The sequence below is a fragment of the Acipenser ruthenus genome, chromosome 4 (assembly GCF_902713425.1).
Source record: "Acipenser ruthenus chromosome 4, fAciRut3.2 maternal haplotype, whole genome shotgun sequence".
In the NCBI taxonomy this organism is placed as follows: domain Eukaryota; kingdom Metazoa; phylum Chordata; class Actinopteri; order Acipenseriformes; family Acipenseridae; genus Acipenser; species Acipenser ruthenus.
In genome coordinates this window covers 62276780-62348868 of record NC_081192.1, presented here as the reverse complement: position 1 = coordinate 62348868, position 72089 = coordinate 62276780, and the positions used below count along the sequence as shown (strand labels likewise).

Below are 72089 nucleotides of genomic sequence, written 5' to 3'. Positions count from 1 at the left end.
CCAGTCCCGACCCAGAATAATGGGATGTGGTAACCTTTCCGCTACCCCAACTACCAGGGAACGTTTCATCGGACCGACCGATAAATATGCTTTTACTGTGGGGTATGTTGCCGTGTCTCCATGGATACAGGAGATCGCCACCTGACCTTGTGGCTGCCACACCATACCGCCTAAGAGAGATGCTCTAATTAAGGTCTGACCACACCCTGTGTCCACTAATGCATGGGTTTTCACATTTCCAAAAATCACCTTAACAATACAAGGCCCCTCCCGACCATTTTTCCCTCGCTTACCCGCTTCAGATGCCAGATTACAGACGGCCACGTCACACTCCATCGCAGATGGGCATGACCTAGCCTGATGTCCCGGCTGGCGGCACCTAAAACAGGTAGGGGGAAAGGAGGGCACAGTATTAAATGGTCTGTCCCGCTGCTGGTATGGCAACGGGGCAGGGGCAGCACCTCTACCCCAGCTGGGGGCCAACCTTGGTCTCCATGAAGAGGAGGCAAGGTCGCCCATTGGGGTTGGTGCTCTCGGAGGTCGTTGAACCGGTCCTGGTGGTGGGGTTGGTGGAGCAGAGAGAGGAGGTGGGGCTCGGCCGCTCCGTTGAGATAGCGGGGTGAGTAGCCCGGTCTGGGCGGATACCAGGGAGTCCTCGAAGTCCTCAGCGAGCTTGACTGCCTGTTCCAGGGTGTCGGGGTTGTGGCGCCGTATCCATCCTTGGGTCTCGGCGCCGACCACATGACAAAACTGCTCAATGACGATGGCCTCCCCCATCTGGGCAGTTGTTTTTAGCGCCGGGGTGAGCCAGTGTATCATGTGGTCACAGAGCTTCTGCGCGACCACCCTGGGGCGTACGTTCGGGGACCTCCTGTACTCCCTGAACCTCACTCGGTGCGTTTCCTCCGTAATGTTAAGACGGCGGAGAATAGCCAGCTTTACCAGGTCATATTGAGCGGCGTCGTCATCCCCCATCGCCTGGTAGGCTGCCTGCGCTTCCCCCATCAGGCAGGGTCCCAGCTGGCTTGCCCAGAACTGTCGGGGCCATGACGCGGTGGTAGCCAGCCGCTCAAATGCCACCAGGTATGCCTCTGGATCATCATCCGCCGTCATTTTCTGCGTCCGTGCTTTGGGCGCTCTGAAGCTGCATTCTGCTGATGCTGTGGGAGGTATTGCCAGCCCGACCCTCTCGATCAGCGCAGTGTACCTCTCCTCTCTCCGTCTTTCCTCCACCTCCCGTCTGCTGTCCAGCTGCTCCAGCAGCGCCGACAGTGTTGCGTAGTCCATCCTTACTTCTGACAACCACGTGTGGCAAAGTGGTAATGACGTGCAGGTGAGTGCAGTGCAGAAGAATCACACAGACAAACGTTGGTACAGGTGCAAGGGTGTTTATTTAAATTAATAAATGTCCAGAGCCTCAAGGCAAAACCTGTAACTAATAATAATGCTGGAAGTGATACAGCGGCGTGTATCACTTCTCGTTATAATCCTACGGGTTTGACCCGCAACCCCAAAGTCCCGTTCCGACACCCACACTAAACACAAACACAAAGACAGTGCGTGATTTAAGTGCTAAAAGGTGCAAAACAAAAGACAGTTCCAGTAGTGAAAAGGTGAGTGGTGAAGTCCGGGTTTGTCGCTGGCCTGCGGCTGCAGCTCCGGATCGTGCTCAGTAATCTTTAGTGAGACAACAACACACAAGACACACAGTGTTAGAACACAGACACAAAACACTCGCGGTCGATCTCACAAACGGGCTCCTTCTTGGTCATATAATTTAACCATATGCAAAGGAACAGATCACTCAAGCCATGCCCCCTATTTATACCCTTGCCCATGACCCCGAGGTTAACGAGCGCATCCGCTCCTCCAGTCCTCGGATGCCACGCCGCTTACCGTCTGGGTCACTGAGCTCGGGTGCCATAGCTCCGCCCCCTTCCGAACTGACCGACTTCCATCTACCCTACGGAATAAATTGTCGTGCCATTTCATTAAGGGTACTCTGTTCCTCGTACACCGTGCTCTCACAGGTCGAAAGGGAGATCTAACACTAAGACTCATTCGATCTCTGTCACAAGTAGTGATCAGAGATATCAGGAGGAGTGACAGATGGTGGGAGAAAGCAGTCTCTGGTGAAGACAAGGTCCAGTTGATGGCCCGCTGTGTGAGTGGAGGGGGTAACGGGGAGAGACAGAAGTCGAATGTGTTAAGAAGGGGAAGAAATCCAGCAGAGTGGTTAAGGTTGGAGAGGTGGATGTTGAAGTCACCTAATAGAACAACAGGGGTGGAGGGAGAGGAGAGGAGGAAGTCATGCTCATCAAGAAAGTGAGTAAGGGGTCCAGGAGGGCAGTAGATAACAATGAAGAGGAGACAACAAGGGGATGTGATTTCAACGACGTAAAACTCAAAGCTGCTAAGGGAGAGAGAGAGAGGAGAGATCAGGGGGGACAGAAAAGAGCATGGAGTGGAGCAGAAGTCCTGTTCCCCCACCCCTGTCCAGAGGGGTGAGGAGAGTAGGAGAGGACAGAGAGAGTGGTAGAGTTATCAGTGGAAATCCAGATTTCAGTGAGAGCTAGAAAGGTCAAGAGAGAGGCGAGAGGCAAAGGCAGAGATAAAGTAAACTTTGTTGGAAGCCGAGCGACAATTCCAGAGGGCACCAGAGAGAGCATGGGGGGGTGAGCAGAGGAAAGGGGGAGAGGCAAGGAGATCAGGTTAGAGGAGTTAGGTTTGCAGCAGCAGGGAGAAGCCAGAAGACGTGAACAAGAGGAGAGGATTACAGCGTTATTAAAATTAGTCATAATAGAGAGCAGTAGAGGAAAGGAAGTATAAATGGCTGTGGGAGAGGGTGGTGCCGAGAGGGAAGTGAAGACAGGTACAGGAGGAGCGAGAGCATTAATTAATAAAAAGAAAGCAATGTATGCAAAACTGGTTTGGAGTTGGAGCCTTCACGTTCGTTGCTTGGATAGAACATTTTGCAGCCGGTCCTCGTTGACCTGTCCTTGTTTGGACTGCCACAGTTTAGACTACCGGCCCTTTGGTGATAAGGCCCTTCAGTGAGCTAGCACTGAGTGCTGGCGCACTAGGTTAGCATCAGTGCTTATATAATGCCAAGAGCGTTCTGTTCCGTCTGCTATCCTGCTCGCTGCGTTACCTAATTACAGTAAAAGGCAGAGAGATTCTACTGGTCTTCATAGTGGATACAATTGTCTCCAACTACACTTGATTAATCTTCTTGTTATTATTATTTATTTCTTAGCAGACGCCCTTATCCAGGGCGACTTACAATTGTTACAAGATATCACATTATACATTATTTCACATTATCCAGATATCACATTATTTTTACATACAATTCCCCATTTATACAGTTGGGTTTTTACTGGAGCAATCTAGGTAAAGTACCTTGCTCAAGGGTACAACAGCAGTGTCCCCTACTGGGGATTGAACCCACAACCCTCTAGTCAAGAGTCCAGAGCCAGAGCCAGAGTCCAGAGCCCTAACCACTACTCCACACATATGATTATATATGTGCTTTAGGCTTTCCTTGTTTTAAGTTCCTGTTGTTATTTTTAAAACAGAGTTTGACTTCCAGTCATTGGTCACACCGACAAACTTCTGTTTCTATGCTGTGTGTGGAATATTTATGACATTTGTTTCCCAAACTGTACTGTTATGTTTATTACAGGCTAACAGGATTTGGAATCATAATGAAAGTGAACTGCAGAGAGATTCCACCCATATAATACATATTTATCATGAGTGATTGTGACAGAGATCGAATGATTCTTGGTGTTAGATCTCCCTCTCGACCTGTGAGGGCACTGTGTAAAAGGAACAGAGTACCCTTAACTAAATGGCACGACAATTTATTCCTTAGGGTAGGTGGAAGTTGGTCATTTAGGAAAGGGGCGGAGCTACGGTATCCAAACTCAATGACCCAGATGGTAATGAGAGGAGCGGATGCGCTTGTTAACCTAGGGGTCATGAGCGAGGATATAAATAGGGGACATAGTGTAAGTGATCTGTTCCTTTGTAAATGGTTAGAACAACCTAAAAGGAGACCGCTGTGATAATAAAACGTGAATGTTGTGTTTGTTTGTTTTGTCTAAGTAAAAACTGTTTGTTTTGTTTCTAAAGACTACTAACACTATCCGGAGCTGCAACCGCAGGCCAGCAACAAACCAGCACTTCCAGCACTTCCCTGTTTCACAAACAAACTTTTCACCATTAGCACTAGTTACATGCATTAAAATAACACTGTGTCTTTGTGTTCTGTGTTACGTGTGGGTGAGGAAAGAACAGGACTTTTTGTTATGGGTTCCGGGTCAAACCCGAGGATTACAAACAGAGTGATACACGCCGCTGTATCACTTCCAACATTTATTATTTACAGGTGTTTGCCCTAAGGCTCTGGACACTGTAAAACAATAAACACCCTTGCACCTGGCAATCATTGTCTGTGTATTTTATATCTGTTCTGCACTGCACACATCTGTAACCATTCACCACCACTCCTCTTCCTTTCACTGTTTCAGTTTTCCCCTAGGCTGCTGATCATGGAGAGCCTGGCCAGTGCAAACACCAGCTTCGCCCTGGACCTCTTTAAGAAGCTCAGTAATGACAGAAAAGCAGAGAACATCTTCTACTCCCCGCTGAGCATCTCCTCCGCTCTGGCCATGGTGTATCGGGGGCTCGGGGGAACACAGCCTCTGAGATGGCACAGGTGGGTGCTGACAGATTATCTAGAGTTCAGGTTATGGGCCAGATTTTCAGAGCATTTACTCCAAATTGTTTTTAGCACAGTGAAAAAAGACACATTTCAATTCTAAAACAATTATGAAACAACTTAAAACTATTTACAAGACCCACAAATAAAAATAAGAGTTTTTTTTATTTGTGATTTAGCAACATTGCTTTAAAAAAAAACAAAAAAAAAAACATGCTAAAACATGCTAAAGAATCTAACCATACGTTAATAAAACAAAAGTTTATATATTTATACTATCCAGCATTCATTGCATTTATAGACATGATAACCCTGGAGGATCTTGACACACTTGCAACAAAGCTTGCTTATTGGAGTTTTGGATTCTGTCATTAAAAAAGCTATTTTGAAAGTAAAAATATGAAATATTCAACAAGACTTCTTTCCTTCTAATTAAATACAATTTACTAATTGTGAGACAGCAGGGAGGGGGTTAATTCCTCCCTATAGGAAAACATGTGCGGAAGGCACATTTTTGGTTTGTTAATTGTTTAATTGTCTTTTGTTAATTGTTTTATTGTTTAATCATTACCTGCACCTGGCTATTATTGAAAATTAGAGCCAGGTGCAGGGTTTATAAGGAGAGCAGTCATTCTACTCCGGGTGGCTGCTGAAGAGGGTAGAAGCCTGACTGTGCTGGTGTGTGGGTACAGCCGTAAAATTAAGGGGAAAAAAGGTAGAGTGAAGCCTTTGTTTTGTGTGCTGTTCTGCTTATTTTTTGTTACAGGTAAACAGCTTAGCTGTCCTGTCTTTTAGTTTAGGTTCCTGTTTTGTTTAGTTATTGCTCAAAGAGAGCTAGGTGTTTGTTTTGTTTATTTTGCTTTTGTGTTTTCATTAAAAATAGCGCAACTGCGCTTCTAAAAATCAATTTCTGTGTGTTGGGTCAGTGTTTTTAAAGGGGCAACGAACCGCGGTGAGGGCGATTCTTCTATATATATATATTGTAGTAAAGTATGTAATGTCTGCTTTTTTTATTTAAATCTGTACAGAAACAAAACTAGGGTTCAAAATTTGACTACTGGTTATATTAACTTGAATGGCCTCTGTGGCGGAGTGTCCCGCCCCTATTTATTATTATTTGTATTTTTGTTTGCGGCGCGGGTAAAAGCGCCGCGTCTTTTATTGTTATATTTAAAAACCCCGTGAGGATGCATGGCTGATCAGCTACTGATTATTTAACTAGCTGACAGTCATGCATCCTTACCAAACGCGTGCAGACTCCGGCCGAGGGATAATAAGATAATTACCAACTAGTTAATCCCTCGGCCAGAGTATATAAACCTGCAGCTCTCTGCACTTGGGGGAGTGTTGAGGAGAGTACGGGAGAGCGGAGAGAGAAGAGAGAAAGAGCGCAAGGAGAATAAGAAAATTAACAATTGCTAAAACGTGCTGGATTAGCCAGCACGACACTTACTTGTTTGTTTGTTTATTCGTTTGGCCCTTGTGCCTTTTTGTTTTGTGTTTTGTTTAAATCTTTTGTTTATTAATAAATACGCCATTAGTGCCATTACACTCAGCTTCAACCGCCCATCCACTGTTTGGTTTCAGTTACTTCCTGGTCCGTGACGTCATCACACATCACCACTGCGAGCCAGACTGTCACATATGGTGTCCGAGGTGGGACAAACAACGCCGCCAACAGCCGGACCAGGAAAGGATAAGGACGTTTTTTTTTGTTTTTTTCAAAAAGTATTTTTGTGTGTTTTTTTTTTTTGGAAAAAAAATAAATAAAAAAAAATAAATAAAAATGGGGAAAAGTAGCCGGAGGAGAAAGCAGCAGCAGCAACAACAGCAGCAGGAGGCGCAGCAACAGCAGCCTTACCTAGCCACACTGGACGTCTGCCTCACCTGCCTGAAGGGTGAGGAGTGGTGCTTCGCGGTTGGTGAGGTCGGGCACGTGGCACCAGACCACCCCCCTCCATGGCAGGAGATGGAGGAGCCTGAGCGTCCGGCGTCAGGGGGAGAGGGCCCGCTGGCTAAGAGGAGTTCACTCTCCTCTGAGGGAATCTGGGGCTGGCTGGTGGAGCCTGGGAGGAATGCTGAAGAGGCCCTCCCTGATGTGATCAACCTCCTGTGGGCCAGAGATGGAGAGCGATGGGAAGCCTGGGAAAAGCAACACTGCCCAGTGTCCCTCCCGGAGGTTGCAGACATGGTAATCCGCTACCTGGCTGCAGATATGGCAGGGTTACCACTATCTCCAGCTCCATCGGGAAAAGCCCAGCCGCTGCCTTCTCCAGCGCCAGAGGGAGAGGAGCCATCGCTGCCGTCTCCAGCGCCAGAGGGAGAGGAGCCATCGCTGCCGTCTCCAGCGCCAGAGGGAGAGGAGCCATCGCTGCCGTCTCCAGCGCCAGAGGGAGAGGAGCCATCGCTGCCGTCTCCAGCGCCAGAGGGAGAGGAGCCATCGCTGCCTTCTCCAGCGCCAGAGGGAGAGGAGCCATCGCTGCCGTCTCCAGTGCCAAAGGGAGAGGAGCCATCGCTGCCGTCTCCTGCGCCAAAGGGAGAAGAGCCATCGCTGCCGTCTCCAGCGCCAAAGGGAGAGGAGCCATCGCTGCCGTCTCCAGCTCCAAAGGGAGAGGAGCCATCGCTGCCGTCTCCAGCGCCAGAGGGAGAGGAGCCATCGCTGCCGTCTCCAGCGCCAGAGGGAGAAGAGTCATCGCTGCCTTCTCCAGCGCCAGAGGGAGAGGAGCCATCGCTGCCATCTCCAGCGCCAGAGGGAGAAGAGCCATCGCTGCCTTCTCCAGCGCCAGAGGGAGAGGAGCCATCGCTGCCGTCTCCAGCGCCAGTGGGAGAGGAGCCATCGCTGCCTTCTCCAACGCCCGAGGGAGAGGAGCCAGTGCTGCCGTCTCCAGCGCCCGAGGGAGAGGAGCCAGTGCTGCCGTCTCCAGCGCCCGAGGGAGAGGAGCCAGTGCTGCCGTCTCCAACGCCAGAGGGAGAGGAGCCATGGCTGCCGTCTCCAGCGTTAGGGCGTGAGGAGCCCTCGCCACTGTCTCCACCACCAGGAGCAGAGCAGCAGGAGCTGCCTCTGTCTCCACCACCGTCAGGAGCAGAGCAGCAGGAGCTGCCTCTGTCTCCACCACCACCAGGAGCAGAGCAGCAGGAGCTGCCTCTGTCTCCACCACCACCAGGAGCAGAGCAGCAGGAGCTGCTTCTGTCTCCACCACCACCAGGAGCAGAGCAGCAGGAGCTGCTTCTGTCTCCACCATCACCAGGAGCAGAGCAGCAAGAGCTGCCTCTGCCTCCGCCACCTCCACCAGCAGAGGGTGAATGCCTGCTGGTTCCGCCTCCACCATCGTGGGAGGACTGCTTGCCCCTCCCACCTCCACCAGCAGAGGGTGAATGCCTGCTGGTTCTGCCTCCACCGTCGTGGGAGGACTGCTTGCCCCTCCCACCTCCACCAGCAGAGGGTGAATGCCTGCTGGTTCTGCCTCAACCGCCGTGGGAGGACTGCTTGCCACTCCCAGCTCCACCAGCAGAGGGTAAATACCTGCTGGTTCCGCCTCAGCCGCTGTGGGAGGACTGCTTTCCCCTCCCACCTCCACCAGCAGAGGGTGAATACCTGCTGGTTCCACATCCACCGTCATGGGAAGGACTGCTCCTGCCCTGCCTCGCACCACCCAGGGATGCCTGCCTTGCATCGCCTGGGGCTGCCTGTTGCTCCGCATCGCCTGGGGCTGCCTGTTGCTCCGCATCGCCTGGGGCTGCCTGTTGCTCCGCATCACCTGGGGCTGCCTGTTGCTCCACATCGCCTGGAGAGCCACCAGCTACAGGGAACGAGGGAGAAGTGGAGCTCCCGCTGCCGCCTCCATGGCCAGGGGCTCCCCTCCCAAGTTCACCTCCCGAGGGTCCGCTGCTGCTGCCGTCGCCTCCCGAGGGTCCGCTGCCGTCGCCTCCCGAGGGTCCGCTGCCGTCGCCTCCCGAGGGTCCGCTGCCGTCGCCTCCCGAGGGTCCACTGCCGTCGCCTGGGGTCGCCAGGGATCCTGCTTCACCTGGGGTCGCCAGGGATCCTGCTTCGCCTGGGGTCACTACACTATGGCCGGAGCCCTACGGAGGGGAACGGACGGCCATGAAGAAAGGGGGAGAGGTCCGGAGACCAGCTCCCCCAGCCGCACTTTCGCGGCCGGAGATCATGTGGTCGGAGCCCCACGGAGGGGAGCTGCCGACCATGAAGAAAGGGGGGGAGGTCAGGAGACCAGCTCCCCCAGCCGCACTTTCGCGGCCGGAGATCATGTGGTCGGAGCCCCACGGAGGGGAACTGCCGGCCTTGAAGAAGGGGGGGGAGGTCAGGAGACCAGCTTCCCCAGCCGCACTTTTGCGGCAGGAGATTGTGTGGTCAGAGCCCCACAGAGGGGAACTGCTGGCCGTGAAGAGGAGGGGGAAGGTCAGGAGACCAGCTCCCCCAGCCGCACTTTCGCGGCAGGATAGAGTGTGGAGGGAGCCCCGGAAGAGGGAGCTGCCGGCCACGAAGAATTGGGGGGTGCCAGAAATTCCACCATGGCCACCCCCCAGAAGCAACTTGCTTCCCCCTCTTCCAGGACATTGAGACTAAGGGGGGAGGTGGCCGAAAAGGCCATGTGTGCTGCGCACAAGGGGGGGCATGTGTGGCGGAGTGTCCCGCCCCTATTTATTATTATTTGTATTTTTGTTTGCGGCGCGGGTAAAAGCGCCGCGTCTTTTATTGTTATATTTAAAAACCCCGTGAGGATGCATGGCTGATCAGCTACTGATTATTTAACTAGCTGACAGTCATGCATCCTTACCAAACGCGTGCAGACTCTGGCCGAGGGATAATAAGATAATTACCAACTAGTTAATCCCTCGGCCAGAGTATATAAACCTGCAGCTCTCTGCACTTGGGGGAGTGTTGAGGAGAGTACGGGAGAGCGGAGAGAGAAGAGAGAAAGAGCGCAAGGAGAATAAGAAAATTAACAATTGCTAAAACGTGCTGGATTAGCCAGCACGACACTTACTTGTTTGTTTGTTTATTCGTTTGGCCCTTGTGCCTTTTTGTTTTGTGTTTTGTTTAAATCTTTTGTTTATTAATAAATACGCCATTAGTGCCATTACACTCAGCTTCAACCGCCCATCCACTGTTTGGTTTCAGTTACTTCCTGGTCCGTGACGTCATCACACATCACCACTGCGAGCCAGACTGTCACAGCCTCAAAGGGAACATCATTTGTAATTATAATGTAGAAAATGACAAAATAAGCCTTTTAGCATTTACGTCAGGGTTATATTAGACTTGTTTTTCTCTCAAGCATGTCAAATGCCGATTAAGGAATGCTGTTCAGCAAGGGTGACGATACTTGAATGGTATATAACATTGGCCTTCCTTAAGCAGAGCTAGATAGAAAAGATACTGTTTAACCTTGTGTACGGCTGGGAAAATGAACTGATGACATACAGATGATAAAATACTAATGGTATTGGTGATTCTTATAGGAATTTATTGATGGCACAAAGAAGTTCTACCATGCAGAACTGGAAACTGTTGACTTTAAAACTGCAACAGAAGAATCCAGACAGAACATCAACTTGTGGACCAGACACAGGGTAAACTCTCCTAACATGGAAGACAATATTTGTAAATACATGTTTTTACTGTATTAATCACATTGGCAGTAGTCCTACAGGGAAAACCCAGAACTTGCTTTCTAAACTATCTGTTGACGGAGACAACATGGGTCCTGCTGAATGCTGTCTATTTCAAAGGAAACTGGAAAAAGAAGTTTGAAGAACTTACGATAAAGAACATTTTTAGATTAAGCAAGGTCAAAGAAATTGATCAGGTTTTGTCATTTAATTTACCATATAATGTGAGGGACATCTTGCAACCACTGGTGCTATGTTAAATTGTGCCACACTTCCAAATGTTATTTCAATTTTAAAGAGCAACTTGAAATACCAGGTTGTATGTATTTGTAACTAATGTATTGTTGGTGTTGTTTACATCCACTAAATGTATGAGTTTCTTTTTGTCACATCCTGGTGACTTTTTAAAATTTACTGTAGCCTGAAAATTCTCAGAATCATGTCTACCCTCGAAGTATATCTGGTACATTAAGGTGAATTAACGTCCAGCCACATTCTCTAATTAGAGGTCCACAAAACATACTGGAGACAAATCAGAATACCATATTCTTCCAGACTGCGTTAGACAGGAACTGCCATTCACATCATATATTATTATATTATATTTATATATTATCAATTTCTTAGCAGACGCCCTTCTCCAGGGCGACTTACAATTATTACACCATATTATATTTTACATACAATTCCCCATTTATAGTTAGGTTTTTACTGGAGCAATCTAGGTAAAGTACCTTGCTCAAGGGTACAGCAGCAGTGTCCCCCCCCCCCCCCCCCCCCCCCCCCCCCCCCCCCACCTGGGATTGAACCCACGACCCTCCGGTCAAGAGTCCAGAGCCCTAACCACTACTCCACACTGCTGCCCTAAAAGCATCACTTCTCCTTCTCTTTGTTAACATTTAAAAAGACAACACAGTTACTTTATTTATCATTAGTTTCCTGTTTACTGTTTCCTGTTTACCCTCCAACTGCAGGATATGACTACGTGTTACACCTCACAAGGTATCGAATCAGCGTCAATAGTTGTGTTTCACTAAGCCTCACGGTAAGCTGTCAGGGTCTGCAGTCTTTGATTTTAGGTCCTGCGTGAGCTGGTAAAGACAAAGTCATATCCTGCAGTTGGAGGGTAAACAGGAAACTAATGATAAATAAAGTAACTGTGTTGTCTTTTTAAATGTTAACAAAGAGAAGGAGAAGTGATGCTTTTTATTGAACAAACTAAACAATAATTAAATCACAAGCTTTCAAGGTTTCTTCTTCAGGTGAAAGTCAGAAAGAGAGATTGATGTTTACAAAAATGTTAAAAGAAAGAGATGAAGCCTGTGCAGATGATGTTCCAGAAGGACAAGTTTAAATTAATCTATATCAGGAGGTAAAAATACTCATCACTGAGCTGCCCTATGCTGGCAAAGACCTGAGTATGATCCTCCTCCTCCCTGAGGACATTGAAGATGACATGATCCTCCTCCTCCCTGAGGACATTGAAGATGACATGATCACTCTCCCTGAGGACACTGAAGATGACATGATCACCCTCCCTGAGGACATTGAAGATGACAAGATCACCCTCCCTGAGGACATTGAAGATGACATGATCACCCTCCCTGAGGACATTGAAGATGACATGATCACCCTCCCTGAGGACATTGAAGATGACATGATCCTCCTCCTCCCTGAGGACATTGAAGATGACATGATCACCCTCCCTGAGGACATTGAAGATGACACGATCACCCTCCTCCATGAGGACATTGAAGGTGACATGATCACCCTCTCTGAGGACATTGAAGATGACAAGATCACCCTCCCTGAGGACATTGAAGATGACATGATCACTCTCCCTGAGGACATTGAAGATGACATGATCACCCTCCCTGAGGACATTGAAGATGACATGATCCTCCTCCTCCCTGAGGACATTGAAAATGACACGATCACCCTCCTCCATGAGGACATTGAATATGACATGATCCTCCTCCACCCTGAGGACATTGAAGATGACACCACTGGACTGGAGCAGATAAGCCCACTGAGAAATAAACCACATGATTCAGTACATCAATTTTATAGAGTAAATAGCTTCAAATGATATTGTAACTGTTGCTTTACATTTCTGTTGTTTTCTGTCATGGGTGCAATCATCCAAAGTGGTTCCCAGTTCTGTAGCTCTTTGTGGCAGTCTGGCTCGCAGTGGTGAAGTGGATGACGTCACGGACCAGGAAGTAACTGACACCAAAACAGTGGATGGGCGGGTGAAGCTGAGTGCAGTAGCACTCAGCGTATTTATTAACAAACAAAATATTTAAACAAAACACAAAACAAAAGGGCACGAGGGCCAAACGAATGAACAAACAAACAAGTAAGTGATGTGCTGGGTAATCCAGCACGTTTTAGCAATTGTTTTTCGAATGTTGCTTTCTCTCTCCGCTCTCCCGTACTCTCCTCTACACTCCACCTCAAGTGCAGAGAGCTGCAGGTTTATATACTCTGGCCGAGGGATTAACTAGTAGGTAATCATCTTATTATCCCTCGGCCAGAGTCTGCACGCGTTTGGTAAGGATGCATGACTGTCAGCTAGTTAAATAATCAGTAGCTGATCAGCCATGCATCCTCACAGGGTTTTTAAATATAATAATAAAAGACGCAGCGCTTTTACCCGCGCCTCAAACAAAAATACAAATAATAATAAATAGGGGCGGGACACTCCGCCACACATGCCCCCCCCTTGTGCGCAGCACACATGGCCTTTTCGGCCACCTCCCCCCTTATTCCCTAAAGTCCCGATTAGCAGTCCCGGCGCAGGAACAGGGGCAGCAACGGGCCAAAGGTGGCGGCCACGGTGGGATGTCCTCCTCCCACCCAAACAGCCGTAGCGTACCAATGGCCCGCGCACAGGCCGGCTTCTCTGGCCAAAAAATTTTTGGGGGTGGTCTCCAGACCTGCCCCCCTTCTTCATGGCCAGCAGCTCCCCTCCGTGGGGCTCCGGCCACCCTTTCTCCTGTAGCGAAATTGCTGCGGGGGAAGCTGGTCTCCTGACCTCCCCCCCCTTCTTCAAGGCCGGTAGTTCCCCTCCGTGGGGCTCCGACCACATGATCTCCTGCCGCGAAAGTGCGGCTGGGGGAGCTGGTCTCCTGACCTCCCCCCCTTTCTTCATGGCCGGCAGCTCCCCTCCGTGGGGCTCCGACCACATGATCTCCGGCCGCGAAAGTGCGGCTGGGGGAGCTGGTCTCCGGACCTCTCCCCCTTTCTTCATGGCCGTCCGTTCCCCTCCGTAGGGCTCCGGCCATAGTGTAGTGACCCCAGGCGAAGCAGGATCCCTGGCGACCCCAGGCGAAGCAGGATCCCTGGCGACCCCAGGCGAAGCAGGATCCCTGGCGACCCCAGGCGACGGCAGCGAACCCTCGGGAGGCGACGGCAGCGAACCCTCGGGAGGCGACGGCAGCGGCAGCGGACCCTCGGGAGGCGACGGCAGCGGACCCTCGGGAGGCGACGGCAGCGGCAGCGGACCCTCGGGAGGCGACGGCAGCGGACCCTCGGGAGGCGACGGCAGCGGCAGCGGACCCTTGGGAGGCGACGGCAGCGGACCCTCGGGAGGCGACGGCAGCGGCAGCGGACCCTCGGGAGGTGAACTCGGGAGGGGAGCCCCTGGCCATGGAGGCGGCAGCGGGAGCTCCACTTCTCCCTCGTTCCCTGTAGCTGGTGGCTCTCCAGGTGATGCGGAGCAACAGGCAGCCCCAGGCGATGCGAGGCAGGCATCCCTGGGTGGTGCGAGGCAGGGCAGGAGCAGTCCTTCCCATGACGGTGGATGTGGAACCAGCAGGTATTCACTCTCTGCTGGTGGAGGTGGGAGGGGAAAGCAGTCCTCCCACAGCGGCTGAGACGGAACCAGCAGGTATTCACTCTCTGCTGGTGGAGGTGGGAGGGGCAAGCAGTCCTCCCACGGCGGTTGAGGCAGAACCAGCAGGCATTCACCCTCTGCTGGTGGAGGTGGGAGGGGCAAGCAGTCCTCCCACGGCGGTTGAGGCAGAACCAGCAGGCATTCACCCTCTGCTGGTGGAGGTGGGAGGGGCAAGCAGTCCTCCCACGACGGTGGAGGCGGAACCAGCAGGTATTCACCCTCTGCTGGTGGAGGTGGGAGGGGCAAGCAGTCCTCCCACGGTGGTTGAGGCAGAACCAGCAGGCATTCACCCTCTGCTGGTGGAGGTGGGAGGGGCAAGCAGTCCTCCCACGATGGTGGATGTGGAACCAGCAGGCATTCACCCTCTGCTGGTGGAGGTGGCGGAGGCAGAGGCAGCTCTTGCTGCTCTGCTCCTGGTGATGGTGGAGACAGAAGCAGCTCCTGCTGCTCTGCTCCTGGTGGTGGTGGAGACAGAGGCAGCTCCTGCTGCTCTGCTCCTGGTGGTGGTGGAGGCAGAGGCGATGGGGCGGATGCTGGCCACTCAGAGGGAGGCTGTGGCGGTGCTGGCTCCCTCTGCTGTGGCGGCTGGGCTGGTGTGTGCCATGCTCCCTTCAGCAGTATAAATAGAGGCTGCTGGGGAACACCAGCATCCTGCCCTTCTTCCCCCCAGAAAAATTCAGGGGGTTGAGCCTGTAACTCCTCCCCTTCTGGCTCTTGGGACTGCAGCTTGGGTCCTAGGGCTGTGGAAGCCCCGACTTCCCTCTCTTCGGGCCGTGGACGCACCGACTCCTCCCTTTTGGGCTGTGGACGCACCGACTCCCCCCTCTTGGGCTTAGGACGTTCGGGCTCCTCCCACTCAGGCGCAGGACGTTCGGGCTCCTCCCACTCAGGCGCTGGATGCACGGGCTCCCCCCTTCTGGGCGCTGGATGCACGGGCTCCCCCCTTCTGGGCGCTGGATGCTCGTGCTCCGCCTCTTCATATTGCGTGGGGCATATGGCCAACGTGTGCCCATATGCCCCACAGCCAGGGCACAACTCCGCCACGAGGTTCACAATGTAAACCTCACAGTCATCCTCACCGATCTTCTCCTGCTGCTGCGGTTGCTGTTGCTGCAGCCTACCTCTCCCCCTTCTCTTCCTGCTCCTCTCCCTGCCTTCCTCTCCTGGGCCAATTCCTCCTCTTTGAGGCAGGTGAGGCAGGTTTCCTGATCCACCTGCGGCGATGGTATGGCCTTCAGGTGGATCCACTCCTCTGCAGTCTCCACCTCACCTCGATCAAAGGCCTGCACAAAGAGGGGGTCTTCATATGGGCACACCTCAGGGAGGTGCCCATACTCCAGGCAGGCGAGGCACCATGTAGCCCCTCCTTCCTTTAACTCCCTCTGATGCGCATGCCACCTCTCCATGTAGGCGTCCACTTTATCCATTTTTTTTTTTTTTTTTCAAACACAAAAAACACTATTTGAAAAAAACGAACACAAAAAAAAACTTCCTTTGCTGTTCCTGGTCCGGCTGTTGGAGGCGTTGTTTATCCCACGCAGGACACCATATGTGGCAGTCTGGCTCGCAGTGGTGAAGTGGATGACGTCACGGACCAGGAAGTAACTGACACCAAAACAGTGGATGGGCGGGTGAAGCTGAGTGCAGTAGCACTCAGCGTATTTATTAACAAACAAAATATTTAAACAAAACACAAAACAAAAGGGCACGAGGGCCAAACGAATGAACAAACAAACAAGTAAGTGATGTGCTGGGTAATCCAGCACGTTTTAGCAATTGTTTTTCGAATGTTGCTTTCTCTCTCCACTCTCCCATACTCTCCTCTACACTCCACCTCAAGTGCAGAGAGCTGCAGGTTTATATACTCTGGCCGAGGGATTAACTAGTAGGTAATCATCTTATTATCCCTCGGCCAGAGTCTGCACGCGTTTGGTAAGGATGCATGACTGTCAGCTAGTTAAATAATCAGTAGCTGATCAGCCATGCATCCTCACGGGGTTTTATAAATATAATATTAAAAGTCGATGCGCTTTTACCCGCGCCGCAAACAAAAATACAAATAATAATAAATAGGGGCGGGACACTCCGCCACACTCTTATACTGATTTATTATTATTTTCTTTATATCTGCCTTTACCCGCGCTGGCTTTGAAATCTGTACAGTAGATCCTTACTGCCGGTTTTAAAATAGCCTCCTCATTCCATTCAAATCATTCAGAATTATTGCAAAAGTAAAGGAAATGGAAATAATCCATTTTAAAATAATCAATGAAAATGACATTTGAAACTACTTTTAAATATCAAAAGTGTGATTTAGAATCTAAAAAGAACAATATATTATGTTCAATTTTAAAACTCAGGCTTTAAAATAAAACAAAAACTGGTACGGAATTGCTCCAGTGCAATCTCCCATTGTGTTAAAATGATTGAAATGTGTAGCATCACATATTTAATTGAAAGATTATCTGGGGGTTCTAGCAAAAGGAGTAGAGATGTTTGCACTTGATGTACCCCTCATAAAAGTTTCCCACTGTATTGTTGCAGTTTTGCCATGCTTTTCCCGTGGTTATACTATGCATTCACCATAGTTTATCATGGTTTGTCCTGTTTTTTAATATGCTTTTCCATACCTCTCTGTGCTTTACGATGCTTACCTATGCTTTTACTATGGGAAACTTTTATAAGGCACAATAATCAAACATATAGAAAATTGAGTCTATTAAACAGTTTGGAATGGAATATGCACAAATATTAAAGTAAGAAAAAATGAATCTAGATGCATGAACTACAACAGTCAAGGAGACAGAAACACTGTACAGTTTTCCATGTTGAGTTATTTGGATTTGGATTTAATTTTGATACTACAGTAATACTAATAGTCTGGCTTTGGGGCTTGTTTTGACAGCTTGAAAGCTGACATACGAGAAACTCAGACTAGACCAACCCTGAAACGATGGGCAAAACTTTAGTGGAGGTGTCCCTGCCAAAATTCAAGCTGGAGGAGACCTATGACCTCAAGTCGGTTCTGATCAGCTTGGGCATTGTAGATGCGTTTGACGTCGGCAAGTCTGATTTCTCTGGCATGTCGTCCAATAATGAGCTGGTGCTGTCAAAGGTGTCCTTTGTGGAGGTGAATGAGGAGGGCACAGAGGCAGCAGGCACCACTTATGCCTCTGCAATATGGGGCCTACAGCGGCAGAGAAGTTTTACAGAACAGTTTATGGCAGACCATCCATTTCTTTTCTTCATTTGGCAAAACAGGCAATGTTCTCTTCCAGGGCAAATTCTGCTCCCCTTAAGTGCGCATATTTACCTTTTTATTTAGTTTTTTGCCTTTCACTTAATTATTTGCATTCAGCTTCCGGTATTACTCCAGTTTTGAGAGTTGAAATTGCTAGTACTGAGATTTGTATGATATATCAATTGATGTTATCTTGTATATATTTGGCTTAAATAGTGGGCACAGAACTGAAGGAATGAAATGCAATTCAGTGGAAAGTGGACAGATGTTAAAGGGCTTACTGTAGCTTCAAATTACATTTTCAGAGCTGTCCTCTTGCCTTCTGCCTGCTAAAGCAGCTTTTTATATACAAAAGAAGATTTGCATCAGAATGATTTTTGTGAAAATAACAATGTCATTCAGTATTAAATGATTAACTGGGTCTATATACAGTAAAGCTTCTGCAAATATGACCAGCCTGAATTGTAAATACAAACTGAATAAGTTCACTCTTTATTCAAGACAGTTTTATCACTTGAGATATACTGAGATCTATTCAATTGATATAAACATTGTGTTGTATTCATTAAAATTAGACTTGTTTTTTTCACCTTCTGTTTTTATAAAACAATATTAATTAAACTTCCACAGATGCTTGTTAAAGAGAACTACAATTCTAAACAGGTCATTGAATATCAAACTGCATTGTATGCATGTGGCAGAGTGGTTGCAGTGCGCAGGTGTGGTGACGACACGGGCCAGGAAGCAGTACAGACACACAGGCAAATGTAGGGCTTAAACTGCCGTAGCAGTGCATTTATTAAAGAATAATCAAAGAAAACAAAACAAAACAGATTCTTAAACACAAAATGAAAAGGATTGAGGGCCAAACAAAACCAAGATGTAAATAAACTGTACAAGTGAATACCTTCAGCAATATTGACACTGGTAGCAATCATCTCTTAGCTTTCTTTCTCTCTCCTCCAACCCCTCTCCACAGGTGAGTCTGAGCTCTCTTATATTATGTGGCTGGAGCCCTAATTAACCACTAATTAAACCATTACCTCATTAAGGCTCCAGCCACTTTCCCACGTATTTCGTCAGGGAGAAATTAATCTAATATGCCCACTTTTGTGCGCAGCACACATGGCCTCAACGGCCACCTCCCCCCTTAGTCCCCAAAGTCTGTTTTTAGTCCTGGCCCAGGAACAGGGGCAGTAGTGGGCCAAGGGTGGCAGCCATGGTGGGAGGTCCTCCTCCCACCCCAATAGCTTTAGCGGCCAGGCTGACCACACACAGGCCGGCTCCTCTGGCCAAGGTAATCCCGGCAGCCGAACGGTCAATATGAACAACTAAAGATTTTTAACTGGGTAGGAAAGGTTAGCCCTGGATATGGTGGAACTTTTTTTTTAAACTCCAGTGGTGGTAATCCCAAACTGTTCACTTCTAGTATAAGCAAAAGAAAAAAAAAGAAAAAAGTGAGTGAGTAAATTATTGTGAATGATGGACCACTAGAGGTCAGTACAAGCTTTTCCTGTTGAACTGTCTTATATACAAAGCCCTTCAGTGTTTATAAAACAGCGCAGATGGAGAAGTTAATTTGCTTCAATCTTCTACAAATGGTAATATATGTCTTGGTGTGATGGTGTAAAGTTGGTGTAAAGTTAACAGACAGCCTTGTATTACATTAAAATGTAACATCATGTATTTTCTCATTAAAAATATCAGAAATCTATCACAGAGTAGTATTTGCCAATTTAGTAATTTATCAGTAGTCCGTCACGTATGAAACTACTCTAGTGCCACAGTAAGGGCAGATATTATAAAAAGGAAGTGATTTGGCAATTTCCTGCAAGTAGCCTTTCTAATTGGTGCAACAGAAAGATTGACACTGGGACTGGGCGGGATTTAGTCTCGGTCGATCTGGCGTTTCATTCGTGCACTGTGATTGTTTATGCCTGTAGTAGGCGTAGTATGGTATTAATTCCACGGCAGGGTTAAATAACGTTATAAAATGTCTTGGATAAATTAAGTGCTGTGATTGGCTGAACAAGATCATATGACTGTGCGGTACTATTATTACGGCTATGACATCATAGACCAACTTACTTACCTGATCTATTAATATTACTAAGCCTTAATAGTAACAATTATCTAAACAGTGTTCCTGTAGGTAAAAATGTCAACATACAACTGAAACAGCAGTTTTAATTACAGAAAAATTGGCAAATATACTGTGGTATTTATTTAGTCAGAGAACAGAACAAGGAAAAACTCTGAGGCAAGCAGCAGCAGTAACACTATTCGAAAGCCATCTGAGAAATCACCACGCAAGTCTCACTCAGCATGTAATATATGTAGGTATAAACCACAACGGGCCGTGCGGTTCCCATGATATATATACCACGCCTTGCTGACACAACCGTTGGGCTTTTATACAAGGTCGGGTTCGGCATAGAATTCTATTGTGCTCGCCGCGGACGGGAAGGACTGCGCAAACTGACACGGAAGTCGTTTAGTCCACAAATGGTTTACAATCTAGGGAAATTATGCCGGTTACCAGCAATTTGTGTGAAAACAGCCTATTATGGGTCATCATTTCCTACAAAAAAAACAAAAAAAAAACACTTGGAAGCTTCTCCCTTTGGCTGTTCCATGAATCCTCCCTCAGATGTGGGAAATCAGTCTGCTTTCAATTCCCAAATGCCATTTAATCTCGATAATGTTACAATATATGGCAATGTTCAATGTAATGTTTATGGCAAATAAAAAAAAGTACAAAATATATTGTAGTGTTCCGGGGTAAACAAAAGGGGGGCAGATGACCACAGCAAGATCTCATTCATGTTTTATTGAGCAGGTCAGCACACCACAACACAGCCCACAGCAGCGTGCAAGCTGCCCCTTTATAACCCCAAACCCCGCGAAAACAGGTGACATTTAGACATAACAAGACACGTTATTGACACAGTTAGACACCTACAGAAAATAGTGAGTGGACTCTATAGGTTTAACCAACGTTGAGCAATGGTGCGCATTTTCCTACCCGCAAGGGGTTTTGCGACCCCAGGCCCCAGTGGGGTCAGGGGAAAGCCCCTGGGGAACTTTTCACATTCACAGTGCCAGTGAAGTCAATTTTACACCTAAAAAGATGAAGACATTGCGCTATAGATATTATTTGGGGAGCCAGGTCCATGAAAAATCATACTGTTAGTTGGAATAGGAAAATCTTTATTTGCATTTAAATAATGATATTATGTGGGGAATGGAACGGTTTTAGGCTACCAATAATCAGTATAATAATTACAAATAACAGTGGAACATATGCTGTCACTGCTGGGTAGATTGTCTATGGAAGGTTATCCCAGAATAAAGAAAAGGAGACTCTCACTCTCTAAACTAGGAGGGCTATCCTTGCCTGTTCTTGAGAAATATTATTTGGCTGCAAGGCTGGTAATGCGGGATGTACCCACCACATGAAACCACCACATTTGGGAAAATAATCTGAATATTCACATCTCCTGGTCCCCCAAGAAGTTGTTTAAACATTTAAAGTAAATTGTATTTTGCATAAACTAAATGTCTGGTATAATGTTTACATTTTTTTAGGATTAGACAAGAATTTAAAACTGGAGAACAAAGACATTTCGTCCACAAAAATGTCAACATACAACTGAAACAGCATTTAAATCACTCAATAATCTGTTTTCTTTTCATCTCTGTCACTAAGAATTACAGAAAAACTGGCAAATATACTGTGGTATTTATTTAGTCAGAGAACAGAACAAGGAAAAACTCTGAGGCAAGCAGCAGCAGTAACACTATTCGAAAGCCATCTGAGAAATCACCACGCAAGTCTCACTCAGCATGTAATATATGTAGGTATAAACCACAACGGGCCGTGCGGTTCCCATGATATATATACCACGCCTTGCTGACACAACCGTTGGGCTTTTATACAAGGTCGGGTTCGGCATAGAATTCTATTGTGCTCGCCGCGGACGGGAAGGACTGCGCAAACTGACACGGAAGTCGTTTAGTCCACAAATGGTTTCTTGGACTCTTGACCGGAGTGTTGTGGGTTCAATCCCCAGTGGGAGACACTGCTGTTGTACCCTTGAGCAAGGTACTTTACCTAGATTGCTCCAGTAAAAACCCAACTGTATAAATGGGTAATTGTTTGTAAAATAATGCAATAGCTATATAATGTGAAATAATGTATAATGTGGTATCTTGTAACAATTGTAAGTTGCCCTGGATAAGGGCGTCTGCTAAGAAATAAATAATAATAATAATAATAAAATAGAAAGCATGGCATCAACACACTGCAGGACATCTCAGGATAGCACACTGTTATCCTTTGACACACACAGTCAAGCACAATACAATAGCAAAGGCACTCAGTTCTTTCAAGTCCTCAAAATGACCACAATATAGCCTAAACACTAATAACAATAAATTGAAGAAATATTATTGCTGCATGCCAAGCCAGATAGAATCTTCTCCAAAATTTTCAATAACTAACATGTTTAAAGAGGGTCAGAGCATGACAGTTTTATTTAGCAGACGCCTTTATCCAAGGCAATTTACAGAGACTAGGGTGTGTGAATTATGCATAAGCTGCAGAGTCACTTACAATTACGTCCCACCCGAAAGACGGAGCACAAGGAGGTTAAAATTCGATGTTTTAATCATTCATTTTAAATAACATTGGCTTAAAACGTAAAAAGAGCAAAATGTGTACAAAGGTTAAAAACAAACAAAATCACCCGTCTCAACAGCACTCATTACAACAATACCTAATGGCTTTCTAAACATAATAAAACATCACAAATGTTGGGGTGACGTGAAGGGCAGCCAGCTTTCTCGCATCTTGCTTCTCGACAGCGAGATTTTAACACTGATTCAATCACCATCTGCTGCCGCGCTGAAGACTGCACTTCTGCATTACCTGAATCTTAAAGGTGCACAAGACATCTACCATTAAGTTATATTATATGTATTAGTCTAACATTAAACCTAATATGTTGAAGGTTTATGCGCTGCTCAAGTGATATTCTAAATGATTTTTATTTTATTTTATAGAAACCGAAAGTTAACTGTAGAATACTGTATTTGAGTGTTGTTTCTTTTTAATTTCCGAAAATAAACGCTTTTAGTAAATCATAATAAAAATTAAAAAAACCCTAGAAGTACATAAAAATAAAAAAATAACTTACTATCAAAGCACCAAAAAACATCCCAAAAACTGGAGCCTACCAAAATATATTGCGAATTATACCTATAAACAATAAAGCACAAAACCACCGTGTTATGCATAACATTTCAAAAATAATAATAAAAAAATCGGACAAAATAAGTCACAAATAAAAAACAACACTTGCATGCAATAAAATAAAGAACGGAAGGCTTTGTATTATATCCTATAGTAAAACAGATGTGCAGTGTCTTTGTATTATGCGCTTTCACAATTATTTTCAGCACATCGAGAGATCTTGCTCCGGGAGGCAGTGCCTGTTTGGAGCAAATGCTATTTATCATCAAATCTGTTAGGACAGTGTTTGTCATTTTTGGAAGGGGAAAAACAAGATCAGTTGTTATACTAATTTTCACTTAGTTTATTTTATAAATGTTGAACTGAATTAACACATGTTATTATTATGGGACAACATTCTTTAAAAAAAAAAATTGAAAACGCCATCTACCAGTTGTCACGTCGATTTCAGTTCCTGCATACATAGCATACATAAACACGCGGATTTTGTGCAGTATAGGTTATTACAAGCATGTACTTTGTATTTCAATTGTAGTCGAGGAAGTAAAGAAACAATGGCAAAATCTGGAGACACATCAGAGAAAGAAGCGTGACAGGGCAACCAAGAGCGGTCAGGGCTTAACAGTCAGAAAATAGGGGCAGTACATGAAAAGTGATGGAAAGTATTTTCGGTAGCTCATTGCTAGCTTCTCAACTTTTCATATATATATATATATATATATATATATATATATATATATAAAAATTACAGGAGCGAGTGTTTGAAAAATTAAATATTGGTCATATTGTTCCCGATGCTATGACAGCCGTGTTGTGTAATATCATATGGGTTTGTATTGCGTAACAACATTACTGTAGTCTAGTAGATAATAATTAGCAAACGTTTTCCATCAGCGTTTGCTGATTATTAAGTTTATACTACATTTAACATTTATTGTGTTCAAAGTTATGTAAGTACAGAATTGTATATATTTTTGTTTTATTAAAATACTGTATATTTACTACAAAGCCTCCATTGCACACCAGCGCTCTGAAGTACGATATTAACGCATCTAGTGCGCAATGGATTAACTCACGACTTTTTCGGATGATGGGTTCTAAATGACGGAACGGATCCAGTGTGCAATGGCCTTTAACCTCGTCCAACAGAAAAGAAACGTACACCAGTACGGCTGTGGTTTTATTTTAAAGGAGATTTAACGTTGTTAATTCGATTGCTAAGTCACAAAGTACTACAATGTCGCAGAAATGAGTTTTTCTGCCATTTAGGCTGACCAGATAGCAAGAATGAAAAACCGGGACACTCAGTTGGTGAGAAGAGGAAAGAAACCTCGTGAACTACTGCACAACGCAAGCGACGCAAACTACGTATCTTTCTTCTGTAGATAGGCGGTTTTTATTCCTACGCCTTCCTGTGTGCATTAAACTTATGAAACAACAAAAACGTAGAGAAATATAATTACAGGATTTTTCTCGTGTACCCCAGTTTGAAAACCACTGCTCTAAATTGTCTGTCTTGTTAATGCTCTGTCTACTCTCCATCCCAGCTTCAAAACTGCGCTCAATCACAGCAGGTGTAGCCCCTCAGGTTGTAGCCAATCACAGCAGTCTCTCAGTCGAAACTGCATCCTTGTTAAAATTACGCATAAATGTAAAGGAAGGATAAATATAAGTATTTCAGGTGGGGAGCAAATAAAACTAGTATGATGATGCTATACAGATTGTTAATTAGGTGTGTAATAGATTATGGAAGTCAGATTCTAGTGGGAAATTGTAAAAGTAAGATGGAAAAATTGGATAAATTTGCAAGCTACAGCAATAAGGGTGTGTATAGCTTCCGGTCGCTGATGTCTCCAACTGCAGTGGAGAGAAGTTATGGCGTTGCACTGTTGGATTCCATTTTGTGGTACTGATTTAAGAAATAACCCAGTGCACATTGCCCTTTTTAGATGTTAAAACTCCAAATTATGTACATGTATTATTTAATTATATATATATATATATATATATATATATATATATATATATATATATATATATATATATAATTTCTGAAGAGAAATCTCAACTTTCATTTCTGTGTGAATGTACATATTCTTCATTACAGTCACAAATTTGATTACATTTAAGTTATACTGTCCGGGAACCAATTGAGCATTTCCAATCAGTCCTAATCAATAGATAAGTAAGATGCAGAAGCTTCAGATTATGCATGGATACTAAAGGGAATGTGTCTTGTTTGTGTTTAAAAAAAAAACGTATATGACACACTGAGTGTACTAAAAGAGTCTTTATTAAGCACAACTGAACAAAATTACAAAAACGTTTAGAAACGCGAGTTAACAAAAAAATATGCTTGTTACACAATACCTGGTCAGAAAGGAGATCCTTAACGTTACATTAACTCCAAATAAACTGTACAGGAATAATAGAAAGAGGGACGTTTGATTCTTGTTTTTAAAATGTCTTTACTTACCGTCTTATTATTATACGTACACTTGTTCTACACACAAAACATTGAATGTGCTAATGAAACAGCGGATTAGTATACAACTGAACAGAATCTTAATGGGTCAATTGTAACTAACTGAAAGCAGCGTACTAACTGGGGATGATCCCGTGGTTAGTACGCAGCTCCGTACTAAACTAGTACGCAAGTTAAATACCAATTGCAACGAAGTTGGCGGCTGAAGATAGTCCACAGCTGCGTACTAAAAAAGGTCTCAATTGCAACGAACCCAAAATAACTGCTGCTGCCCTCTAGAGGATACTAAGTACGGGACTAACTTAGTCTAACTCTTGCTATGGACTAAGAATTTTAGTATCGTGCTAAGTGGAATAATGGAAGACATGAAAGTCCCAGAATTTACTGGCAGTTTATTTTTGCTGAAATAATAATGTGTGCATATAAAACACACACACACACACACACACACACACACACACACACATATATATATGTTGTCACTATATTTGAAGCATCTGCTGTCTGTACGGATATTGTAATAGTAAAATAAAATTACATTACGACTACAATACTGTTAACAACTATAGTGAAGGAAGGTGTCGGCAGCATTACAGTCATGCATGTAGAGCCTGTAGTATGTGATAGTAGGATTCACATTTGAGAGACGTATTTTTGGGGGGTGGGCAGCAAGTTTTCATTCCCTTTAATTTGAGGGGACTCGACACTGGTGGTTCTTAGGGGCGAGCAGGGATATTGAGGAGTAGGGACACCGTGGGTACAATGTGTTAAGTGTTACTTTATGTAGTAGGACCTTGGGGCACATTGAAAAATAAAATAAACAGTGCTCTTCTCAGGGTGTTTTTAGAAGTGATTATCTATGATACTTCTTCGGAATACCACCCCTTCCCTGTTTTGTACTTTTTGCAGTCCAATGAGAACGGTGTCGAAACAGCCTGTGTGTGTTGAGTGTCAAAAACCAGCTTTGCTAGTTTATTTCATGGCATTGCACTTGGTTGAGTATTTTATAGGCAGTCCGTGTGCCCTGATATGGAGTATTTTACCATGTATATATATCTTAAATAAAAAAATATATATATATATATATTACGTGCACACATATAAATATATGTCAGAGACAAATTAATATTTATGTATAAATGTCGGCCTATTTGTAACATTGTAAAAATGATTATTAACTCATAATATCGTAACATACATACATTACTGTTACAAATATTTCAGCTGTTCTGATTCAGAGCCATCCCGCCTTGCGCCGTGATTGGCTCCCTGTAAAAGGATAAAGCGGTTCTGATAATGAATGAAAGAATGATTTAGAGCCCCCTTCAGTTCCTGTTTGGTAACAACAACAATGCTTGATCCTTAGTACCGTTCTAAAGCTGGGGATCAGCTAGTCTCCAACTTTGTTCCACTTGTTTTTTCGATGCAATTGGTACTAACTTAGTACGCAGCTGGGGATGATCCCGAGATAGTACCCTACTAGCTAGTACGCAACTTAGTACGCAGCACCGTACTAACTCTGCAAGTTCATTGCAATTGACCCAATAATGGGATTAATAACTTAACAGAACTAAGCTTGGAGAAATAAACCACGCCTAGGTTTTCGGATATGGTGTTACCCGAACCCTGTAAGCTGACTCATTCTTTTTCATTGACCTGAACACCTTAGCCCTAACTCTACATCCATTCTCCTGCCTCTTAACTGTATTTAGAAAACAATTAACACATGCTTATACCAAACCAGTAAACGTGAAACAATACAGAGGCTTAATATCAACATCAATATTAATTAAAGTAAACATTCTCTAACTAAAACTGCGAGATCTAAACATATTTTACGAATCTAGTTTAGGCTAGTAGCTTATTCACTTTCCGATCACAAATACGCTTGTACATTTACCTTCTACTCCATGAATATAACCCTCAATCCAATTGCTGTACCCTTTCTGCTGTATGTTTTTTGGAATCTTCGCATTATTATCTGCCCAATTATCAATTTCTTCAACTTATCTGAAGAACACATATTAAAGATTTCGTCCACATCAGTAGCTGCAGTGGCCATGACAGTTGCTCGCACACCAAGCCTCGTTTTCAACCAAACATGGCCGCTGCATGAATAAGGCTTATAGGAGCTATGATATCTGCTCCAATAAATGCTATGCAGGTTTTAATAAATGAGATGCAATTGGAACTAAGGAGAAAGTGGCTAAGTATAAAATATTGGATAAAGGCTAACTCTCTGCATACAGAATTTCCTCCTCGGAAAAGCATGGAAGATAGGTGGATTAATCATTATAAAAGGAGAGGTGGGAAACAAATGGAGGCACGTCAGGGTATTGGATGCAAAAATGGATAAAGGAATTGGGAATGGAAAATCTGAAGTTGGTAAAGAATGTTAATATAAATGTGTTACCGGGATGGTTGATGGAAAAACCAAACTGTTGTATAGAATTGAGTGAGCAAGTGAAGAAAGGAGGGGAAAAAATGGAATTGAAAAGAAAGAGTCAAGCTTTTGTAGAGGAGAAGAGTATGGAGACACTATGTATATATACAGATGGATCCAAGGATCCAAAAACAGGAAGAGTGGCAATGGCATATTATATCCCAGAATTAGATATCTGTAAAATAGCAAGGATATCAGACCATGTATCAGTATATGTTGCAGAAATGGTAGCTATACTATTTGCAATAGTTAAAATAGCTGAAATAAAGCCTAAAAAAGCAGTCATATTTTCAGATTCATTAAGTTTACTTATTGCATTTAAAAGGGGAGTTTAATAATAGAAGAGATATCATGTTTGAAATAATGCAACAATATAAGGAATGTACAATAATGGGGATCGAAGTGATTTTAGTTTGGATTCCTGGTCACTGGCATTCTGGGCAATGAGATGGTAGATCTGGCAGCAAAAAGTGGGTTAAAAAGAGAGGAAATTGATATGGTGATTCCTCTGGGAACGCAGGAAATGGGAGGCTGTGTGAAAAAAATGATAGTAAAAGAATGGCAGGAGGGATGGGATGAAAGCATAAAAGAGCTTTGTTTAGGTTAAGGATTGGCCATAGTTCTTTAAATGAACATCTATTAAGACTGGGGAAACATGAAGATGGAAAGTGTGAAAAATGTAAAGTAGCTGAAACAGTAGAACATTATTTATTAAAGTGTGAGAAATATGAGGAGCAGAGAAGGAAAATGGAGAGGAGGCTGAGAGAAATGGAGGTATATGAGGTCAATATAAAGAACTTGCTGGGAAAAGGGAAAGTGGAAGGGAGACTGAATAGAGAAAAGATACTGACGAAATATATAAAGGAAACAGGAAAAGAAGGGAAGTTATAATAAATAAAACAAAGACAGACAAAGGACTACAGATAGAGGGCGCTAATCATCTAAAATAATAGATGGAATGCGCCCTATAGATTTACCAGAAGAAGAAGAAGAAAAATTATGCATGCTCTTCCACCCCAGAAACTGTACCTGTGTCATTCCTCGAATTGAAAGACAATTGCAAGCTGTGCTTTCTCTGCTGTGTATTTCAACCACTTTAAACCAAACTACAGTAAGTATTAAAAACTAATTGAAGGTTTGTGTTGGATACGCTGTTGTCAATGAATATTCAGATGTCATGCTGGGTGAAGAACTATATAATTCGATAGTACCCAACATAACTGATGCACCGAATCCAGGATTCGGTTTCGGATTGGCCCGAATACCTACTTTTTGAGGAGGGTTCGGATTCGGCCGAATACTTAGGATTCGGTGAACCGAATCCGAATCCTATGTCCGCCCAGACGCACATCCATTTGAATATATCCATCCAATGTGTGCGGTTCTTCTTAAATAAGACACGAATCTGGTATTGAACGTAACTTTTGTATTAAATAACAAGAACATGTTTGATGAACCCTGTCTCAGCTCTCAACTCTCTGAGTTACTGGTGGCGCACGCACTCAACACGTCATGCAGCTGCTGAATGCAAACATACCCCCGTATGCAACAGCACAGTTGCAGTAAACCAGTAATATATAGTAATGGCAAACTGTTGTAGACTTGTGCGTTGTTGCTTTGTATGAGATGTGTTCTAAAGATCATACTGAGAGAAAAAAAAAAATGGTGCACAGAAATATATATTTTTTGTAACTTTACAACTGTCAGGTGTGCAAGACGTTGTTGAACAATATGCTTTAGTAAATACAGTTTTACGTTACTGTAATGTGGCAATACAAGTTGAACCATTTGGAAACTGTTGTGTTTTATTAAAATAATTTTAAAACTATTTAGTAGCCTATTTGATATGTGTTACACACACTGCATTTAAATCAACGTGGGTTTTTATTTTGCAACACCTTGCTCAGGAAAGCCAAGTCAGCCACCTATGAAGCTAAACATTCAAGATCTGAAAGTGCAGTTTGACCTGTTGGATTCCTTTCTGTTCCAAACAACTCACTTTGTGGACAGCTATTACATTTGGTGCTGACTCAGTGACTATTTACAAGTTTTTTTTTTCCTTTTTTGAAAGTGCTTTGTTTCTCTGTTTTAGAAGCTTATTCATTTCAATTTGTTATCAGTAAATAAAATACAAATATACTACAAAAAATGGCTATTTTCTGTACTTGAAATAATTTTCAGTTGGTATAAATTAAAAAGGTTTCATCTATACTAAGGTAAAGAAAATTAAATTTAAACTGAAACAATCATAGCTAATCTCATTATTTTTTTATTGAAAAATTCATACGAAAAATTCATACGAACTCACCAGAGTGTAGCATCTAGCTGTTTTATACCCTAAAACAATCCTGGGGGGAAGCCCCCCGGACCCCCCGAGTGCTACTCAAAAAAAAATGTCAAGGTTGGCAGGTCTAACAATCCAAAGCACCTTTGACCATTGTTCCATCATCCAATTTCTGTGTTCTTGTGCATATTTTAGCCTTTTAATCTTGTTCCCCTTTCTTAACAGAGGTATTCTTACTGCAACACACCCTTTAAGTCCTGATTTCAAGAGTGACCTTCATACTTTCGTAATTTGATGGACAACGACACCTGTGCCTTCTGCCAGTTCTGTAGCTATTCAAAATAAACACGAAGATTTCAAGTTCAGCAGCTCGATCACGCGCACTAAGCCAAACCCACCGTTTTTACTATGACGGTCAAAATGACAGATCCGGTAGTTGTAGGTATAACATATCTTTTATATAACAGATACCAATGCGCTCAATTTCCAAATTACTCTTTGAACTCATCGGTGCGTCAACCCTAAAATGAATATCAAATCAAAACAATGTAACAAAGGTCCACACTCATAGAAAAAACAAATTAGTGGTTTATCTACTGACTTATCTACTGAAGGGGTATGTGGGTAAAACCACTTGTCAATTAAAAACTAGACTTGGTGAAAAATCCGATGTGAACTTCGTGTCGGGGCTAAAAAAGGAGGCTGAGGAGGCCATTGTTCCAGAGGACTCCAGTGAAGTGGAACAATTTGTAACAATGTAACAATTTTTTCTGTAAATTCATTCAATGTCGGGAGCGGAGTCTTCCAATTCACTAGAGTCCTCTGGATCAGTGGCCTCCTTAACCTCCTCAAAACGGGGAAAGAAGAAGTCTAGACACCTGTTGGACTGTTTTCGGTCACAGGGACATAGAGAAAAATGGCTGAAGGATGTGTTTTATAAAGTCAAAAGTGTCAAGCGTGACAGTTTATTTGTTAAAAAAATCAAGACAACAAAAACAATTTTTAGTTAATTATGCATTAGCATTCAAGCCTCTTGGTAATAAGATCAAATCAATAGTGACTAAACATTGGCATATTTTGTCTTCTGACAGGTCTTTGGGTTCAGTTTTTAAAACTCCCCCTCTTTCTACTTTGAAAAGAGCACCTAACCTTAAAATGTTAGGTTACTTAGGTATGTGTGGGAGCAGCTCCCTCCCCTTTCACTGTTGGAATATGCGCTAGTCATATGCCATATCACTGAGCTTTCAATACCAAAGCTACCAAAGGCCACACCCCCACGGCGACGCACTTCCCCTATAAGTAGCGACGCCTCGGGGAGCTCTTCCTCTTTTCGCATAGAATTCCGCTGAGAACCACAGCGGGCAGTGGGTTGTCTCTGCCGAGGCGAAGAGATCGATCTGTGCCCTGCTGAACCTTGCCCATATGCCCTCGACCACCTGAGGATGGAGGTGCCATTCTCCTGGGGGCGGAACTGTTCTGGACAGCAAATCCGCCGCCGAGTTCTGCACTCCTGGAAGATGGGCTGCTCGTAAAGATAGAAACTTCCTCTGAGCCCAGAGAAGTAATGAGGTAGCCATCCGGCACAGCTGTCTTGAGCAAAGTCCACCCTGGTGATTGACATACGCCACGACTGTCCTGTTGTCTGAATGGACAAGGACATGCCTGCGACGTAGCACCGGGAGGAAGTGTAGAAGGGCGAGGAACACAGCTCGGAGCTCCAGCGTGTTGATGTTTGCGGAGGTCCAACGGCCCTGGACTCCTCTGCCACACCACACCGCTCCCGTGCCTGTGGCTGAGGCATCCGTGGTGATGACCATTCGCCTGTGGATGGCACCCATGCTCACTCCCTCCCGACGATGGAGAGGGGAGTCCCACCAGCGGAGGGCAGACCGACACCTGCGGGACACCTTCAGCTGACGGTATCTGTCACTCTCGGGGTGCAGGCTGAAAGAATTCAGCCAGGTCTGGAGGGGGCACATGCGAAGGAGACCAAGGGGAAGGGCGACTGTAGCCGCTGCCATTAGGCCCAGCAATGTCTAACACAGCATCAATGGCACTGATGTCCCTAGCTGAAAGCGGAACACACATGCTCAGAGGGCCGTGACTCTTCCGACAGGTACCCCCTCATGGTGCGGGAATCCAATCGGAGCCCAAAATTTTTTTTTCCCTTGTTCGGGAATGAGGTGACTCTTCGTCTCGTTGAGTGAGAGGCCCAACCTCATTATGTGCTCCACCACTGCCAATGTGTTGGCGATGGCGCTCTCCTGTGATTGGGACAAAATCAACCAGTCGTCCAGACAGTTTAGGATCCTGATCCCCCGCAGCCGCAGGGGACCCTGGAGGGCATCTGTGCACTTGGTGAAAGTGCACGCCGCCAAGGAGAGACCAAACGGCAGAACACAGAATTTGTACACTTCGCTCTGGAATGCAAAGCGAAGGTATTTCCTGTGACCGGGCCTGATGGGTACTTGGAAATACGCATCCCTTAATGTCCACTGTTGAAAACCAGTCGTCTCGCCGGATGGACTGGAGAATCTGCCGATGCGTGAGCATCCAAAATCGTTTCTTCTTCAAGAAGCGATTGAGGTCCCGTAAGTCCAGGATAGGACAAAGGCCTCCGCCCTTCTTGGGGATCAGAAAATACTTCAAGTAGAACCCGTCCAACTGGACATCTGGTTCCACTCGGCAAATAGCCCGCTTTGCCAGCAAAGCCACCACTTCCTGTTTTAGAGCTAGCACTTGACTCGGGTCTGTCACTGTCATGACTAAAACCCCGGAAAAGGGGGGGGGGGGTGCCTCCTTTGAATTGGTGTGCGTACCCTGCCTGTACTGTAGCTTGTACCCAATTGTCGGTGGTACATTGCCTCCAGGCCGACAGATGGTACTGCAGGAAGGGGTGCTGGGCTATCGGCCACAGACCGTCAGGAGCCTGGCTCAGGGGAAGCGCGTTTACTGCTCTTCCCCTCCTCCTTTGCTTGGGAATGAGGTTTCCGACTGCGATGACCTCGCTTCCTTGGAGGGGGTTGTCTGCCACGGGTATCCATCGACGCCTGGTCCAATGACCCCTTGGAAGGTCAATGAGGTTGGTTCCGAGGAACCCCCGTCCATCACTTCCAGTGATTCTTTCCCTGTAGAAAATCCAAGGAGTCCATGGAGTCATCCCTAAATGGAATCCAAGGAGTCAGATGCAGCTACCGAGAGCGCATCTGAACAATCCCACTGGGTTGAGCCCGGCAGGGGAGCCATTTTAATTATTGGCTCCGACCCCACCTGCGGGGAAAGAGGGGCCTGCTCCCTTTTCTGGGAGGCAATGAACTCCAGTACCTCACTCATCTGATTCTGGAGCACCGCGAGGGCCGACAGTTCTGTGTCCTCAACACGCTGCTGCTTTCTCCCAGGACGAGGCGGGGTGGAGGAAGGGAGCTGAGTATCCCAGATCGTGGCTGCACCATGAAAGGCCACTAAAGTGGCTGCGGCGGACGTGCCTACGCCAGTGGCAGGCACTCCTGTAAGCAGCCGCAATCTCTGATGGAGTGTCCAGTTCTGGAAGACCCCACATATTCAGCATGAGTCAGGATCTGTAAGAGTACATGCACTGGAACAGTACATGCACTGGACATGCAGGTCCTTGCAAGAAATCTTCCTCCTACAGGATGAGCAGGGATAAAACCCTGCTGTTACTGTAGCCATATTTATGACAAGCTGCAGTACCCTAACCCTCCTGAACGGGGGGGGGGGGGGGGGGGGGGAGGGGGTGATGTAGAGCTTCCCTAATACTCCAAAACACTGTCCACGCCCTCTCTGAACTCAACTGCCTTGGTTTACCGAAAAAGGAGCAGGAGGGCTTTTTCCAGTGTTTTTAAGCTTTCCTGAACTCAACCGCCACGGTTACAAACTAACCCAGAGGAGCAGGAGGGAGCCCTCCTGTACTCAATTTCAGTGATAAACACGAAAGAGCAGGACTTGTAGTACCCTTTTTGAACTCAACCGCAGTGAGCAAGAGGGTTTTTTTTAATATATATTATTATTAATGCACCTTTCCTGAACTCAAGCTCAGCGGCCAGCTAACTGAGAAGGAGCAGGAGGACACTTCCCTGTACTCTACCTCAGTGATTAGTATAACTAATCAAGAAGGAGCAGGTAGGCTTGTGCAGTATCCTAACCCTCCCTGAACTCAGATCCAGCGACCAGAACTTAATCAAGCAGGAGCAGGGAGGGGGTAGTGAACCATAGCTAAAACGTGCAAGCACATCTGTAGCCTGATACACACGCTGCATTTAGAAGTGCAGCACACGCTCTACCTGAACTCAACCACCCTGATTAGAACTAATCTAGAGGGAGCAGGGGGAAAGGGATACTTACCTTGGAACACAGGCAAGATGGCGCCTGAGAACTGTAAACAACAGAAACTCAAACTGCCGTGTTTTTTTTTTTTTTTTTTAATTGCCTTGTACTGGGAATCCGTGGAAGGGGTGCTACAAAAATACCAGCTTCCTAGCACTGAAAAACAGTCTGGACTAGCAACAGTACACACAGCTCAGATTTTGAGACGACCGCTATGAAAAAGCGAAAAGAGGAAGAGCTCCCCAAGACGTCGCTACTTATAAGGGAAGTGCGTCGCTATGGGGGCGTGGCCTTTAGCAGCGTTGGTATTTAAAGCTCAGTGATTCGGCATATGACTAGCACATATTCCAACAGTGAAAGGGGAGGGAGCTGCGACCACGAAATAGAACTATGTTGGTGAAAGCAGATGCACATAAATCAAAGAGTGAAAGAGCGTTTATAATGGGATGCTTTCCATGTTACAACTGTGTTTCTTGTAAGAATCTTATAAAGTCTGTTTTTTTTAATTGTCCTTGTGAACGGGGAGGGATTTGGACTGACCGTCAGGTGCATGCGGGAGCCTGTAGGGGGTTCGTATTCTCCGTGTATTCCCACGCTGTCAGGCAATGTTTTGTTGACGGGGCTCAGCTGTGAGGAAATCGGCTGATGTTCTGTCATTGGCTGGGGGGAGGGACTACACAGGGTGAATGAATTAATAAAAAGGCACTGTTTTGTATCCTGGAAAAGCAGAGGCTCTGGAGCAGCGACTCGGAGAGACGGAGTGGCAATTCAGCGCAAGGCTTACAGACCCGGGGTGCAAGCATGCCACACGGTTTATTTACTGTCCTACTATTTTTTAGTTAGCAAGTTTAGCGGGACTGAGCTGTCCCGCAGTGTATGAGTGGGTACAGAACAGTGAGGGAGCAACGAGCCGCAGTAAAAACCTGCACACTTTATTTTGTAGTTTTTTCCTTAAAGTATTTTGTTTTCCTTTTTTCTTTCGCCTTTTCACTTATTGTTACTTTGGATTACACATCTGTGTGTGTTGTATGAAGATGGGGCACAATACCATTGTTGCTAGAGTGCCTGAAATATAATGAAAACACCTGCCAACCAAGCTCACCCTAATAAATCTGGGCGCCTGTGCCGGCATTTCATATTTGAACTTGGTGTCTGGCTCGTGTCTTCCCACACCCTACCACAGTCATACAACTGGTAAAATACGAAAGATCAAATCTTGTATAACATGTAACACCTCACATGTAGTTTCTGCTGACTTGTCCATGTGGAAAGGGGTATTAGACTTAATGAACATAGAAGCTCCGTTCAGAGACAAGATATAACATCACCAGTTGCGAAACATTTTTTGGAAGAAAACCATGACATTGATACTTTAAGGTGTATTGGAATAGAAAAAGTAAGTCAAAATAAGAGGGGTGGTAATCTTAATAATAAATTACTACAGAGTGAATCGAATTTTTAATTTAAATACTGTGGTACCCAATGGATTAAATGAAGAATTAGATTTGGTACCTTTTTTATGAACTATATCAAATTTTTGTTTTAAGAATGATCGCTTTTATTTAAGCTTGATTAATAATTAAAATAATGAGTTAGGAAATTGGTTTATTAGTTTATCTATATAACTTAGGTTTATGGGGTATTTGAAGGATCAATGCTGAATAATTAATCGATGTCTGTAACTCAAATGAGGAATGTTTCATTTTGTATGTAAATTACACTGAGATAACTGTTTTATAACTTAAGTGAAAATTGATGAACAAATATCTGAGATATACCAGGTGTGGCAAATCAATTGGTAATTTGTGTTGTGTACCCATTGAACTAACATTTTACTTAATTGTAATTACCTGTTAACCTCTGTGTGTTAAAACCGAGGTATTGAAGCTGTGTATACACACCGATGAAGGCTTTTTTGCTGAAACATGTTTGTGATTTTTCTTTGTGGATTAGAACTTTAATCTGTTTGTCCTTGAAAAAATGAGGCTGTGAAATGAAGAATAAATAATGAAAATGACTTCTGAAATCAATTTGTTTTTCTTATGAGTGCTGACCTTTGTTACATTGTTCTGATTTAATAACATAGTATCTCTCCATAGCCCTGGGTCTACTGATGTTTAATACATATATTTAGGAAAAGTCAAAAAAGCACAGGCGCCTAGCTGCCAAATCAGTGGAGAAAATTCATTTAAAAACCTCCATCGGTCGAAAAGACTGCTCCGGTAGTTCTAGTGTTAAATTTAAGACTGATAATTAAGTCATTAAACCTGGGCAAAGCTGCCAAACCCCTTTGTTAGGACATGCACCTAATGTCGGAGTGCACCTTGACAACCTGGCATAGGCTCAGGGTGCTGGAAGGTGTTTTGAGGCTTGCTAATCCATGGAGATTAATATGTCATGCAAGTGGTGTAGATTTAGCAGAGGATTGCGATGAATGTGATTATCTACAATGTAATGGTGGCTCGCACCTTCTAAATGATTGAAGAGAGAAGCCGACTTTCAGATATTTGGTCTGTTGCTAAGCACCCCCATTCTTTTGTTTCCTTTCTGAAAAACATGAAGCAGTCTGGACTTTGGGGAAAAAATATCCCTGGTTTAAAGCAGCAATACAATATATTTGAACTGATTTAAACTAAAAAAGGTCTAGGCATTGACCAAGAGATTGTGGCCTTCAGTTTTGAAACCTACATATCAACCCAGAGTAATACAGCATCCTGGAAAAAGGTCTGGACCATACTATCACTAATCTTAAAGGGGATAGGAAACACTTTTCAGATTGTTTGTAAATGATAAAATAGATGGGAAAGCAATGGAATCTCTGGTTTGTTTTGATTGTTTTTGATCGCCGGTATATGTGAAACGAGCTGTTTAAATTCCGCGGCCTATCAAACTGTAATCTGCCTGCTGGAAATCACTCTTGTGACATCCCTGGTTGGAGAACCAGGGGTGTGCAATTCGTATCGACCGACACCCTGGACAGCGAGATTTGTGTGAGGGACAAAGTTTTACTGTTATACTTTGCCCGTCGAACAAGTAGTTTTTATGTATTTATTTTTCCTATGTTTATTCTGTTGCTAGAAAACACGGGTATGTTTTTAGAGCCACGCAAGTTTCTGAAAATTGAATTGCGGAAGTCTAGCACCACACAAACATTTTTAAAAGTGTTTACGTCTCACACTATCACTTCTGATTGTCTAGCTGTCGGAAAAGTTGATCTTCTATTGGTTACAAAGAAACCCAGAAATGGCTGCCAAGAGAGCCTCTGGCAATGCACAGATTAGTCTTTTAAATTTTAAGGTATTATTCACATTTTTTTGTAAACTAGCAAATAAGTGATGCTGCTTTCTTATGGCATGAGCCTGACATTTAAATTCAACAATCTAGTAAAAGTTTAAAAACAAAACAAAACAAAACAAAAAACGCACCATAGTTGCTAAGGTATTAGTGGATTACAAAAAATCATGTTGTGTAATTTAGAACATTATTTCTGAGTATACTTTGCGTTCAAGCGTGTACAGTACTTGTTGGGATGTTTAAAAAAAAAGTGAAGTTTACTGTTTAGAAGCATTTCAAGACAAACTTGTAAGTATGTTTTTTCTTTCAATTTTAGAGTTACTAACCTTTTTGCTATTTACCATATTTACATTTTTCTTTAGATTTAAATGCTATGTTTAATATAAATATAATATATATATATATATTTGTATATACATATAAAAAAATACATATATATATAAACTGCAGTTTTGCAGCGACAATCAAGATTTCTTTGCCAAAAGTGAGGAAATGTGTGTGTTTTTAGGAAATTGTGGCTTTCCAGACAAGATCATCACTAAAGCTAAATCCTGCATTTCAAATATAAATAGAAAAAATGCTTTACATAATAACAATACACAACACACAGGTGATACATACATACAGTGCCTATAGAAATTTTACACCCCTTTCAAAATGTTCACCTTTTGTTGCCTTATAGCCCGGAATTAAAATGCATTAAAATAGTTTTTTTTCATTTATCTACACATCCTACCCCACAACTTCCAAGTAAAAAACATATTCTAGAAATGTGTAGAAAGTTAATTAAAACTGAAATAGCCTGGTTGGATAAGTGTCCATCCCCTTGTAATAGCAATCCTAAATTAGCTCAGGTGTAACCAATCGCCTTCAAAATCACACACCAAGTTAAGTGGCTTCCACCTGTGTTAAATTGTAGTGATTCACATGATTTCAGGATCAATTCTGCAGTTCCTGTAGGTTCCCTCTGCTGGGTAGTGCATTTCAAAGCAAAGACTCAACCATGAGCACCAAGGTGTTTTCAAAAGAACTCTGGGACAAAGTTGTTGAAAGGCACAGATCAAGGGATAGGTATAAAAAAATCAGATCAGGCCTTCCCTCCAAACTGGATGACTGAGCAAGAAGGAGACTGATCAGAGAGGCTACCAAGAGGCCAATGGCAAATTTGCTGCAAGAGCTACAGGCTTTTATCGCCAAGACTGGTCAAAGTGTGCATGTGACAACAATATCCCAAGCATTCCGCAAATCTGGCCTGTATGGTAGGGTGGCAAGAAGGAAGCCATTACTAAAGAAAGCCCACCTTGAATCCCGTTTGAAGTATGCAAAAAAACACTCAGGAGATTCTGTAGCCATGTGGCAAAAAGTTTTGTGGTCTGAGGAAACTAAAATTGAACTTTTTGGATTAAATTGCTAAGCGTTATGTTTGGCGCAAACCCAGCACAGCATCACCCAAAGAACACCATCCCTACTGTGAAGCATGGTGGTGGCAGCATCATGTTATGGGGATGTTTCTCACTGGCAGGGACTGGGGCACTAGGATAGAAGGGAAAATGAATGGAGCAAAGTACAGAGAAGTCCTTGAGGAAAACCTGCTGCTCTCTGCAAGAAAGCTGAAATTGGGACGGAAGTTCAACTTTCAGCATGACAACGACCCAAAGCACACAGCCAAAGCTACACTGGAGTGGCTAATGAACAAAAAAGTAAATGTCCTTGAGTGGCCCAGTCAGAGCCCCGACCTAAATCCAATCGAAAAATTTGTGGCATGACTTGACGATTGCTGTCCATCAATGCTCCCCAAGGAACTTGACAGATCTTGAACAGTTTTGTAAAGAAGAATGGTCACATATTGCCAAATCTAGGTGTGCAAAGTTGGTAGAGACCTATCCCAACAGACTCATAGCTGTAATTGCTGCCAAAGGTGGTTCCACCAAGTATTAACTCAGGGTGGTGGAGACTTATCCAATTATGATCTTTAAGTTTTGTATTTAATATATAATTTTTTTCTCAATAAAAACTTTTTTTCCCCTTAACAGTATGGCGTGTAGATAAGTGGAAAAAGAATCCTCATTTAGATGCATGAAACTCTGAGGCACTGACACAACAAAATGTGAAAAAAGTTCAAGGGGGTGTACACTTTCTATAGGCACTGTAATATATATATATATATATATATATATATATATATATATATATATACTTTTTTTTACTAGATTTGAACAGAAGCGATATTAGTTATTTATTAGATGCACAATCCATCTATTTGTGAAACTAATAAAACGTGAAGATTGTCAAATATGTTTATTAATAGAAATATGAAATTCTTATATATGAGATTATCTGTACAATATTTGATGGCAATGTATGAATTAAATGTATTCATTAATTTATGTATTTATTTTTCAGTGAGAGTAGTGCAGGGAAAGAATGTTGCCCCCCCCCCCCCCCCCCCAAAAAAAAAAAGCCACCTGGGTATGAAGCCAGGATCCCCCTGCTGCAGCAGTGTTCCAGTTAGCCATCAAGGGAAAGATGTTGATGAAGAAAAATAGCTGTAAAATGTTGTACACTGTTTTTAAAAAAGAAAATATATAATAGAAATAAACAAAAGAAAAAACATATTTTGTCTTTGCAGAATATGATGGAGCCTACTGTAAATAGTGTGCATTTTGTTTAGAAAAACAGTACAAAATGCAGGGAATTTGACAGGTTATACACGACTCTTTTAAAGAGCGTCACAAAGCAGCAGTAATAGTTGGCATTGATTTTGTATCTGTGATGCAAAAAACTTAAACACCTGTAAATCACAAGTTGGATTCAGCTTATAGAGATAGAGTGAAAAAACAGGCAGAAGCTATTTTTATATTTGAATAACTCCCAAATATTGCTTATTATAGTTGTACTCTTAGTATGTTACTTAAATTTACTAGCAATTGTGTTCCAAACTGCATTCACTGTTATACATTTGTTGAGGTGAGGTGAGGTGAGGTGAGGTGAGGTCGCACAGAACCTTTTGTGTATCTTGATGAATTTAGTGAACCCAAGCTACTGATCACTAATTGATTGATTGTGTTCCCTGTTAAAGTAAAACCAAAATCCTATAAGTTCTATTCTACTTTCTTGTGTGTTTTTTGTGCAACGGGGAGGGGGCAAGTAGATTTTTCTAGCATTTTGTCCCTTGGACAACAAGTTTTTTTCAAAAATTGCACACCCCTGAGAAGGCAGTGGGAGAAGTGTGTGAAGTCAGTGATTTCATGCAAATTGTATGGAAAATTTCACATTTTAACATGAGATTCATAGCTTTGTAATTGTAACTTACTGATGATGATTTTGTACAATATCTTTATAACAAAGTAATTTATATATGATTTACATGTAGCTTTTAACATGAGTTGTCCAGTTTCCAAATGTCCATAGTACTTAGTAAAGAAAATGCACTTGGCATCAGTGACCTTGGGCCGCTTGGACTATGGGATCAATAAACAGGATTGGATCCCAGCTCATTTTTAGCCGGATCATGAAAAGGTGTTTGTGTACAAAGCAGATTTTTTGATCACATCTTTGAACAGCACTTGCGGTGACTAGGGAGAATGAGTATGCATGCATATAAGCTTCTGCAGACAATAAAGATTCAAAGGTGGACAAGAGGTGGCTCAGCGGTGTCGTTTCGTCAGCAAGAAACTATACCTACGGGGAAAAAATGATAAAACTTTAAAAATAATAAAATATTAATAATGCGTTAACAACTTATTGTTTAATTTAAAACATTAAAGCTGTTATATGTATTTTACTTATATCTATATGTATTTAATACCAATGAAGGGGGGTTATTATTATTATTATTATTATTATTATTAGTAGTATCGTAATAATAATGTCATGCGTATGAGAATTATGAAACACATAAATACAAACGCAGGCTACCTGTTGACGATAGGTTGTACAGAGTCAGCTCAGATGTCTGTAAAAAGCAGCAGTGCAGTATCCAGGACCTCTCTATCCAGGCACACAGTTTTAAAACTGAATTTTTGCGTGATGCAGGGTGGGCTTTGGCCTGACAATTTTCAGGAATTCTGTGCTGTATGTGAAGAATTTCAAAACAACAAACACATTCCTCACGAGTCGGCATTACTGTGCAGTTACAGCAGCTGCTGTTCTGTCAGGATCTCTTTCAGTTTCAATAGGGCCTATCTGGCGCTCTATGATTGTTGCAAATTCATACAGAAAGTTTTTACCAATAGATTCTAGCTCTTCAAAGTCACAAGAAAACTTTGTCAATATGACGAAACACATAACAATTTAAGTGGGAAATGCTATCTTTATGAGTAATGATGAGAAATTAACACACAAAGTCCCGTCGTTTCCCTTTCCCTTTAATAAAACTGGGAGCAGTAGATGTCAGACATGATTTATAGATGCGTGTTTTGGAGCATTGGTCAATCTACTCTTGTGGCTGGGTACACCCTGCCCTTGTCTGTATTTTGTTTATTTTGTATTTGTCTTATTATTATGTATATATGTATGTATTTGGGCAAGCAGTTCACATGCAGACTGTGCCTGGACTCGATTCAATGATTAACAAGCAATCGAGTCCCGGCACAGCTGCATAAGAGGCACGGAGGTGGAATGAGAAAGCCAGGCCGTAAGGTAAAGAGAAAGAAAAGCAATATAAGCAATTGCTACTCGTGGCATTTTTAGTTTTGAAAAGTTTTGTTTTTGTTAATCAGTTTTATTTAATAAATTCGCACACCAGCACTTCACCCCCAGTATTGTTGTCATTCTCTTCCTGGTCTGATGTCACCACACTCTATGTTTGTGACATATGGTGTCAGAGAAGTGGGAAACAGTGCCTCCCTGTGTGAAGAATGGAGGTGGATACAGTTGCCCTAAAGGAGTGGTACTACTGTGAGTACTGCGGGAAGAAGAACCACCACCAGTGGAAGGACTGCCCAGAAGTCCAAGATTGGTGTGGGCTGTGTGAGCATTTCGGCCATATATGACAGAAGTGCCCGCAGCCTGATGGTTTCTCCTGGGAGCTGGTGGAGGAGGTCCCTGTTCATGAGGAGAGGGAAGTACGACCTGCCCAGAGGAGGCAAATAAGACGGTGCGAGCTTGTGATGGAAATATAATGAGTTCTGGTTGTAAATCTCCCTCCCGACCTGTGAGGGCGCTAAGCAGCGAGGGCAGAGTTCTTTTGACGGGCTGGATTGACAGTTCTTTCCCAGGTCGGGGAGTTGGCTAATCTGGAAGAAGGTGAGTCTCTGTTGCAAAAACGTATTGACCCGGAAGGTAAACAATGTAGCAGCCGCTGATTGTAAAGGCAGCTGCATTAGTTTACCAATGGGTCATGCGTGACAGCATAAAAAGGGGACGTAGACTCGTAATCGGTTCCTTCGCTTGGGTTTTATGGAAGGACCGTGTGAGACGCAGAGAACGCGTACGGGAAATAAATTTGCGAGTGTTTTGTTTGTTTGTTCGTGTCTATTTAGTAACTGTCTGTGTTTTGTTATATAGCACTAGACGGCTAAACACGAATCCGAAGCTGTCGCCAAGGGCCAGCACAAAACCGGATCAACACTGCACTACCGTCACGATTAACATTGTTATCAGCACTTGTTCACAAGTATAGCATGTATTATATTGTACTTCACCACAAGCACTGAGAGCACTCACTTTGGACTTGTGATCGTGTGTGTGTCTAATTGTGTGTGTTACTACTGTGCTTATTATTTACGGGACTGCAACCCTTTTGATTACTGTGCAATACACATTGTTGTGTATTGCCAGTGCATTATTATTTGCTGGCTGGTCATCAGACCATTGGATTAAAAATCATTCAATTAACCGTTTCACCCGTACTTTGTTGACTGTTTGTTCTTGGGATTACTGCATCCGCACCACACCTGCTATACACCTGCTACTAATTACCACTTTGCCACAGAGCTCCAGAGCCGCAACAGTCCCAATCGACCGAGGGAGAGCCTCACCAGTCCCCAGCAAACGAGAGAGAGCCCGCACCAGTCCCCAGTGATATAGGGAGACTACCCGCTGCTCCCATGTCCGCCGCCAGGGAGAGACTACCCATTGCTCCTGCCTCCACTGCCAGGGGGAGACTACCCGCTGCTCCTGTCTCCATCGCCAGGGGGAGACTACATGCTGCTCCCACCTCCGACGCTAGAGGGAGACTACCTGCTGTTCACACGTCCACCGCGAGAGGGAGACCACCTGTTGCTCCTGCCTCCACCACCAGAGGAGCTGAAACTACCTCCCGAGGGTCAGCTCCTGCCATGTCCTGCAACGCCTAGGGCTGCCGAGCCTGCAGCGCTTAGGGCTGATAAGGCAGCAATGCCTGTGGATGCCAGTTCGCCATCGCCTGGGGATGCCTGCACAACACCGACCGGGGATGCCTGGTTGTCATCACCTGGGGCTTTGTTGTGTCCGCCAGCAGTAGTTTCACTGCCGGAGTGTCCCACGTTGAGGGCAACATTAACGCTGCCAGTGCCACCATCACTGAGTCCACAGCCGTTTCCAGAGTGCGCTGCACCACTGTCAGCATTGCCACTGCCAGGATTGCCCTGGCTGGAGGAGCCAGTCTTGCCTCGGCCAGCATTGTCGCTGACAACATTGCCGGCTGTGGGCCCATTAATACCCCCGTTCCTGGCCCAGGAGGGGGAGGTGGCCTTTGCAGCCATGTGTGCTGCACACAAGCGGGGAGATGTGTGGTGGGGTACACCCGTCACTGTGCGTATTTTATGTTTTGTGTTGTGTATTATTATTTAAAATGTATATATGTATTTGGGCAAAGGTGTTTAAAGTTGGCAGGGAAGGGTTAATTACCTTCCTTGCCCAAAAAGTTCACGTGCAGACTGTGCCTGGACTTGACTGAATGATGATTAACAAGCAATCGAGTCCGGTCACAGCTGCATAAAAGGCACGGATTGCTCACTCGGGTTGAGTGTTCAGAAGTGGAACGAGAGAGCGAGACTGTAAGGTAACAAGAAAGAAAGAAATATAATCGATTGCTACTTGTGCTGGGTTTGGACCAGCACAAAACTTGTTTTTTCACAGTTTTTGTTTATTGTCTGTTTTAGCCAAGATGCCGTTTTGTTTTGAAAAGTGTTTTTTTTTTTTTTTTTTAAGCCATTTTATTTACCCCCATCCTTGTGACAACTCTGTGGGTAATTTTATTTCACTTTCTTTCCCCTAGGCTGCTGATCATGGAAAGTTTGGCCAGTGCAAACACCAGCTTCGCCCTGGACCTCTTTAAGAAGCTCAGTAATGACAGAAAAGCAGATAACATCTTCTACTCCCCCCTGAGCATCTCCTCCGCTCTGGCCATGGTGTATCTGGGGGCTCGGGGGAACACAGCCTCTGAGATGGCACAGGTATGTGCTGCTCAAGCATTATAAGAATTACAGTTCTTAGTTGTTTTCAGACCCCTCACACTTGGATATGTGCCAGGGCCAGGCCAGTTGGTGTTAATTCTGTCCAGTGGGTTCTGTATTAGCCTTTTTTTCCCCTGGGGTGCTAGTAGAAATAATTTTCTTGCCTAAATGTATCCATCATTGTACAGTGTCAGATTATTATTATTATTATTATTATTATTATTATTATTATTATTATTATTATTATTATTATTATTATTATTATTTAATTAATAATGGAGTAATCCGGCATTAAAAAGAAACTCTGCCATCTTAGGTCTGTCCTTTTAAAATACTAGGCAGCATAAAATAAAGACTTGGAGAAATGACCAGCTTCAGAATGTTTGAAGACAATTTCAGAGCAACTCAGATTTCTCTGGGGAAAGTGTCTCTCTGCCCTTCCCACAAAAGCTAGGTGTGGTGCTCAGTAGGTACAAGTTTAGTTATAGCAGTAAGCTGCTAGTATCATAGTTCATTGTACTGTAACAATGCTCCCAGAAATCTAACACTGTTTGGGTGTGGCTCCAGCTTTAGGGAATGGCATGTGCAGGTCTACATTGTACTGTATACAGGGGGTATAAAGTGCCTGAATGTATAAGATGATATTTTGTCTTAAATCATCTGTCACCAGTGGAACTTTATTTCAATAAGTATTGCACTTCACCCTGTTGTTTTTAAAATACTGTTTTTCTATGGTGTAATTTTCCAAATTGACAAAGTGTATTTGTCTACAGAAAAGCTACAATTAAAAAAATATATATTTCAGTTCATGCAAGTTAAAACAGCCTAATCTTAAACATGGTTTCTGAGTGGGAGTGCATAAAGCCACAATCTCACCTATAGTAAAATACAGGAAGAGGTTGTTGGTTCCTTAGGTAAGCTGCACATTGTGAAAAATGGTATGGCTTTTATAAAACAAACTGTTTTCCAAGGATCTAAATTAGTCACTTTGAAAAGTGAAAAGCCCAGCTAATGTTTTAGAAAGAGGTATGACATTGTTACCAGACAACGTTTCCAGTTTAAGCTAAGAATCCATTTCTTTTTTTCATGGCAAGAGGTGCTGTGTGCAGAGCATTCCAGCTGCAGTTGCTCTCCCCAATTATAAAAGTACAAAATGTTTTTTTTCTGCAAAACACATGGTTAAATACTTTAATTCTGGGACTTAGTGAGACAATAAGAACAAATTGTGTTTGTTGTTTTGTTTAGTGTTCCCTGTTAACCACTTTATACTGAACAAATTGTATGGTAATGAATCAATTTTCTATCCAATGTCTGTTTATCAATAGCAATGTTGCCTGACTCCCATGTTTTCCTGGCAGCACAGTTAATCCCTTTAAGGTTCAATTGCTAATTTCCTTAGTTTGAATTGTTGCAAGTCAGATTTACTAAACTTTTGCTCCAGTGCAAACTGTGCACCAGTTCTCTTCCAAGTATGAAATGTGACCATTACCGAATGGGTATTAACTTCTTTAACCCTTTCAGGACCAAGCATTTTTCAGTGGGATGCTCCCCCAGGACCAGACGTTTTTTGGCTGTAGTTGACTCTTACTATAAAAATTCACAAAAAATATTATTATTATTATTTTTTAACACAATATTTCTTTTTTTTTAAAAAATATTTTGTTATTATATATTCTGCTTAGTGATACATGTATAAAAACACTTTACTTCCAATACAATCCAATTACAATACTTCCTCCATTTTATAAGCAATAATGGACACTACTCTCGATTTTTTTTTTTCTCAAAATAAATATTTATAAATAAAATAAGTTATTCGTTCCATTATTATCAGTAATAAGGAAAAAAATAACTACCTGATGCATTTAGTTCATGAAATAGTATATGCTTATATCCACAAGTTTCTTGACACATGACAGAATAAATGTTCTGATATAATTATAGGTCAAATACATCAAATTTACAGTGTTTCCCTTTTTTTGTATTAGCGCTAAACAAGTTCCTGTGATTTGTTTCTGCCGGGCTGCTGTAAACTGTCTCCGCCGTGCAGATACTAAATGCCCCTCCCGGTGACCTCACACGGAAAAATAAACTATCGGGAAGTGAACATCAGTCACTCCCCTGTCCCTTGATGTGTGGTTCAAGCCTGTACTGCAAAGTAAGTCATCAAAACTGCTTTAAGCAGCTGATACAGCACCTGTACAGTATTAATACTGCACTGTATTGTTACCTGTATAATGCCTGGGTTTTATCCCTGCAAGACATCTTTTGAAAGAGTTTTGAGCCCATTTCTCCAAGTGCACGCTTGAGCAATGTTTCTCCCACAGCTCTACAGAGCGGTCTGCATCCCTCACTCCTGCACAGCGCTCTGTGTCCCCCACCCCATGGCTCTGTGCCAAGGGAGAGTGAACGACGCAACCGGGAAAACAGCCTCCGCAGGTAGCAGTCTTAACGGTTTTCCTCATCCTCCTCTGCCTCTCCTTCTCAAGAAGAAGAGTCAGCATTCCAAGTGATCAGCACAGCCTGTCCACTTGTCCCCTTGTGGTCCCAGGAGGCTCAGAGTGCAGATTGTCAGCAGAATGGTGTGCTCTCCCTCACCACCCCTGAGGAGGTGGAAGAACAGGAGCTGGCGTTCCTGTCAGTGGGAGAGCTTATGCCACTGATCCATTTTTGCAAGTGCCCTGACCTACAGAAGGTGAGACAAGGCAGTCCAATTTTGAGGACGAGCCTACCGCCTCTCCAGGTGCCCCCCCCCCCCCCCCCCTCAGTGCACCAGGATTTTCTTTTTGAGGTCCAGTCGTCCTGGGCTCACCCGGTCACGGCTTATTTCCCGGTCTATGCACACCCTATGTAGGGTCCACACGATGTGGACCATTTTCCGTTGGCAGGAGCTTCAATTGCTGCGTTGGCACATGCGCCTAATTTAGCGCTCCTTTTTCATGGACGCTATCTGCCCCAGCAAACAGTGCTGGGTCTCGGAGGAGATCCTCAAGTGTGCCTATTCAGCCTGTGCGTTTGTCGCACAGCTGGACAACTTTTAATAGCATTCTGGTAGTCTACCAGTCCTATTTGCTGAGGTCTCTCTCTGATTGTCACAGGCCCTCACCACAACAGCTGGATGAGCTGCACCTGGTTTATAAGAACCTGCTTCATCTGTCAAAGCTAAACAGGCAGGCTGTAGGTAGAAACCTGGCTGCGCTGGTAGCCACACGCAGGCAGCGTTGGCTTTCCTACGCACGTGTGCCTGATGGGTACACCGGGTCATACCTTTGGTCCTGCATTGGACGAGATGCTGCTGCACTCTCACTGCATGCGGGAATCCATGAAGGAGCTGATGCTCTTCCTTCCAAAACAGCGACCACCCCCAGTGTGCAAACCAGCACCCCAGGCCCCAGGCTGCCAGAGGTAGTATTGAGAACTGGTGGAGACTATAAGAAGTTCCAGAGCAGAGGCAAAAACCTCAGGCCAAGCCACAAGGTGAGCAGCGGCCATAGGGGTTTACTGCCACAGGCCCAGGGCCTCTTCTCAGGGAGCCATCTAGAGTATTGACGTCAGTGCACCACGGACATCTGGGTGCTTACTACTGTTCAAACTGGCTATGCTCTGCACTCCTCCCTCCCTTTCGGGACGTGATTCCAACATGATTCCGTCACGGACCCGCAAGACGCCACAGTGGTGTCTCAGGAGGTAGCAGCTCTGCTGCAAAAGCGAGCTATTCGTATGTTACACCCCCTCCAGTTGGAGGAAGGGTTCTACTCCAGGTACATCCTAGTGCCCAAGTGGGATGGTGGCCTCAGACCCATCCTCGACCTCAGACAGGTCAACCCATGTCTGAGCCGAAGGAGGTTCAAAATGTTGACGATGCAACGTTGCAGTCAATCAGGCCAGGCGAATAATTCACCACAGTGGACATCAAAGACGCTTATTTCCAGATCCCCATAAAATCAGCACACAGGAAGTACCTGCAGTTCACCTTTCTGGGTCTTGCTGTTTCACCTTTGTCTAGCTCACCATGTCTTTTTGAAGTGCATGGAAGCTGTCATGGCCCCATTGATACTCAAGGCTTCATTACTCAATTATGTGGCCAGCTGTGTGGAGTAGTGGTTAGGGCTCTGGACTTTTGACCGGAGGGTCGTGGGCTCAATCCCAGGTGGGGGGACACTGCTGTTGTACCCTTGAGCAAGGTACTTTACGTAGATTGCTCCAGTAAAAACCCAACTGTATAAATGGGTAATTGTGTGTAAAAATAATGTGATATCTTGTAACAATTGTAAGTCTAAGAAATAAATAGTAATGTGGACTACTGGCTCAATTTGTGCCTGTCTCCAGCACAGACAGACGCCCACACGGAACTTGTCACTTTGCCACCTTCAACGGTTGGGCTTTATGGTGAATCAGGTGAAGAGCCAGCTCACGCCTTCTCAGACAGCCTCCTATCTAGCAGTGGACTTGGACTCCAGGTCGATGCTGTCTACTCTGTTGGACTCTGTCTGTTAGATCTATTTAGTCAATGGGCTGTTTAGCTCAACAGGGCACTCACAGTAGTGAAGTTCCAGAAACTTCTGGGCTGATGGCAGCAGCTTCTCGGACCTTACCTTTGGGTCTCCTGCGCATGTGCCCTCTGCAGGCCAGGTTCAACACCAGGGTTTTTCATCTCGCGTTAAGCCGCAACCGCCTATTGACAGTGTCTCTCTAAAGCATGCTCTTGGTGGAAACAGCCTAGCATAGCGCTGGACACTGTCACCAGAAAAGACCAGAATAGCAGGGGGGAGCAGTGGGTGTAGAACCCCCCTTTGGCAGGGTCTCCATCGTGCGGCCTGTAATCTTTTGCTCTGGGCACACGAGAACCTTCTCTCACTGCGGGCAGTACATCCAGCGGGGTGAAAAACTGGGCAGCGGACCTCCTCTTGCCTTCCCACCGCTCGTCTTGCTCTCGTTGTTTCAGGAGAAAATCAGGCAGGACTGGGCCAAGGTGCTCCTAGTAGCAATTATTGGCCCAGGAGACTCTAATTTTAAGCCCTGAGCAGTCGGCTGTGGAGACTGCCTAAGTGCCGTGACCTGCTCAGTCAGGCATGAAGGACCTTTTGGCATACCGACCCATCTAGCCTGTAGCTTTGGATCTGGGCCCTGAACGGCTCCATTGACACAAAATGCCGGAGTCTCCCCAGGAGCTCAGCTTCCTAGCGGGGCAATTTACGAAAGGGGTTCGCCGGCTTCGGCCACCTATGAAGGACATTATTCCTCTCTGGAGGATAGACGTGGTGCTCAATACACTCTTGAAGCAAAAGCCTGCTTAATTTTTACAGAAGCCAGGACAAAGGTTACACTCCGTACCAATCCTGCCTTTTGCCGAAGATGATCTCAGCATTCCATGTCAACCAGTCTGTGGAATTGGTGGCTTCTTTCCACCTCCTTTTCCAGTCTGAAAGGGAAAAACATCACCAATTATTTCCCTTTCTTTTCTGCCACGATTACGTGTGTGGTCGAGACTGCCATTAATTTCGCCAGTTCTTTATAGTTTGGCCAGTATAACTGGGTGGGGTAGCCTTTTCGCCACCCCCACTATTAGGTGACGTTTTATCGGTCCTACTGATAAATATGCTGGGGTATGTCATCGTGTCTCCATGGATACAGGAGATAGCCACCTGACCTTGTGGCTTCTATGACCCACTGCCTTGGGGAGCTGTCCTAATTAAGGTCTACTCACACTCTGTGCCCACTAATGCGTGGGTATTCACATTCCCTATAACCATATTAACAATACAAGGCCCCTCCCGACCATTTTCCCCTTGCTTACCTATTTCAGGTGACCAATTACACACCACCACTTCACACTCCATTGCAGCAGGGCATGACCTGGCCAGGTGTCCCGGTTGGTTGCACCTAAAACAAGTTGGGGGGACAGAGGGCACACTGGTTAGTTATCTGTCCCGTTGCTGGTATGGCAACAGGGCAGGGGCAGCACCTCTACTCCAGCTGGGGGCCAACCTTGGTCTTCATGAAGGGGAGGCAAGGTGGCCCATTGGGGTGCACAGTCTGGGAGGTCTCGATCCCGGTGCTGGTGGTGGTGGTGGTGGTGGTGGGCGGCTCCCGGTGGTGAGAATGCCGGTCCTCGGCTAGTGGCACAGCTTTTTCCAGGGTGTCGGGGTTGTGGCGCCGTATCCACACTTGAGTGTCGGTGCGGACCACATGACAGTACTGTTCCACCACTATCGCCTCCCCCATTTGTAGATTGGTCGTCTTGGTGGGGGTCAGCCAGTGTACCATGTGGTCACACAACCTCTGCGCGACCACCCTGGGGTGTCTATCCAGGGACCTTTGGTACTCCCTGAACCGTACCCGGTGCATCTCTGACGTGATGCTGAGGCGACAGAGGATTGCCAGTTTCACCAGGTCGTAAACGCCGGCTTCAGCGTCGGTCATTGCCTGGTATGCTGCCTGAGTCTCCCCGATCAGGCAGGGTCCCAGCTGGCTCGCCCAGAACTCCCGCAGCCATGACGCGGTGGCAGCCAGCCGCTCGAAAGCGACCAGGTATGCTTCTGGGTCATCCTGCATCATCATCTTCAACGCCTGTGCCTTCAGTGCCGTCATTGAAGGTACTGTTGTAGGTTGTGGCGTTATTCCAAAATCTACCCTTTCAATGAGCGCCGTGTACCTCTCCTCTCTCCGTCTCTCCTCAATCTCCCGTCTGTGGTCCAGCACCTCCAGCAGCTCTGCTAGTGCTGTGCGATCCATAATCCCACCTCTAAAACCACGTGTGGCAAAGTGGTTAACAGTGTGCAGGTGATCAATAAAGAGACAGACAATTATAATCCAGGTGCAGTGTTCTTTAATGGTTCTATTTCTTAATCCAAGTGACTGATGGCAAACAACAGTAAATAATAACAATGTCAATGAGAAGCAACACAGCGGCATGTATTGCTTATCTGTAATCCGCGGGTTGGCCCCGAAATAATAACAGTCCCGTTTTAATTCACCCACACGTAACACGTACACAAACACAAACACCAGTCCACAGTGCGTGCTCTAGTGTTCGTGGTGAAAATACAGTACTTCATTGTAAACAAAGTGCAGTGTTGTCCAGGGTCATGCTGGCCTCTTGCGACAGCTCCTGGATCATGTTTAGCCGTCTAAATACCAAATATAATTCAGACACGACAATAAACAAACAAAACACTCACGATTTTCTCTACACAAACCACAGGTCCTTCTAGGTTGTTCTCTAACCAAAACGAAGGAACAAATTACGTCGCTTGGTCCCCTATTTATACCGTCACACGTGACCCCTTGGTAAACAATTGCAGCCGCTCCTCCAATCCGCAGCCGCCACATCATTTCCCTTCCGGGTCGATGAGTTAGTGCACCGAAGCTCCACCCTCTTTCTAAATGACTGACTTCCTTTTAACCCTAGGAATGAAGTGTCAGGCCAAACAGTCCAGGGTACTCTGTTCCCGTTACTTAGCGCCCTCACAGGTCGGGAGGGAGATTTACCATTGTCTTTGTCACAATGACATACTCCTGTTCAGGTGTATCCTTCCTAGACTGTATTATTGGTTGATTTGTATTAAAATAATAAAATCCAATCTGCTTCTGATCAAATAATATATATATATATATATATATATATATATATATATATATATATATATATAATTTTTTAAATGTGCACCCAGTGTACATGCTGATGACTCTTCCAAGACCCAAGGGTGAAGTTTGTATACTTGCCTGTGTGTGCCCAAGGTGTCCTTGATACGTGAAGAACTGAAGGGTCCCAAATATATATGACCACTACCTGCTGTGCTGCTGGATGGTTAACATTACAGCTTTACATTCTGTATGCTTTTATACTGGAAATGAATAGGACGAAAAAACATGGTCATATCTGAAAGTATATGTGTAATATTACATGTGTTCATAATGTTACTTGTTTTAAACTGTAGGTGCTTCATTTTAGCAAACCGAAAGGAGATGGGGCTGCTGCTGGAATGCAACAGAAAATGCAAATGCAAATGCCTAGCTGTTTTCAGGTGATATATCAAAGTTACACAAACTTTGGCAATGGTGGCATACATTTCTGGTTACTGGAGCAAGCTTTTGGGATAGGTGGGGTGAGATTAAAAGGCAAAGCCTTAGATTTATTTTGTGTTGGGATATGAATATCAAATAGCACATGAGGTTTATTGTTTTTGATGCATGATATGTCTGGCTCCTTTTTTATATGATTTTTTTTTGTGAGTACAGGGTCTGTTCTTGACCATTCAATAAACATGTTGTAGATGCTTGAAAGCTGGTGGGTAATAACATTACTGCATCCCTCAGCTGTTTTTTAAATTTTGTTTTTCTATAAACCTCAAGTACATGATCAAATGTACTAAGCTTTTGCTCCAAACTGGTAATCTAACAAAAGAGTAAGAAACATTTTTAAGTGTTGTTTTTATTATTAATTTAAAACTGGAATAATATCTTGGTATATCTGTCTAATAAAGATGGAAAGCTGAATAACTCTGCTCTCTTTGGTTTTGTACAACAGTCCGTCTCCCTTAACAAATCTAAGGATGATGTGCACTCTGGATTCAGCACGCTGATCTCTGACATCAACAAACAGGGCGCTCCCTATAAATTGTGTTTGGCTAATCGTCTGTATGGAGAGAAATCATTCAACTTTGTCAAGGTAAGATTCATCGTTTGGGTCTTTAGTTATCAGTAAGGTAGTACTTTATTGATATTTCTGTACTAAGGCAGTGAACACAAACCTTTTTTTTTTTTTAAATATGTTTATAAGGCCCACGCTTTCCTACAATATTGCATGAAGAGATGTTTGCCTTTACCAAATAATATTCTTGGTCAGGGAAGTGGTACTACAATGTAATGATTGATTTAAATGCAATTGTATGACTGTAACAGGGGTGTTCTGTTACGGTGTGGGTATCCGCTAAGAAACGAGAGACACAGAGGGTTTGACGTTGAAACGCCGCTCAGACGTCCAGATGTTATCTACAATCACACAGGCAGTTGCAGTGGTAGATGGACACCATTAGGGTACCAGCAATTGTAGCCCTTGTGTAGAAGCATATATATGTACATCAAAATGCATTAAAAAAAGCACTTTTCAAAACAACGTAACAAATGTAAGTTGGCCTACAATCAGCCGTGCACTATTCCTGCTATTATTATTTATTTCTTAGCAGACGCCCTTATCCAGGGCGACTTACAATTGTTGTAAGATATCACATTATTTTTACATACAATTACCCATTTATACAGTCAGGTTTTTACTGGAGCAATCTAGGTAAAGTACCTTGCTCAAGGGTACAGCAGCAGTGTCCCCCATCTGGGATTGAACCCACGACCTTCCGGTCAAGAGTCCAGAGCCCTAACCACTACTCCACACTGCTGCTATACAGGGAGGTCTGAACCAGGGACTTTCTCCCAAACACACATTTAACTGTGGGATTAAAATCCCCTAAATTAAATCCCTAATCTAACAGTGAAGTTATCCCAGTCTGCACACTGTGATAACCTGTAGCTCACCCTGATGAGACAGACACACACTCATGAGGATTCTTCCCATTCACCTCACACACTCATGAGGATTCTTCCCATTCACCTCACACACTCACGAGGATTCTTCCCATTCACCTCACACTCACGAGGATTCTTCCCATTCACCTCACACACTCACGAGGATTCTTCCCATTCACCTCACACTCACGAGGATTCTTCCCATTCACCAAACACACTCACGAGGATTCTTCCCATTCACCTCACACACTCACGAGGATTCTTCCCATTCACCTCACACACTCACGAGGATTCTTCCCATTCACCTCACACACTCACGAGGATTCTTCCCATTCACCAAACACACTCACGAGGATTCTTCCCATTCACCAAACACACTCACGAGGATTCTTCCCATTCACCTCACACACTCACGAGGATTCTTCCCATTCACCTCACACACTCACGAGGATTCTTCCCATTCACCTCACACACTCACGAGGATTCTTCCCATTCACCAAACACACTCACGAGGATTCTTCCCATTCACCTCACACACTCACGAGGATTCTTCCCATTCACCTCACACACTCACGAGGATTCTTCCCATTCACCTCACACACTCACGAGGATTCTTCCCATTCACCTCACACACTCACGAGGATTCTTCCCATTCACCTGCAGCTTGCAAAAGAACAACAAAGGACTGGCATTCCAGCCCCTTTATAAAGGCAAGTGACCAGGGTTAATTGATAATCAATTAGTCAATTAACACTTGGCCACCTGGTGCACATTAAGTTTAAATTAGGTAGGGAGGGAAGTCTAACCTCCCAGCCCTGTCATATCTAGCACACACTTTATTTGAAAAAAAAAACTTTCAAATTTAAATACATTTTATTTACAAAAAAACCTAGAAACATCATTATTTACATGGGGCAGGCCTCAGCCCTGTCACAATAGCCCATTGGTAGAAAGGTCCCCCTTCTCAAGCTCCATATTAGCATGAGTGTAATAAAGTACCTGGAGCACTGTGAAATATGTGTCCATTTTGTTGCAATTGCTGTGGTAATAATTGCAAAAGATACATTTCATTAATCGTCCTCGTGACGGGAACTTAAATATGTCGGTATATTTCACAGGCACCTAATCGAGTTGAAGCTTTTCATATAATGCATTCAACTTTTAACAAACAACACAATTTAATATGGTGGGTGACAAGCGTTTTCATTTTACTTCCTGTAGGAATTCATTCAGGACACCAAGAAGTTCTACCAGGCTGAGCTGGAAGCTGTTGATTTTGTAACTGCATCAGAAGCAGCCAGACAGAACATCAACTCCTGGGTGCAGAGCCAGACACAAGGTGAAGCTAATTAATTAATGCAGCAAATCTTACCTTGTTACCCGCTATGATCGTCTCAAAGCACTGGTTATTAAATAACCAGTTTATTAGAAGGGAAATTCCAATTATTTTAATCTCTGCAACGAAAAGTATTTATTATTATAATGCTAATTTACAATGACTTTTTATGTATTATCATGTAGACAAAATCAAGAACTTGTTGGCTAAAGGAACTGTTGATGCTCTGACCAGACTTGTCCTGGTGAATGCCATCTATTTCAAAGGAAACTGGGGGAAGAAGTTCAGCAAGAGTGAGACAAGAGAAAGGGCTTTCCGACTGAGCAAGGTAAGCAGGTTCTTTCTTAAAGATTTTACATTAATGGTGTGCATTTCCAAAAAAAAAGTTATGTTCTTTTACCCAAGTAGAAATTATGATATATGGAGTTTGAACCTTTGTCTCAAAAGCAAGTGTGATGCCTATTGATGCTATAACTTGTCTATCTTTTTTCTGATATTTATTTACAGAATGTAACGAAGCCTGTGCAGATGATGCAACAGAAAGCCAAGTTTAACCTCACATTAATTCCTGAAGTGAACAGTCAGATTATAGAGCTCCCATATGTTGGCAATGAGCTGAGCATGCTTATCATCTTACCTATGGGCATTGAAGACGATTCCACTGGACTGGAGAAGGTAAGGAAGGACAGCTTCTGAAATTAGCAGACATCCAATGAAGGAATCATAACACTTCGCAGGTCTGTTGCAGTTGCCTAAGAAAGGCACCATTAGTGACAATACCTGTGACAACCACTTCCAGATATCAACACCAAATAAGTATCAGTATAACTCTTGGTTTTTACTTTTGTGTGATTTTTAGCTAACATGTAAGGTTATATTATGACAGGGTTCAGCTGCACTGATTTGATTAATTATGTAAGATTTTGGTACCAGAGGTGGAATGCCTGTACCTTTTGAATGATGTGTGAATAGGTGCCGAAGTTGTAGGAAGAAGGAAGAAAGCACAACAATTGAAGTCTGAATCACAACACTTTATTATGAGTCTCTATGTAAATGCATTCAAATACATAAGCAGCAAATATAACACTGATGACTGATATTCCCCCAGATTCTAGTGGGAGCACAGTCTACAGGTGTCTGACCTTCAACACTAGGTAGCTTTGGAAACATCAGCTAGCTCTGTGTTTTGTCCTCCCAAGTCTTTGTCTCAGTCTTGCTCGCTACCCAACCTTTCTGTCTGCCTTACTTTCTGTCTTAGTTGCGTCATCCCCAAGCTGCTACTCGTGTGAAGCAACCAGTGACAGCGGATTGCGATTACTATTTAAACTATTTCTCCTGATTCACATTCCCTCAAATATTCCTTCTCTCTCCTGTCTCCAACATTGATGTTGATTATAAGGCTGAGGCGATTTGACAACTATCAATAGTCAAGCCTGTTCATCGTTTTTGTGTAAAGGAAAGCTTTTATTTTTTATTAAATTTGGAATCGCAATTATTTTTCGCATTAAGCACAGAGCTTCTCTGCTCCCCTCAGGTCTGACTCACTGAATCTGTATGTGATTGAGCTCACCTCCCCCACCCCACCCAACCCCCTGTGAGTGCTTACTGACAGGATTATATCAGTGTAGGAGTATTCAAAGTAACAGAGCAAGTTAAGAGTGTTTTTGCTAGAATTACAAATACTGTATCGACCGAGCTACAATGCCTTTCAATGTTTAACAATTATTTTCTAAATTAAGACTGCAAGAAAGAAAAGTAAAAAAAAAAGTAATGTTTGGGATACTCTGGGAACACAACTACAGTGCTGCCTCGCTATAAGGCTCTCGGTTATAACGTGCCTCGGATATAACGCTCCTACAGCATGTCCCCCAATTCCCTATACTAGTGATTCATGCAATATTTCTACAGTAAATACAGTACAGGTGTTCAAACTATAAACAACTTCTGTCTAACTTCCGTTTCTGTCTCTCCCTTTTGATACAGTATCTAAACTGAAGAAAAGCTACTCTGGCACTTTATAACAGACATCTTATTTAGCATTTGTTTTATAACTAAATAAATATTAAACTTATTATTTGGTTATCTTTCCTAATGTATTTGCCTTTTTGCTGCAAGAGGAGCTGTGGCTTTCCCCAGGAGACGAGACACTTCAGCTTCGCTTCAGCCCCGCTCCGGCAGCTGAACCTGGGGCGAGCCCATTCCCTCTTCCCCTCTCCCGACCTACTCTCCTTCTCGCACGTGGTTTGCTTGTCTGTCGCTTCGAACTGAACTTCTGACCACCATTTAACCAGGCTATTTATAGTTTAAAAACTGCTAATTAAAATGATCCACGAGTGGGAATGTTACCTTTTTTTTGTAAAAAATATAGCATTAATTACATGGTGCTTTATGCATGGTTAAATCAGGGAAAGTTACATTTTTGCTTCACTATATGTGCATTATAGAGAAGGAGTTAATTTATTTTGTATTTGTCAGATGTGTGTTGTTATGTGTCCCGCAGCACCCCCTCCTCCATTTATAACGCTCTTCGGTTATATATAACGCTCATATTGTGTGTATCCAGAGACCTGCGTTCTAGCGAGGGAGCACTGTATATTAAAATGGTTAAACGTACCAGATGTTACAATTAATATCTAATAATACACTGCATCTTACCAAAACTTTAACAAAACCTTGTGTGCAAAATGGAAGCAGAAGATGCAGCTGAGAGAACAAAGTTGAGGCTTGATGGATATTATTGTTTACCAGTAATGAGATCTTCACTCAGATGCAGAACAAAAGTACAGAATACATTGTCAAGCATATTAATAGGTTGCAGAGAGTAATGACGTAAGATCAAGAACCTTTGCATTGAAGGTTTGACACAATCTTGCCCCTCTTGAGGATGGGTCATGGTATGCAGAAGCCAAGATAGAAAGGATAAAGATTCCTTCCACGGAGACACTAACACAAAAGGCGAGAGGTAAGCTTGGTGCAAGGTGGAGGGATGTTGAGGAGAGAGCACAGCTTACAGCTAGGCTTGTACCATTTAGGAGTTGTACTGCCCTGAACAACAGCAAGCTTCTATTTAAAACCAATGCTATGTGACTTTTAATATTGTGAAAATACCAAGAGGGGTTTGTGGTCTTTCTTTCTGCAGATTGAAAGGGAGCTCACCTTTGAAAATCTCATGAAGTGGACTAAGCCAGAAATGATGGACAACACTGAGGTGACCGTGACCCTGCCAAAGTTCAAGCTGGAGGAGACCTATGACCTCAACTCGGTTCTGATCAGCTTGGGCATGGTAGATGCCTTTGATGTTGGCAAGTCTGATTTCTCTGGCATGTCGTCCAATAATGAGCTGGTGCTGTCGAAGGTGGTGCACAAGTCCTTTGTGGAGGTGAATGAGGAGGGCACAGAGGCAGCAGGTGCCACTGGGGCCATCGTGATGCTGACCAGTGTGAGGATCCCTGTACACTTCAATGCTGACCACCCATTCCTGTTCTTCATTAGGCACAACAAAACCCGCAACATCCTCTTCTATGGCAGGTTCAGCTCTCCTTAAGTCTGCACTTCTGTAGAGTTGGTCAGCCTTATATACAAGTGATCTGATTTTTGCCTTCCAGCCTTATATCTTATCACACAATATATAAAATCCATATTGAGGTGTTCTTTAGAAGGAAAGGGTATTTAAAACGCTTCGCTGAGTTGCATAGCTCCTTTTTGTTTATTTCTTACAAAACTACTGCAGTGTTTAGGGATGATGGAGCGACATTTTACTGGACTGTATAACTCTGTTTTATAAGCACAGTATGTAATCTTCACTAGTTCTGCTCACAGTTGTAATAAACAAGGCTTTAAACATGCATTAAATTCTTACAAGTCCTTTTTTCGTTGTTGTTATTTTTCTTTTTCCAGATTTCATTTTCACTTATGTATTAGAAGTCTGCAGTGGCCCTATCCCTTACAAAAAAGTACTATAATATTACTATAAAACCCTATAGTAATGTACTGTACTATAGTAAAATGACAATGCTATAGTACTGTACTACATTAATACAGTATTACAGCAACAATGTAATACTACAAGTCAAATATAGTAGTCCAATGGTAATACTAGTAGTAAGCAATATTGAACAACAGTGCTATATTTTCCGAATAGTTTATTTAAAATGCTCCAAATTTTTATTTCAAGAATTTTATTTGCGTACAGAATGTTGCTGATTCTGTACCTTAGCAGTTTAGTTTATCACTAATGTGGCATGTCTTCTGGCAAGTTGTTTTTCTTCATCATTCAGTTTAGTTCTGATAGCTCAGTGCACCCCCCCCCCCCCAAAAAAAAAAAAAGAAATACAACTAGAAAATATTCTTGCCATTTTCTTTTTTTTTTTTAAATCAGGTTAATTTTTCTGTCTCTGTCAACAGGATTCACACTATGTAAGGGTAACTAAAAACGATTTAATATAAACCTAACACTGGTGTTATCTGCACAATTAAAAAGAAATGAATATGGTGAAAACCGATGCCAAATACTAACTACCTACAATGATTTAATACCTTGTAAAGTGGGCAACACCACAGTACAACAGTTCTTTACTATCACAAAGTTACAATACATTTTTTACAGTATTGTCTGAGTGAGAACAAATTTTTATTGCTTAATTTGACAGATTTAAATTAAGCACACTCTAGCAGAGTGCCTCTTGGGGTGTGACTCATGTTAATGCCTTAATGCTTTTATGCAACGTTTTGAAACATACATTATTATTTTTAATTGTTTTATTTGTTTTGTTTTCTGAGTGTGTCAAAGCGCTTAAACGCTGTTGAAACAATAATTCTTTGAAATACACTTTTAAGGTGATGACATCAGACAACCAATTGCAGCAGTTAAAACAATGATAATACTGACTTCTGGTTGATTTTTGACAGTTGATGGAATTTTGATCAGGTAGAGAGATGTTTTTAAAGTACAGTTAAAGTGATGAGGCAGCAGGTACTCTACCAGAGATTGCTATGTCACGAGCAAGTCAGAGAAGCTGCTTTATACACAGTTATGATTGTTAAAATCTAAAGTGGGTAAATAATTCCTTCTCCCACCTCCACCTTATTGGACTAGTTAACTGGTTTATAACAATGATGCTGATAATTACCAATAATAAAACGCTTAAATAGAGCCTACTGTTCAGATGAGAATTCTTAGATGGTAAAAAACTTTATACATTATAAATTGTATGACTGATCTGAATGTATGATCTACATACATTGATAAATATATTTAAAATCATACTTAGTTGTAATTGCGTCCACCACATCTAAATCTAAAATGTGTCCCCCTTAAGTTTCAACTACTTTCAATTGTTGCCACTTCTACCAGTCAGTAAGGAATTGGCCATTACATCTCTCAGCAGCAGAATTGACAGCAAATCTGACACTAGTCTTGGAACAGAAGAGTGGCTTTGATTTCTCCAGCCAAACATACCATGAACTTCCTATGCTGGGGAAAACAATTTATAGTAAACCTCAATTGGACAACCTCTGAGTTTCTTGGGTTTAATTGATTATATATCCTCATACCTTATACAGTAATGACAATGCCAAGTGCTTTCATAATGTCATGAAATTACAAGTGAGTATAACAAATAATACAATATTTTTTGTTATATACAGCAATGTCAAAGGTTTGCATCACCCCATACAATTAACAAAATTAATTTAGCTGGTTACATCGCAGAGGAGCACACATGTCATGACAGCTGTAATACCCAAACACAACAAATCTTGGCTACATTGTGAACTTTGGTAGATGAAGACAAGATGAATACCAATCTCATGAAATCTGTAATGAGCGTAATGGGCATCCTTAATGTAGGAAGCTATATGTTCGCGTTCAACACACAGGACCTGACTGATACAAGCAGCTGTGTGGACGGAGTGCCATCTTGAGACTCTGATTGATGGACAAGAGGAACACATTGAAGCATATAAGAGAACTATAGCACAAAACACAGACCAGGAAAATGGGTTCTAATCTGCAGATCCCCTCTTCTGAAAGAGGATGCCTTTCTGTTGGGTAAAGCAAAGGAAATGATAATACCTCTGGCTGCTAAACTACTTATTGTCTTCTGAGCCTTCTCTACAAGAGATTTGTTTGGCACACTTTTAAGACAGGTAAGAATTTTCTTTGAGTATCATTCTATATGGGAAAGCTGGTCTCAATTATTTTCTGTGATGAAACAAATGGTTTAATAAAGAATCATCACAGCTGGAACAGTGGCTCTCAAGGTATACAGTATGTTCAAATAAGTTAGACATACAGATAGAAAATCAGACAGACTTCACTTTTCCCGATATTATGATACTGAACAATTTGTGCTGAAGATGGTACTTACTGTTGTAAGTCTGCATTGCAATGGAGGACAATAAAGAGTTCAAATAGATTTGTAAACCATGGCAAGCAATTCTGAATACATGTACAGACATGCTTAGTGACAGATATCCAACATATAGGTCGGATTAATGCTAAGAGCTAGATATAGGTATGATAAATGACTACATTGCTCTGAAGTACAGTAATGGAACGAGCAATACATTACTCATATTTACCTGTAGCAGTATGCATGATCTTTAGCAGAACTGGAAACATGGCATGTAAAACACATCAAAATAGTGTATGGAATAGCAAGATATATGTCTAATATATACATATTTTAAATTTAAATGCTGCTGTTCTTCATATGCTACTGTAGTTGTTGCATCAATGCGTTCATTACTGCAAATAATAATTATGTTTTTTATTTAAATTAAACAATCCCTGCCCTGCCTGTAGACATTAAACATGTCTGTCATAATCTTACCCGAATGTGACCCAATCCCTTTGCCTGCACACACTGACACTGCAATATCGCTTTAATCCACCATGGGGCAACAAATGCGTTGTCTCTTTAAAAACTCAGTTCACGGAAGTACAGTCAGTGGAAGGCGTGGGTGGTTTAGAAATATTCTGTCCATACCGATTTGAAAAACAATTGCAAGCTGTGCTTTCTGCTGTACATTTCAACCACTGTTAAACCAAACTACAGTAAGTATTAAAACCTAACATATTGAAGGTTTGTGTTGAATACGCTGTTGTCAATTAATAAATTCAGGTGTCTTGCTGGGTGAAGAGCAGGTAACTTGCGTTTAAACTTTATGTCAAGATCAGCATCTGTTAAGATACGGCTTGATTTAAAATAAAGTAAAATTGAAGTGGGTGTAATTCAATGAAATTGTATTATTAAAAACTTTTTCCCCGGAATGGCCACGAATCCACGACTAAAAATTGAGCTTAAAAAAAAAAAAAAAAAAAAAAAAAATATAGTAGACTGCACTTGGGCCCAGCCTTGAATCAATTTCTGTTTTAAGCCCACTTGATACACGTATAGGCGCCGCCCAAAGCACAAGAAAAGAGTCCAGTTTTGTTTAAATGCTGAATGTGTGAATGTGAATGTACAGGAATGTTTATGTGCAATTGCTACCAAATGAGGTTCATTCATACTATGATAGCTTGTCGTTTCAAAACAACCAAGAATACCTGGCTGGCGTTGTCACTTAGATCGTATCTACAGGTTTACAGCCATAGTGATAACATTTTACATTATTGGTTTGATACATTAAGTGTTACTGAAATCGTAAATAAACTGTATATGTGCCATTCCAATGCATCTTAATATATAGTATATATTTTGTTTGTCATATTTTCCATTTGTAAAAATGCCCCAATTCTCTTTTATATACAGTATATAAGTAACAGTTTGTGCACTGTTTGTGGTTGGATTGTTTTCGGAAAAATAACGCTGTAGTTCTTTATTCATTCTTATTTCAATTGAACTATATGAGCTGGTTCTTTGAGCTAATATATAATAAAAGAATTGCACCCACTCGGGTTCTTTTGCCCCTTTAAAAATAGACCCAGGACACAGGAAATTGAGGTTTAAGCACTGATGTGCTATTTTTAATTCACAAAACAAACACCTAGCTCTTTTTTGAGCACTAAACTAAAACACAAACAGCAACCTAAACTAACACTCAGGACGGCTAAGCCGTTTACCTGACCAATAACAAAACACTCTCTTCTTGAGACTTCCTTTTTTTTTTTTTTTTTTTTTTTTCTTAATGACTGCTCAGCAGCCCTGTGCAGGCTGACTGCACCTCTTAAATACCCTGCACCTGGTCCTAATTTACAATCACTACCAGGTGCAGGGGATAATTAACAATAAACAATTAAATTAAACAATTGCGGCTTTTCAGCCTGTGTTCTTCTGGGAAGTGTAGTCCTTTTTCTTCACCCAGGACTACACTAACTCACTATATATATATATATATATATATATATATATATATATATATATATATATATATATATATATATATATATATATATATATACAGCTCTGGAAAAAATTAAGAGACCACTGCAAAATTATCAGTTTCTCTGGTTTTACTATTTATAGGTATGTGTTTGGGTAAAATGAACATTTTTGTTTTATTCTATAAACTACTGACAACATTTCTCCCAAATTCCAAATACAAATATTGTCATTTAGAGCATTTATTTGCAGAAAATGACAACTGGTCAAAATAACAAAAAAGATGCAGTGTTGTCAGACCTCGAATAATGCAAAGAAAATAAGTTCATATTCATTTTTAAACAACACAATACTAATGTTTTAACTTAGGAATAGTTCAGAAATCAATAACTCTGATTTTCAAGCACACCTTTCATGCGTCTTGGCATGCTCTCCACCAGTCTTTCACATTGAAGCAAGTTTTCTTCCAGGACAACCTTGTACTTGGCTTTATTCATGCCAAAGCTGCCCGATTCCAGCCTTGCTGAAGCACCCCCAGATCATCACCGACAATATTTTTATTTGGAATTTGGGAGAAATGTTGTCAGTAGTTTATAGAATAAAACAAAAATGTTCATTTTACCAAACACATACCTATAAATAGTAAAACCAGAGAAAGTGATAATTTTGCAGTGGTCTCTTAATTTTTTCCAGAGCTATATATATATATATATATAAATAAAATTTCTGTGACCCTTTGATCTTTCAGTGGATTATATCTACAAATCGTCTAACTAAAGTGGCAGTGTGTCTTTGAAGAGAAGGGGAGTGCGGGGCAGATGTACTGTTGATAAACAAATCCACACTTTGAGCTACGAATCCACAGAAAACTGTGGATTCGGTAACAAACCACAGTCACAAACAATTCACAAAAAAAGAGTGTGTCTTTTTAATAAGCAGCAATTATAATAACAATTAGCTATACTTTTATACTGTTTAAACATAACTGATTTCCAATTTCAGCACACAGTACTGAAAAATAAATAATTACGCCTATCAATTACGTAGGCCACAGGCTTATTAATGTGTTAATTAAATGCATGAAAAAAAAATAATTACAAACTCACTTCCACACAAACATTAGCAGACGCCTTTATCCAAGGCGACTTACAGAGACTAGGGTGTGTGAACTATGCCTCAGCTGCAGAGTCACTTACAATTACATCTCACCCAAAAGTTGGAGCACAAGGAGGTTAAGTGACTTGCTCAGGGTCACACAATGAGTCAGTGGCTGAGGTGGGATTTGAACTGGGGACCTCCTGGTTACAAGCCCTTTTCTTTAACCACTGGACCACTGACACAACAAAATCTGAAAAAAAGTTCAAAGTAAGTAACAGAACTCACACGTTTATAGTATTTACAAGTTTATTTTTAAATGTCCTCATGAAAATGGTTGAAAGACCTGCAGTGAATGAATCAGTTATAGTATACAGTACTGTACCAACTCTGTACAACTCGTATAGTTCGATTGAAATAAGAATGAATAAAATAACTACAGCGTTATTTTTCTGAAAACAATCCAATCACAAACTGTGCACAAACTGTTACTTTTAGTTATTGGCTTGTACTGTCAAATGTACATTATTAGTAAATGTACATTCTACAGAATTAACTCAGTGTGCAAAAACAATAATAAACAACGTGCAGTTTCACACAGAAATCAAGCATTGTCGATTGTTCTGCATGCAAAAACACGCACTGAAAGTTCTGCTGACAAGGACATTACATAGATAACAATGGACATACACAAACAAGATGGCTGCTTCCACATCCAGCGCTCAGAGAATATCACAGACATTTGCAGAGCTTTTTGAGATGTTATAGTAATAAAATAACGACTTGGATCGCATTATTGAGGAGTTTGGTGATAAAACGAGTGATCAAGAGATGATCGGTATGTACTATTATTACGAGTTATTTGAAAAATATAGCGAACGAGGGGTGGGGCGGTGCTGGAGATACAGTACTGAGTGTCCTGTTGATATGCAGTGTCTTTTAAACCTGTTTTACTGTTAAAAAAAAAAAACACTTTTAAACAGCGCGTCTAAAATAAACTGCGCGTGTGAAAATAAATTGGACCTGACACGCCTGACACACGCGAATAAATGGACCGCTAAGGGTTAATGCCCGGATACTGGCCTTCCTTACCGAACACAATGTCTTGAGTAAGAGTCAGATTGGTTTTTTACCAAATTACCGCACGTCTGACCATGTTTACACCCTACACACCCTAATAAACAAACATGTACACCAAAAAATAAAGGAAACATTTTTGCTTGTTTTATAGATTTTAAAAAAGCATTTAACTCAATTTGGCATCCAGGTCTATTCCTTAGAATTCTTGAATGCGGTGTAGGGGGTAAAATTTATGACATCATTAAGTCAATGTATACAGAGAATAAGTGTGGTGTGAAAATTGGAAACCAAAGAACAGGGTTCTTCACCCAAGGGCGTGGAGTGAGACAGGGTTGCAGTCTGAGCCCATCACTGTTCAACATCTACATCAGCGAGTTGGCTACGGTGCTGGAGCAGTCTGCAGCCCCTGGCATCACTCTACATGACAAAGAAATCAAATTCCTGCTCTATGCAGATTACCTGGTCCTGCTGTCACCCACAGAGCAGGGGCTGCAGCAGAGCCTGTCACTGCTAGAGCAGTACTGTCAGAAATGGGCACTGACAGTAAACCTGGACAAGACCAGAGTTATGGTATTCCAGAAGAAAGCCAGATCTCAGGGAAACAAGTAGCGCTTCACCCTGGGAAACAACACCCTGGAGCACAGCACCAGCTACAATTACCTGGGTCTAAAAATCAGTGCGTCTGGGAACTTCAACCTGGCTATAAATGCATTAAGAGATAAAGCGCGTAGGGCTTTTTATGCAATAAAGAATCGGATATACAAAATTAAACCACCAATAAAAACTTGGCTAAAAATTTTCGACAGCATAATAAAGCCAATCCTTCTGTATGGTAGTGAAGTGTGGGGTCCCCTTATGAACCCCAATCAAAGCCCCATTGAAATTTTCCATTTGGAATTTTGTAAACACCTGCAGGTTCACAGGAGTGCAGCCAATAGCGCTTGCAGGGCTGAATTGGGCCGGTTCCCCTTACTCCACTCCATAAAGAAACGAGTGCTCAACTACTGGGTCCATCTACAGCAGGCTGATCCGCAGTCCTACCACCACACTGCACTACGGAGCTGCACACAGCCCCCACAAGAGAATCCCCTCAGTAGAATGGTACTGAAGCTCAGCCAACTGAGCCAAATTAACACCAGCGAGCTTCAGAACACCACCAACAAAAAACTGCCAGCACAAAAAATGAAACAAATTAATCTAAATCTGGAAAACAATTATAAAGTACATTGGAATAACGAAATTGAATCACACAATAAATTACAATGCTATCTGGCCCTAAAAAAATAATTTACCCTGGCAGAATATCTGATCAGGGTCAAAAACACAAAACATAGACAAATCCTGACCAAGTACAGACTCAGTGAACACAGCCTGGCTATCGAAAATGGCCGGCACAAAAAAACCTGGATTGCCAAAGAAAAAAGGCTGTGCTGTCACTGTGATCTGGTAGAGAAGAAATGCACTTCCTGTTACACTGTCCCCAGTATAAGCAAATCAGGGACATATACTTCCCCAAACTGGCCAATCAGGCCACAACATTCCAGCTGCTCTCTGACTTAGAAAACTGTCAGTTCTGTTAGGAGAGGAGCTGCAGACAGCAGAGCTAGCTGCCCAGTATGTAGCTGCCTGCCACAGACAGAGAGACAGACCCTGGTGTAGACACCCTGGAGCATGGGGACAGAGGGAGGGAGGGAGGGAGGGAGGGAGGGAAATGGGAGAGTTGTTGTATTGTATTGTCTGGACTGTTTTGTGATAATGTTCATTGTTGAATTGCTTTGGCAAAACTCAATTTCATTTTGTCATGCCAATAAAGCATTTTTTGAATTTGAATTTAGAGAACGTTTTACTGTATCCAGTGATGACAGACTACTTTATAGCCTGCAGCAGACAGGGCCCAAAGATGACAGTTTGAAAGTTTATCAGAGAGACACAATGCTATGGCATTTATGGCTGCAGCTGCCAAGGGGAAGAGCATTATTCAAAAACAAAATTCTGATATTAGTCTCTGTTCTTGAGACACTTCTGTAGAATGGGGGTCGGGAAGCATCTGAAGTCAATAAAACACATTAATAAAATGCTGGCAAGTGGTGCCGGTGTTTATCAGAGCTACTAAACCTCTCTGGATATACTGTATTACTGCGTGGCCTGCTCTTTTAGCTGAATGGCATGTTTCTGCCTGTTGTAAAACTGTCAGTTAAATCATGAGCTTTGTATTTATCATTCATCCACCCCCACAGCACATTGACACTGGGCTTTCAAACAACTTTAACACAGAGTTGCCTATAGAACATGGATATAGATGCAATATTTGTGTAATTGCAATAACAATTTGATTGGAAACATTGGTGTCAAATCAGTATTTTATGAACTACTGTAATTGGATCATTGTGATATAGGGCAAGTGTACCTATTAAGCCTACCAAATCTGTTACGAGCATTTATTTAGATAGCCTATATAGCTAAGAGTTTCTGCCAATAACGAGTGGTGTAAGTGAAAGAGTAACCTCTCATTTGCTGGTTCCTTACTTAATGCCCATCAGTAATATTACTTTTTATGAAAAATAACTTGCAAAATGTAATCTGAGACAAAGTATTGGCACCCTACAGATAATTCAAGAAAACAAGTTAAGCCAATGTGGCTTGTGACAGAGCTATATTATAAGTATGATTGCTAGTGTTCGATTTTTATTTTTTTCCGAAATCGACGATTGATATTGACGTTTATTTTACAAGGAATTTACCCTTTTTTTCGATCTTTATTTTTCCATTCAAGCAGAGAATGGGTGAAGTCGACTGTTATGCTTTAAGAAAGACTTTTTATGCCATTGAGAAACATCTTATTTAGCGAAACCCCTTTATCATATTCAACATGCAACAAAACCGTGGTTACCAACCAATTGAAATAACGTTTGGTTATAGTAGAGCTACACCTTGTATAGATATAGCTCCTACACAAAACATTAGATAGTTGAACAGAACTAACTTGCACTTATTATTTGGAGTCTGAGCTCCCCCTCTCCTGCTTCAGCACAGCTGGACTCAGAGTCACTGGAAGGTAAGGCAGACAGGCCCGCTTTGTCCTGCTGCGGAGACTTCAGACATCGGTCAGGGTATTGTGCACAATACTCATTAAGTGTTTTCCCCTTTTGCCCCATTTTCAAATCAAACTAGTAACTGTCACCGTATACCTTTAGCAAAAGCCTACCTACACCTTAACCTGCTAATATCAAAAATGAAAATGCACAGTCAGTGCAGGTCATGATGATTGACAGTCATTTAAGCAATTGAGAGCATTGTAGCGCTGCTTCTGTAAGCAATTGAAGCAATTGAGAGCATTGTAGCGCTGCTTCTGTAAGCAATTGAAGCAATTGAGAGCATTGTAGCGCTGCTTCTGCAGAACAGGGTGCAATGACAGTGACAGTGAAACTACAGTAGTAATGGACCACTGAGATGACTGACAGCGACCCCTAGCCATTCAGAGTGGAAAGGAGACGGGGCAGACAGTAAGTATAAAAACTACACAAACTAGGGATGATTTCTAAATGATTATTTACAGTAAGAAAATAAAAAAATAGCGAATGGTTTTACCGACGGTTATTCCATATAAATTTATTTCAGTCAAACTCATATTTTTGGGGAATTCGACGTTTAACAAGCTTTACCGATTTTAATATCGAAAAATAGCAATCCTAATTATAACACTATGTAACACAATTTTTGTTCCTGGGTAGTAAGTGTTATTTCCTAATTGCTTATGCCTCAAAAGTATAGAAAATGGCTATTATTCCCCACAAACTTTGCTTTTGTGACTAGGACAGTGATATTTTGAAATGTGCCTATTTCCAATGAGAAAACGGGCGAATTTGTGTCTTTTCGTCCACATAAAGTCAGAAAAAAACAACATATGAATCCAAATTAACATGTATTTATACTAAAGTAATACAAAAATGACTACAAAAGATTTAGAAGTGAGTAGTTTTTCGAGATTTACGATTATACTGTAAATCACTTTCACGAATCAGCCCCCAAATGTAGTCTCCCATCATGTTCTCGTTATACTGTCCTTGGTAGCGGCGTTCAAAGTCCAGTATATCCTGGTGGAAGCGCTCGCCTTGCTCCTCCGAGTACGCTCCCATGTTCTCCTTGAATTTATCAAGATGAGCATCAAGGATATGGACTTTGAGGGACATCCTACAGCCCATTGTGCCGTAGTTCTTCACCAGAGTCTCATCCAGCTCCACATAGTTTTCGGCCTTGTGATTGCCCAGGAAACCCCGAACCACTGCGACAAAGCTGTTCCAAGCCGCTTTCTCCTTACTAGTGAGCTTCTTGGGGAATTCGTTGCACTCCAGGATCTTCTTTATCTGTGGTCCGACGAAGACACCGGCTTTGACCTTTGCCTCAGACAGCTTAGGGGAGAAGTCTTGAAGGTACTTGAAGGCTGTCGACTCCTTATCTAGAGCTCTGACAAATTGTTTCATAAGACCCAATTTGATGTGCAGTGGTGGCATCAGCACCTTCCAGGGGTCCACCAGTGGCTCCCACTTGACGTTGTTCCTCCCCACAGAGAACTCGGTCCGCTGTGGCCAGTCCTGCCTGTGGTAGTGCGCCTTGGTGTCCCTGCTGCCCCAAAGGCAAAGATAGCAGGGAAACTTGGTGAAACCGCCTTGGAGACCCATCAGGAATGCCACCATTTTGAAGTCTCAAAATGCGTCTGCCGGATGCTTGCGGCCTGTTGATGCCATCTCAGAAAAATGCAGATATGTATCCACTTAGGCAGCTGGGACTAAACTGAACTGGTGGGCTTAAGGCCGCTACTATTTATATTACTGGAAAGTTCTAGAAACAAATAATGAACAAATAATGAACAGTAAGCCCAGACTCTCCAACATCGCTCAGATCTATGCAAACTAGTTTGCAAGAGCATGCACTATAGTTGTGACGTTTGTTACAATTATCTTGTATCAATTAGAAATGAAAATAATGCTATAGAAGATTTTTCTTAGTTGTACTACTTGTCTGTGAATAAATGTGTCAAAACTGGTTGACTATTTTGATTATCACCAAAGTGGGCTTAATCGGTACAGCACCATATGCTATTAATAAGCAGGACCAATAAAAAATATTTACAAAAGATTGCGGGGATATTTGACCAAATTCTGTGGAAAATTGCTGGGGGTATTTAGGGGCAAATTTAATACTGTTACACTATTTTTTTCCCCTACTTTTATTTTATTTATACATACAAAGAAGCAGCAAAAACTCAACTTTATTGTTTTCACAAAAACAGAATACCATTTTAAAAGGTTCAAATGAGTTGTTTAGAATATGTATGTATGTACGAGTGAATGAATGCAAAAAAGTAACCGAGTGTTGTATCTGAATATGTTTTGATAGACATTTTACTTGAACCACCTAAAAAGTGAAACTACACATAATACCACATGTTTCTTGAAAATGTTGCTGCATTTGAAATCATTTTTAAAAATGTAAAACATTTGAATAGTACAGTACTTACAGTGAACTCTTCATATGTGTTTAATACTGTCCCTCTGCAGGAGGACAAAGAAGCTGTTGATAAGCACTGGCAGTTCCTAAGGTTACCTTTGTCCTATTTAAGCTTAATGCATGTAGCAAAAATGGATCTGGGAAGGGGCATGTATAAGTATATGAAAGAAGCACGGCAGATAACAAGGAACAAAAGAAAAATAAAGGGGAAAAAGAAATCTGGTGACGAAACTGAGCCCGGATCA

General features: G+C 42.9%; 2 protein-coding genes and 1 pseudogene across 10 annotated transcripts in view; all 3 read left to right on the top strand.

The window, feature by feature from the left end:
* Window positions 1-11670: 11670 nt before the first annotated feature.
* On the top strand, window positions 11671-18516 carry LOC117400044 (leukocyte elastase inhibitor-like; annotated as a pseudogene).
* On the top strand, window positions 15926-59695 carry LOC117400245 (leukocyte elastase inhibitor-like). 7 transcript variants are annotated; one of them, XM_059022631.1, is made up of 8 exons: window positions 15926-15993; window positions 44802-44979; window positions 52920-53006; window positions 53510-53650; window positions 55723-55840; window positions 56023-56165; window positions 56345-56512; window positions 58977-59695. In XM_059022631.1, exons 2-8 carry the CDS (start codon window positions 44812-44814, stop codon window positions 59379-59381), a joined length of 1230 nt encoding a protein of 409 aa, XP_058878614.1. In that variant the 5' UTR covers window positions 15926-15993; window positions 44802-44811; the 3' UTR covers window positions 59382-59695. The 7 variants fall into 7 exon arrangements, with proteins under 7 accessions (XP_058878614.1, XP_058878612.1, XP_058878615.1 ...); XM_059022629.1 differs by lacking the exon at window positions 15926-15993 and adding an exon at window positions 28701-28789; XM_059022632.1 differs by lacking the exon at window positions 15926-15993 and adding an exon at window positions 37872-37888.
* Window positions 59696-62763: 3068 nt separating this feature from the next.
* The window catches only part of LOC117400246 (serpin B6-like), a 24408-nt gene continuing 15082 nt past the window's right edge, over window positions 62764-72089 (top strand). Inside the window, exon 1 of one of the 3 annotated variants that reach the window (XM_033999881.3) lies at window positions 62764-62894. Coding sequence is in view for 1 of the 3 variants with exons in the window: in XM_034917986.2 (XP_034773877.2) it covers window positions 65420-65526 (107 nt within the window). In the remaining 2 variants the exon portion in view is untranslated. Of the gene's footprint in view, window positions 62895-65377; window positions 65527-65926; window positions 66095-72089 lie in introns of those variants that run through there. The other 2 variants (XM_034917986.2, XM_033999882.3) reach the window with 2 other exon arrangements.

Coding starts and splice junctions, on each gene's coding strand:
- LOC117400245 (XM_033999879.3), top strand. CDS start 44,310: ATGTGTGGTGGGGTACACCCGTCACT. Junction 53,651..55,722: donor AATCATTCAACTTTGTCAAG/GTAAGATTCATC, acceptor TACTTCCTGTAG/GAATTCATTCAGGACACCAA. Junction 55,841..56,022: donor GGTGCAGAGCCAGACACAAG/GTGAAGCTAATT, acceptor ATTATCATGTAG/ACAAAATCAAGAACTTGTTG.